The 72,089-nt window shown below is 41.0% G+C and overlaps 2 protein-coding genes across 4 annotated transcripts; both read right to left on the reverse strand.

Moving 5' to 3' along the window:
* Window positions 1-36,368: 36,368 nt before the first annotated feature.
* LOC103303784 (caspase-12-like) lies at window positions 36,369-51,065 on the reverse strand. 3 transcript variants are annotated; one of them, XM_028137946.2, is made up of 12 exons: window positions 50,896-51,064; window positions 49,290-49,538; window positions 46,175-46,234; window positions 45,934-46,011; window positions 45,658-45,735; window positions 42,342-42,436; window positions 41,784-41,957; window positions 40,767-41,001; window positions 40,207-40,353; window positions 37,578-37,687; window positions 37,103-37,222; window positions 36,369-36,538 (listed from the first exon to the last, which is right to left on the reverse strand). In XM_028137946.2, exons 1-11 carry the CDS (start codon window positions 50,900-50,902, stop codon window positions 37,124-37,126), a joined length of 1,332 nt encoding a protein of 443 aa, XP_027993747.2. In that variant the 5' UTR covers window positions 50,903-51,064; the 3' UTR covers window positions 36,369-36,538; window positions 37,103-37,123. The 3 variants fall into 3 exon arrangements, with proteins under 3 accessions (XP_027993747.2, XP_054580939.1, XP_054580940.1); XM_054724964.1 differs by lacking the exon at window positions 46,175-46,234 and having other exon boundaries at window positions 50,896-51,065; XM_054724965.1 differs by lacking the exon at window positions 45,658-45,735 and having other exon boundaries at window positions 50,896-51,065.
* Window positions 51,066-61,126: 10,061 nt separating this feature from the next.
* LOC114227918 (caspase-1-like) lies at window positions 61,127-71,814 on the reverse strand. The gene is made up of 8 exons (XM_054725011.1): window positions 71,601-71,814; window positions 69,592-69,758; window positions 68,556-68,729; window positions 67,137-67,371; window positions 66,131-66,274; window positions 65,648-65,757; window positions 63,194-63,297; window positions 61,127-61,189 (listed from the first exon to the last, which is right to left on the reverse strand). The coding sequence occupies exons 1-7, from the start codon at window positions 71,812-71,814 to the stop codon at window positions 63,199-63,201; spliced, it is 1,143 nt and encodes a 380-aa protein (XP_054580986.1). The 3' UTR covers window positions 61,127-61,189; window positions 63,194-63,198.
* Window positions 71,815-72,089: the final 275 nt, after the last annotated feature.

The following is a 72,089-nucleotide window of genomic DNA, read 5'->3' on the forward strand; positions in this document are numbered from 1 at the left end:
TATTCACAGATGACATGATATCATACATAGAAAACCCTAGAGACTGCATCAAAAACTACTATACTTAATAAATGAGTTTAACAATGTAGCAGGATACAAAATTAACACCCAGAGATCTATGGCTTTTTTATACACCAATAATGAATTCACAGAATGAGAAACTAAAAAAAAATCCCATTTACCATTGTAACAACAACAATAAAAAAATTAAGATACCTGGGAATAAACTTAACTAAGGAAGTAAAAGACCTGTACTCAGAAAATTACAGGACATGGAAAAAAGAGATAGAGGTATACATAAACAAATGGAAGAATATACACTGTTTATGGATTGGTAGAATCAACATCATTAAAATGTCTATACTACCCAAAGCAATCTATAGATTCAATGCACTCCCCATTAAAATACCTATGGCATATTTCACAGACCTAGAACAAACTCTCCAAAAATTCATATTGGGTAAATAAGACCCCAATTAGCCACAGCAATCCTGCGAAAGAAGAACAAAGTTGGAGGGATCACAATACCAGATATCAAGCTATATTACAAAGCCACTGTTCTCAAAACTGCCTGGTACTGGCACAAAAACAGACATGTAGACCACGTCTACAAAAATCTTAGAAGAATCCATAGGCAGCAAAATATCAGACATATGTCTTAACAATATCTTTATGGATACAGTTCCTAGGGCAATGGAAACTAAGGAGAAAATAAACATACAGGACTACATCAAAACAAAAAGCTTCTGCACAGCAAAAGTAACCATCAACAAAACAACAAGAGATCCCACTGCATGAGAGAACATATTTGCCTATGTTATATCCGATAAGGTATTAATCTCCAAAATTTATAAGGAAGAAATACAACTTATCTCAAATAAGAACTTTATTTTGGGACTGTTTCTATATCCCTAAAGTAATTTATAATATTAATAGATCTTCTATTAAAAACTAGCCTCTTTCAACCATAAAAAAAAATGAGTTTGATCAACTCATTTGACTTTTTCAGACCTGAATGTAGTTCAGCTAGCCAAATCTGATATGAATATAAATATGAACTTTATATGACATTGAGTTTAGATTGTATATTTTCTCTCCCTGTGTGAGCATGCATATTCATAGTTCTTCTACTATATGATAAATTTCTCATGTACTCAATCAAAATTTTTCAAAGTTTTCATCAGCTTCAATTACCAATCTAGACAAAATTAAAAATATATATATATGTTTGTCTACACTGCATCTTTACTGCTTTTTGTGCCTTATATTCTCTTTTGCTCAATTAATCAGTTGATTATATGTCTTATTGACACTATTTCCTTTAAGTTAAGCTCTGGTGATAGGCTTTTAATTACATTCCATGAGCAACAATGCAAGTGGTGGACTCGGTGAGCACCAAAGCCCCACTGAAGCAAGTATTGCTCCATAGGGTTGGCTCCTGCATAGCAGGTCTACTGCTGTAGATGCAGCTAACCCATGCAGCTCTATAGATAGTGTTGTATCAAGAACTCGACATTGGTCTTTATTTATGACAGATAGGACATTTGACAGTGGCATTGGTCTTAAATATATCAATTTGTAGATACTTGATATCAATTTCTTTGGGTCACTCTGTAATAAGCATGCTTTGAAAATCAGAGGATCTAGCTCTGAATAGCTGCTACATTGTCGAATTGTTTTTGTGAAAGCAGGAAGAAAGAATATTAAATTTCCCAAAAAAGAAAATATCAAACATAGAAGATAAATTAGTTAAGAAATATTCAGTAATAATATGTGGAGTTAAATGCTTTGCAATGTATAAAATAAATCTTTCTTCTGTCTCTCTTAAAAAGAGAGAAAATATTTACCAATATCTTTACTCCAGTAATTTTATGGTACATATTTTCTTGGGGAATGCCAAGAAGGGCTCTTTTCTGAAGGCTTGCTTTAAACAAGGGTAGTGTTGCTGCAACAGAGAGTAGATTTCACTATACTTAACTTATAAAACAGTGCATGTCACTATCTTATAAGTACTTTTTGGGCGGCACATACTAACTGGACTTTATATTCTGAGGGGAGGTGCTATATCTTTTTTGTTGTTTCTGCAGCACATAGCAAAATACCTCTAATATGCATGGTTTCCATTAAATTTTAATTAGCAAACCAATATGCTTATACTTTTTACATTGTGTAGTTATATATACATAGACATACAGAATTACATAATAGGTGCATGTTTATTTCATTTCATTCTGCATGAATTTGAGAAAATATTTTATTCATTTAGTTGTTATTAATGCATCCATTTGTTCAATAAATATTTACTGACCCTATATTCTGTCTGAGCCATTATACTAATAATCAAGGGTAGACAGTGACTTTCTTGTACTTTGAACCTAACAGAGAGATATGCCACTAAACAACAATTATAACACAGAATAATAAATGCTCTGATAATGTTGGCACCCAAATGTCCCATAGATGAAGGAGGAGAATCAGAAAATGCTTTTACTAGAAAATAATAGATTAATATCAAGACTGAAATGATGGTAAGATGTTATCTAAACAAAGGGGGAGCAGAGATGCACATAAAGAGGCCGTCACCTCAGAGGTGTGGTGCTTGTCTATGGGAAAGGAAGAACAATAAATGAATGAAGGGGGGTGCTTATGAGTGGATCTTTGTGTACAAAGCTAGAGATCAGGTAAGACAGTTCTTGACTATGATTGATCTTATAATCAAGTCTGGTAGATTTTAGCCGAAGAACTGTGGAAAAATATTGGGGATATAAAGCAGGAAACAATATTATAGAGGCAAGGAATTCAGTAAAGAGATATGAAAAATTTTCTTATGAGGAGTAATAATATTCTTAATGAAAATTCTGGCAATGGGAAAGAAGGAAATGGCGGCCAAATAGGCACACGTGTTGCACACCTCCTCCGGGGCCAGACCGGAAAAGCAACTAAATCAGGCAACATCTACCCAGAATTAACAAAGTAGACACAGCTGAGAGGAGAAGATTTTCAATAAGGAAGGGCAGAGGATACCTGGAGAATGGTAGGAGCAGGGATCTGGGCTGGAGAGGGATGCCTGGCCCTCGGGCCAAGAGGGTGAAGTGGAGGTTGCATTGCACTAAAGCCATGTCCCATGATGACAGGTGGAATACCCAATTGTGAAAAGAAAAACCCACAGAGCTGCTGGCGCCCTGGGAATCTAGACCTGGGACCATAGCTGCGAGGGCTTCACCCCGAAAGACAGCCTGAAAAGTGGCCCGAGTGGCATGGTGATGGGGAGGAGGGGGAGAGAAACCTGCAGTTTCGTGGTTATTTTGCTTTTGTTTTGTCTTTGCTTTTATTTGCTAAACCCAGAATATAGGACTTTTCAGTTGCAAAAACTCACCCAAAGCTCCTGTGCAGGGAGAGGCACAGATTTGTGGAGCTTGAGGAGATTCTGTGGAGCCCGAGGAGATTCAGTAAGGTGTGGCCAGGACTCTTTGTAACCCTCCAATCCCAAGTGGCCACTTCTCCCTAAAAGACCTAGTTCCTCCCATTGGCCTCAAGGCAGGGAATATAGCCGGCAACTCTCTGCCTGCATTTTGAGCTATACAAAGGGAACAAAGGCTCTGAATAGCCCCAAAAAACCCTCAGTGGCTGGGAAACTCCAGGTTGCCAGCCAACCCCACTGGTCTCCATACAAGGATCTCTGACCAACCAAGGCCAGAGTTATATTTTGGGCCACTCACAGAGAAGTGGCTCTGGATCAAGGAAAATACATCCCTCTGATCCCTGGATAGCAAAACAGCACTAACCCCACCTAAAGCCCTGACAGAAACAGATGCTTGAGTGATTAAAATTATCACCTTGCAGACAGGCAAATTGCAGCCTGCTTGTAGCCAAGGCCTGTGGAGATAGACACAAGCAGAGGAGCAGTTGATCACTTGGAGATTCAACATGGTGCTAATTGCCAAAGACAGTGACTGACAGTGGTTAGCGCCTAACTACCTAACGGGGAGCCTAGAATTGGCAGACAGAACAAAAGAGTGGAGTCCTAAGTAGCCAACATGGGGCACTAAAACACAACTGAAGCAAACAGCACTTCACTTTTTATTTCTTATTGTTTATTTTAAAAAAATAATTTTTTTGTTTTCATATTCTATTTTTAATTTTATTTTTATTCTATTTTTTTTTTTTTCACCTTTTTCTTCCTTACTTCTCCCTTTTTCATTTTACTTCTTCTTTCCCCACTTTAGCTTTTCCCTTTTCTCCCCTTGTTAAAAAGTGATCTTCTTTATCTACTTTATTGCTATATTACCATAAATATAGTCCCTGTTGGTGTGTGTGTGTGTGTGTGTGTGTATATATATATAAAATTTCCTCTTCCCTGTTCCTACTCCATCTCCTCCCCTTTTCTTTTCTCTTTCTTCTCTACTCAATTTTCTTTTTTTCCCCTCTCTTGTTATTTTCTGATCCCAATTTGTAAATTAGTTTCACTTCCTAAATTCAGGCCTATCTGCTCTCTCTTCTATTCTCTTTTTCAAAAAAAAAAAAAATAATAAAAAATAAAATAAATGAATAATTTAATTTTTATTTTTTCTTCTTATTCACTCATTCTCTATCTCCCTCCTTTATAGTAAATTGTGGTCTTTCACTCATTCATTCAATTCCTTACCTTATTTTCTGTCTTTAAGCTCTGCCTCTATAGATTCTCCCCTCACTTCCTCTGCGTGTTTTTTGTTTGCACTTTTTTGTTGTTTTTTTGTTTTTTGTTTGTTTGTTTTGTTGTGTTGGATCCCCATAGTCTTTCTTTTTTTTTTCTTTAATTGTTTTTCCTTTTCTCACTATAATGTTTGCTCTCTTTTCACTCCCCCAACTCTCCTGTCTCTGGTGGTCACTTTTATTAAAGTTACAGGTGTCTTGTGTACATTTGTGTTCTATTCCTCTTCTGTCATGTCTTGTGTTGTATTTTGTGCCATTTGGTCAATATTTCCACAACAATTGGCAAGATGTGGTAGAGAATGAGCCACATAATCAGACACCCTGAGAGGAGACTATATCCATGAATGAGACAATAACATTCAAGACCCAATTACATCAAGAGAACCCAATTTTTCAAGTAGGGGGAATCCCTAGAATACCCAGCCCAGAAGACCTCAGAGGCTGAGCCACTATGTCCCACAAAACATCTACTGCATAACAGAAATTTAAAAAATTCTGGGTGGCATAGCAGTTTGAACTAATATATAGAAACAATCACAAAAGAATAGAAAAAATGGGGAGACAAAGAGACAATTCCATATGAAAAAAGGAGGAAATAACCAGAAAGAAAATAAATGAAATGGAGGCAAGCAATATGCCAGAGAAAGAATTCAGAGTAATGGTTATAAGGATGCTAAAAAGGCTGGATGAGAAACTCACCAACATGAATAAGAATCAAGACAAAATGAAGATTGATATATATGTACTCAGAAAACATATATTTTTTTGCATTGAAAAAAGAGATAGAAGAAGATATAAGCAATTATAAGAATATACCATGTTCATGGATTTGTAGAATCAACATCTTTCAAATGTCCATACTTCCCAAAGAAATCTATAGATTCAATGCAATCCCCATGAAAATACCTATGGCATATTTCACAGACCTAAAACAAACTTTCCAAAAATTCATATAGAATAAAAAAAGACTCCAAATAGCCACAGCAATTCTTAGAAACAGGAACAAAGTTGGAGGGATTACAATAACAGATATAAAGCTATATTACAAAGCCACTATTCTCAAAAGTGCCTCGTACTGGCACAAGAACAGACATATATACCAATAGAACAGAACAGAGAACCCAGAAATCAACCCAAACTACTATGCTCAATTAATATTTGACAAAGGAGGCAAGAGCATACAATAGAGTCAACACAGTCTCTTCTGAATTCTTTCTCTGGCATATTGCTTGCCTCCATTTCATTTATTTTCTTTCTGGTTATTTCCTCCTTTTTTCATATGGAATTGTCTCTTTGTCTCCCCATTTTTTCTATTCTTTTGTGATTGTTTCTATATATTAGTTCAAACTGCTAATTAGACAGATACATGTAAAAAAATAAAACTAGATCACAACTTACACCATACACTAAAATAAACTCAAAATGGATAAAGAACTTAAACATAAGAAGGGAAACCATAAAAACCTTAGAAGAATCTGTAGGCAGCAAAATATCAGATATATGTCATAGCAATATCTTTACTGATACAGCTCCTTGCACAATGATAACTAAGTAGAAAATGAACAAATGCAACAATCAAAATGAAATGTTTCTGCACAGCAAAAGAAACCATTAACAAAACAACAAGAAAGCCCACTGCATGGGAGAACATATTTGCCAATGTTGCATCCAATCAGGGTTTAATCTCCAAAATTGATAGGAAACTCATACAACTTAACAAAAGGAAGAGAAACAATCCAATAAAAAATAGGCAAAGGACCTAATTAGACACTTTCTGAAAGAGGAAATACAGAAGACCAAGAGACATATAAACACATGCTAAAAGTCACTAATCATCTGAGAAATGCAAATCAAAATGACAATGAGATACCATCTCACACCTGTCAGAATGGCTATCATCAACAAATCAACAAACAGACAAGTGCTGGTGAGGATGCAGAGAAAAAGGAATGCTCCTTTACTGCTGGTGGGAATGCAGACTGGTGCAGTCACTGTGGGAAACAGTATGGAGTTTCCTCAAAAATTAAAAATGGAACACCCAATTGGCCCAGTTTTCCCACTTCTAGGAATATATCCCAAGGAGTCAGAAACACTAATCAGAAAGGATATATGCACCCCTATGTTCATAGCAGCACAATTTACAATAGCTAAGATTTGGAAACAACCTAGATGCCCATCAGTAGATGAGTGGATTAAAAAACAGCGGTACATATACACAATGGAATACTATATGTCTGTAAAAAAAAAAAATAGATAAAAAACTCTTAGCATTTGCAACACATGGATGCACCTGGAGAGCATTATGCTAAGTGAAATAAGCCAGTTGGAAAAATATAAATATCACATGAGCTCACTCATTTGTGGAATATAATAGACAACATAAACTGATGAACAAAAAATAGATTCAGAGACATAGAAACATTGAACAAAGCATCAAATCTCATAGAGAAAGCAGGGTGGGGTGGGGGGGGTGTAAGAGATCAACCAAAGGATTTGTATCCATGTATGTGAGCATGACCAATGTACATAAACAATAGGGTCGTGGGAGCATGTACTGGAGTGTGGGAGCAGGTGAGGAGAAGTCAATGGGGGAAAAAGCAAATATATGTAAAACTTTCAACATAAAGAATTAAAAAAAAAACACCTTCCTGGCCATGGAAATGGAAATGATGGGAAGCTTTACATGGGTTTTAAAATGTAATTTGATGTAGATGGAGAGAAAGAGTGAATAGAGAAATGTTCCTTATTTCTGGCCTTTGTGCCCAGACCATTAACTTTAACAGAGAAGGAAATCAAGATGTTTTGCAGGTTGTTTATTCAGGGATATGATGACATTATTTTTTAACTTGTTTTTGTAATACATTCACTGGAAATATTGAATTTGGAGTTGGATTTTTGTGTCTAGAAAGCATGAAATATGGATTTTAGAGCTATATGGATATATGGGCATTGAATCCTTAGAAATGCATGGACATTCTAATAAAATGTAAAACAAGGCAAGTAATCCTAGAAAATAAGAGTTTGCAATACTAAATATAAAGTGAGTTGCAGAATAGTCTGCCTTTGGGGAAACCATGTGCAAAGTGCCACAGAATACAAAAATTATTGAAAGTTAAAAAAATTAACCATGAGTTTGGCCAGCATGGCTCAGTGGTTGAGCATGGACCTATGAACCAGGAGATCAAGGTTTGATTCCCAGTCAGGGCACATGCCTGGGTTGTGGGCTTGATCCCTAGTGTGGGGCTTGTAGGAGGCAGCCAATCAATGATTCTTTTTCATCATTGATGTTTCTATCTCTCACTCCTTCTCCATTATTCTCTGAAATAAATTTTAAAAATATATATTTTAAATAATTAGCTGTGAAATTTGCTTGAGAGAAGTAAAGTAATTTAAAAATGTTACTTTGTGCTTAGCAAAAGTTGGTGACTGACAAGAATATTTTCTGTGAAGTAGTTGTGCAACAAGTCAGACTACTGTAGCTTTAGAAATGAGGAGACATCATAAAAAGGATCATCTAAATTTCAACAAGCCATTGAATGGTGCCATTTTGAATGAATTTATAATTTGTCAGTTGAAAGAAATGTTCCCATAGTCAGAAGATATTATCATAAGAGACGAAATTATGGTTACACAAGACACTTACACAAGAGTGTACAAGCTCCATGTGGCTCTAAGCAGAAGGTAAGGAAAACTGGAAAGACAGCATTCCATGTTCAAAAACTCCTATTACCTTCCATTATCTCTAAAACAAGTCACATCATATTCATCCTCTCCAATTCTTTGTTTCCTTACTTATTAACATGGGAGTATGGCTCTGTCATCAAACCCAACTTTGTGTGTCCAACACTTCAAAAGGCAAAAACTCAAAACGTCAGAGTTTAGTGATCAAGACACCACAAACAGAGAACCTGAGAGACTTAATAGTGCCTCAGATCCATCTTGCTTGCTGGACTGTACTAATGTTTTTCTTAGGGGTTAAAGGGAACAGATATGCAGAAGTGCTGGTGGAGCAGGTTTGAATTGGAGGAACTTGGAACTTGGTCATTTATGGTGAAAGGCATCAACATCAGATCTTCCTGGACAGTGGACCCCTTGCTTCTGAATAGGTTGTTGTTCACATTCTGTTATGTCCAAGTTCTTTGTTACTCTGTGTGAGTGAAAAGATCAGTCTTTGCTTCCAGTTGTATCTGGAAGTCAAAGTTTTCTCCTCTGTGTATGTTTTATCTGCATGACTTGCAATATCGGTTTGTTGTCTCTGAAAGGCAACTTAGTATCTTGTTGAACAGCATGGGGCCATTTTGAGCTGGTTCTGCATTACAGCTTCTTTTCCTTTATTGTTGATCAGCCTTTGCATTTGGGGGAGAGGGGAGAGGCAATATAATCTCATCATATAAAACAATGAAGAGATTAAACCTTTACCTAATTGGTTTTTTTTAGGTATCAAAATGCATACAATTAACTGTTCCCACCATGGCACTTTATTTATTAGACAAACATGTACTGAGTGTCTGCTCAGTTGAAACACTGGGGATATAGAAAGGAATAAAGTGTTTTTAAAATCAAACACAAGAAGTTTCAGTACAAGATGGCAACATAAGAAGATTGTGAATTCACCTTCTCCAACTGACACAAGGAATCTACAGCTACACATGGAGCAATTTCTTCTGAATAAAATCCAGAACCTAACCACGTAACTCCTACACTTCAAGCAAATGAAGAAATATCCACATCACCTATGTATAAATGGGTAGGAAAGGCTGAGACACACTCTTCCCATAAAATCCAAACTCAGGGCCGTGACATACAATTGGTAGGTCACTCACAATTCCCAGCTTCTCTCTGAAGAGCAAAGGATTTAGACCCAGTATCTAGCATTCCAACTTTTAGGACATCTACCTGAGGGACAGCCCCCCAAAACACCTAGCTCTGAAAACCAATGGGTTTGCATCTGTGAGACCCACAAGCCTGTATCAGACAAAGGAACAGTTTAACAGGCTGTCCTCTCAGGGCTCAGCACAGAGAAAGTTTATATAAACACTGGTCTTTCAGTCTATCTCAGAAAGAGGACTGTTTACATTCTTTAAAAGTTACTGCCTGAGGGTCAGGCTTCTAATTTAATAGGCATCTAAAGAATGACTGTGATCTTCCCTGAAGATCTAGGACCGCAATGGGTGCAGTCTCCTGTTCTCTCTCTGGCCTGCTCAAGGCTGCTAGAGTCTCTGGAAGGAACTGGTACATACATCTTGTGTTGTAGCTTTTGTGATTGCCACCATGGGATGGACTCCTTGATCAACTGGCTCTGGTGGCCATTAGGGCTTCTACTCCCTGATCCCTCAGGAATGTAGCTAAAAAAAGGAGCAGTTCTTAACCAGCTGTCAGCCAGTGCTCAGTGCGGAGAGAGCAGACAGAAAGTTCTATTTCCCAATCTTTCCCTGAAAGAAGCCTATTTACATATTTTAAATGCAAGTGCCTGAGCATCTGACCTTCAATCAGCCTGAATCTAGGTGCTGACTGAGATCCTCCCCCTTGGCACACCAACAGTTCTCAGAACACAATTACAGTACGTCCTCTGGTTACGTCCCAGATCCATTCCCATGGCACGACTTATGTGATTTTCACCATAAGTCGGAACCCACCTACGTCATTCACATGGATCACATGCACAGCAGTAATGAAGGGAAACAGTAACAAAAATTTAAAAGAAAGATAACAATTTCTGACCTTTCCTATGGTAAATAAATAATCCTATATAATAATAGAGTAATATGCAAATTGACCGCACCTCCGCTATGCCCATGATTGGACCTGCGAGAGGCAGGGGGCGGGACTCCGGGTGCCTATATGGCCGTTGAGAAAACCAAGATGGCGGCCGCCAAATCCTCTTAGTTCCCCGGGTCCTGGGGAGCGATGGCAACGCTAGAGGGGCGTGGTAGGGAAAAGCCAGAAGCCTCCCTGGGTCCCCGGCTGGATTGAGATGGGGGGGCGTGGCCGGGCACGGCCAGCAGCCTCCCCGGGGTCCAGGGCAGCATCGCGACCCGGGGGGACGTGGCCGGGCAGGCCAGCAGCCTCCGGGGGTCCCGGGACCCATCACGATGGGGGGCGTGGCCGGGCCTCCCCGGGGTCCCGGGACCCATCGCGACCCGGGGGGGGCGTGGCCGGGCATGGCCAGCAGCCTCCCCGGGGTCCCGGGACCCATCGCGACCCGGGGGGGCATGGCCCGGCACGGCCAACAGCCTCCCCGGGGTCCCGGGACCCATCGCGACCCGGGGGGGCATGGCCCGGCACGGCCAGCAGCCTCCCCGGGGTCCCGGGACCCATCGCGACCCGGGGGGGCATGGCCGGGCACGGCCAGCAGCCTCCCCGGGGCCCAGGGCTGCATCGAGACCGGGGGGGCGTGGCCGGGCACGGCCAGCAGCCTCCCGCGGGTCCTGGGCTGCATCGAGACCCGGGGGGGCGTGGCCGGGCACGGCCAGCAGCCTCCCCGGGGTCCCGGGACCCATCGAGACCCGGGGGGGCATGGCCGGGCACGGCCAACAGCCTCCCCGGGGTCCAGGGCTGCATCGAGACCCGGGGGGGCGTGGCCGGGCACGGCCAGCAGCCTCCCGGGGGTCCCGGGACCCATCGCGACCCGGGGGGGCGTGGCCGGGCACGGCCAGCAGCCTCCCGCGGGTCCTGGGCTGCATCGAGACCCGGGGGGGCGTGGCCGGGCACGGCCAGCAGCCTCCCCGGGGTCCCGGGACCCATCGCGACCCGGGGGGGCGTGGCCGGGCACGGCCAACAGCCTCCCCGGGGTCCAGGGCTGCATCGCGACCCGGGTTGGTGTGGCCGGGCACGGCCAACAGCCTCCCCGGGGTCCAGGGCTGCATCGCGACCCGGGGGGGCGTGGCCGGGCACGGCCAGCAGCCTCCCCGGGGTCCAGGGCTGTATCGAGACCCGGGGGGGCGTGGCCGGGCACGGCCAGCAGCCTCCCCGGGGTCCCGGGACCCATCGCCACCCGGGGGGGCGTGGTCTGGCACGGCCAGCAGCCTCCCCGGGGTCCCGGGACCCATCGCGACCCGGGGGGGCATGGCCGGGCACGGCCAACAGCCTCCCCGGGTCCAGGGCTGCGTCGCGACCCGGGGGGGCGTGGCCGGGCACAGCCAGCAGCCTCCCCGGGGTCCAGGGCTGTATCGAGACCCGGGGGGGCGTGGCCGGGCACGGCCAGCAGCCTCCCCGGGGTCCCGGGACCCATCGCCACCCGGGGGGGCGTGGTCTGGCACGGCCAGCAGCCTCCCCGGGGTCCCGGGACCCATCGCGACCCGGGGGGGCATGGCCGGGCACGGCCAACAGCCTCCCCGGGGTCCAGGGCTGCGTCGCGACCCGGGGGGGCGTGGCCGGGCATGGCCAGCAGCCTCCCCGGGGTCCAGGGCTGTATCGAGACCCGGGGGGGCGTGGCCGGGCACAGCCAACAACCTCCCCAGGGTCCAGGGCTGCGTCGCGACCCGGGGGGGGCGTGGCCGGGCACGGCCAGCAGCCTCCCGGGGGTCCCGGGACCCATCGCGACCCGGGGGGGCATGGCCGGGCACGGCCAGCAGCCTCCCCGGGGTCCAGGGCTGCATCGCGACCCGGGGGGGCGTGGCCGGGCAAGGCCAGCAGCCTCCCGCGGGTCCCGGGACCCATCACGACGGGGGGCGTGGCCGGCACGGCCAGCAGCCTCCCGCGGGTCCTGGGCTGCATCGAGACCCGGGGGGGCGTGGCCGGGCACGGCCAGCAGCCTCCCGCGGGTCCTGGGCTGCATCGAGACCCGGGGGGGCGTGGCCGGGCACGGCCAGCAGCCTCCCCGGGGTCCAGGGCTGCATCGCGACCCGGGGGGGCGTGGCCGGGCAAGGCCAGCAGCCTCCCCGGGGTCCAGGGCTGCATCGAGACCCGGGGGGGCGTGGCCGGGCATGGCCAGAAGCCTCCCTGGGGTCCCGGGACCCATCACGACCCGGGGGGGCGTGGCCGGGCACGGCCAGCAGCCTCCCCGGGGTCCAGGGCTGCATTGCGACCTGGGGGGGCTTGGCCGGGCACGGCCAGCAGCCTCCCGGGGCGGGGTCCCCGGCGATCGCCACCCTCGCCTAAATGGCTGGTGCTGAGAGGGATCAATGGGGCCAATGGAAGGAGCAGGTGGTAGTTGACCACGGAGGCCATCTGCAGCAGCTGGATGCAGAGTTCGGGTCCACGTTCTCCAGGTTGGCCTCCATGGGGCCCGTGTCGCACCCATTGTAGCCGAGTGGGCATGCTGGCATAGTAGCCCCAGCATGAGGCCAGCTTCCCAAGCCAGGCTGCGGAGAGAGGGAGGGCCTCTGGGCTGGGAGCACTCCCCGACCCCAGTGGACAGGGCACAGAGCAAGCAGCAGAGAGCTACTAGGGTTGGTGGGTGTGGTGGCCTGGCTTCCAAGAGGCTGGCTTCAGCTGCTGTGGCCTGCGCTGAGGTGGCTGGGGGTGGGGGCAACTGCGTGGGCGCATCAGTGGCTGGGGCACTGGGAGACGTGGGACTGCAGCCCAGAAAGCGAGGCTCCGGAGGACCTGGTCACCGACCCCGGGCATTGAAGCCGCCTCCTACAAGATGGATCCTAGCCTAGGTGTGTGGGAAGCAGGTTCAGGAACCTCTCCCTTTGCGGCGCCAGAGCCCAGGCCTGCCAGCGCCCCAGAGGAGACCCCCACCAGGATCGGGGGCTTGACCGGTCTCTAAACCAGGGTGGCCATTAGCCCAGGCCTGCCAGCACCCCAGAGGAGACCCCCAACAGGATCGGGGGCGTGACCGGCCTCCAAACCGCCAGTGACCCTAACCCAGGCCTGCCAGCGCCCCAGAGGAGATCCCCACCAGGATCGGGGGCATGACCAGCCTCTAAACCGTCCTCAGCCCTAGACCAGGCCTGCCAGCACCCCAGAGGAGACCCCTGCCAGGATTGGGGTCATGCCCAGCCTTCAAACTGTGGCGGCCCCTAGCCCAAGGAGGCCTCCTGGCCGAGGACGCCTGAGTCTGTTCTTGACCTAGGGCCGGGCTCTCCCCGCAAGGGACTCAGAAGCCACCAGAGTCTAACTGCCAGTCTCTGGGAGTGCATCCACTGTCCACCAAAAAGTAGGGCCATCAAACCATTCAGTCGCAGTGCAGGCACAGGTCCGTGGCTGACGGGGTGGAGGCCAGACCAAAACAAAACAGCAGAAACACCCTGCCCACCTGGGCAGGTACTGCTGTAGTCCACGTGGCCTGGGCAGTGTAGAAAGCGCTACCTTCTCCCAGGTCCTGTGCTGGCACTGCCGCCTCGCTCACCCTCAAGCCCCCCTGAGTCCTGACAGCAAAGTGTGTGGGGCATTCTGCAGGAGTTGTACCGTTCTGAGTGCTTTTGCCCAAAGACACACTTTGGGATGAATTCAGAGCCACATCTCATTTCCCATGAGATTGGAAGAACCATGTGAAAGGATTTTGACAAAAGCTTTCCACATCTCTGTTTATTCTTTTGAATCCATAAAATGACCTTAAAAAAAGCATCCGGGCCACCTAAGAAAGAATGCACTTTCTGGCCAGAGCATGCAGGATTCTTTTGCCCAACAGGTTAAAGGGAGCAGAGCTGGCCCAGTGGGAATGGCCCTGGTGCCCTATGAGGAGACCGGGGGAATGGGGTTGCCGAAATTCCATAAGCCTCTTGCCACCTTCTCCTTTGCAAACCACACCATCCAGATCCACCAGGAGTGGAGGCAACTGGGAATCACAGCCGTGATTTGGGACATGGTGAGCAAATCTTGAGGGGCCTCTGAAAACATCTGCAACTGATTATAAGACTGGTCTTTATTTAAAAAGAAATAAAAGAACAGCTTTGTTGAGATATAACCCATATACTGTACATGTCACCTAAAGTGTACAATGAACTGGTTTTTTAAAGTAAATTCAGAGTGGTACAACCATCACCATGCTCAATTTTTAAATATCTTCATGACCCATCCCCTCCAAAAAAAACTTCTACCCATTGGAATCACTTTCCTGATCATCTTCCCCAAAATAGATTGCACTTTAAAGGTGGGTAAAGGAAAGTTGAGGGAAGTTAAAACACTGCACAAAGGATATTGTAAGATGACAAAGCCCAAAGTGAAGATGATGTGTTTTCTTTAAAAAAATATATATTTTTAAAATTTCAGAAAGGGAGAGGGAGAGAGAGATAGAAACATCAATGATAAGAATCACTGATCAACCGAAACCGGTTTGGCTCAGTGGATAGAGCGTCGGTCTGCGGACTGGAAGGTCCCAGGTTCGATTCCGGTTAAGGGCATGTACATTGGTTGCTGGCACATATCCCGGTGGGGGGTGTGCAGGAAGCAGCTGGTCGATGTTTCTCTCTCATCGATGTTTCTAGCTCTCTATCCCTCTCCCTTCCTCTCTGTGAAAAATCAATAAAATATATTTAAAAAAAAAAAAGAATCACTGATCAGCTGCCGCCCCAGGCCCCCTACTGGGGATTGAGCCCGAAACCCAGGCATGTGTGCCCCTGATCAGAATCAAACCTGGACTCTTCAGTCCACAGGCCGATGCTCTCTCCATTAAGCCAAACTGACCAGGGCCATGTGTTTTCTTCAAGTTCTGCGTGGTTGTAATGGTCCCCAAATCTATACTAATAAAAGGGTAATATGCTAATTAGAGTGGTTGTCTTCCGGACATCTTTCCAGACAAAGCCGCAGTGGCTACAAAGGCCAAGGCTCAGGCAGCCATAACCAACTGCAGTGGCAGCAGCATTGGGGTTATGGGGGTGGTGCCTCCAGAGGGAGGCCAGACGGGGGGCCAAGGCACAGGCAGTTTGGGGTGATCAGGCTGATAGGGGAGTGCAAGGTAGGAGCAATCAGGCTGGCAGGAGATCAAGGTAGGGGCGAGCAGGCAGGCAGGCAGTGGGGTTAGGGACAATCAGGCAGGCAGGCAGGTGAGTGGTTAGGAGCCAGTGGTTCCGGATTGTGAGAGGGATGTCCAACTGCTGGAAGTTGGACATCCCCTGAGGGGTCCCAGATTGAAGAGGGTGCAGATTGGGCTGAGGGGCATATCCCCTCACCCCCCCAGTGCACGAATTTCGTGCACCGGGCCTCTAGTTCTATATAATAAAGAGGTGATATGCAAATTTACCATCACTCCAGCACACAAGATGGCCTCCCCCATGTGGTCAAAGATTGCTGCCCCCATGTGGACATAAGATGGCCACTACAAGATGGCCTGCAGGGGAGGCAGTCAGGGGTGACCAGGCTGGCAGAGGAGGGCAGTTAGGGGTGACCAGGCCTGCAGGAGAGAACAGTTGGGGGGGACCCAGGCCTGCAGGGGAGGGCAGTTCGGGGCAACCAGGCCTGCAGGGGAGGGCAGTTGGGGGTGACCAGGCCAGTCAGAAAGGGCAGTTAGGGGCAACCAGGCTGGCAAGGGGAGGGCAGTTAGGGGCAATCAGGCTGGCAGGGGAGTGGTTAGGGGGTGATCAGGCTGGCAGGCAGAAGTGGTTAGGGGCAATCAGGCAGGCAAGCAGGTGAGCAGTTGGGAGCCAGTAGTCCTGGATTATGAGAGGGATGTCCGACTGCCCGTTTAGGCCTGATCTTGATGGGGTCCCAGATTGGAGAGGGTGCAGGCTAGGCTGAGGGACACACACCCCCACCGTGCATGAATTTCATGCACCGGGCCTCTAGTAAAATCATAAAGCACATATGTTGAAATGACGGAACCTTTTTTTTTTTTTTTTTTATAAATAAATGGGAGATGGCGATGTAACCCCAAAACAACGTATGCCGAGTCCAATGTAACCTGAGGACTGTCTGTACTGGGATCTGCTAAGAATAAAGAAAGTAGGTGGGACAATCACAAAGAAGAAACAATCAAGAATTTAGACCCAGCTGAATGAAAAGGTTCATCTCTTACATGAGCTCACTCTGTCAAGACTAGTGGTTATTATATCTAATTTTTAGAAGCAATAAATAAATAAATAAATAAACAAATAAAGGGTATATGTTCCAAATAAAAGTACACGATAAAACTCCAGAAACAGATTTTAATGAAATGTCAGTAAGTGATTTATCTGACAAAGAGTTTAAAAGATAAAAGTATTAAAAATAAGTATAACTGTAATAATTTGTTAATGGATCCATAAGGTAAAAACATGTAAATTGTGATATCAAAAGCAAAAAATTTGTGTGTATATGGGTGGGTGAGTAAAAATGTAGAGCTTTAAAATATTATTTGAAATTAAGTTATTAGCTTGAAATAGACCATTATAAATATACTAGAGGCCCAGTGCATGAAATTTGTCCATGGGGGGGGGGTGGGGTGGGGGTTTGTCCCTCAGCCCAGCCTGCACCCTCTCCAATCTGGGACCCCTTGAGGGATGTTCAACCACCCATTTGGGCCCTATCCCAATGGGATCGAGCCTAAATGGGCAGTTGGACATCCCTCTCATAATCCAGGACTGCTGGCTCCAAACTGCTCATCTGCTTCTGCCTGATGGCCCCTAACCGTTTCTGCCTGCCAGCCTGATCATCCCCTAACCACTCCCCTGCCAGCCTGATTGATGCCTAACTGCTCCCCAGCCCGCCCAATTGCCCCTATCTGCCCTCCCCTGCTGGCCTGGTTACCCCTAACTTCCCTCCCCTGCCAGTCTGGTTGCCCCTAACTGACCTCCGCTGCTGGCCTGGTCATCCTTAACTGCCCACAACTCCCCTCCCTGCAGGCCATCTTGTGGCGGCCATCTTGTATCCACATGGGGGCAGCCATCTTTGACCACATGGGGGCAGCCATCTTGTGTCTTGGAGTGATGGTCAATTTGCATATTACTGTTTTATTAGATAGGAAGATTTTTTTAAAATATATTTTTATTGATTTCAGAGAGGAAGGGAGAGGGAGAGAGCTAGAAACATCAATGATGAGAAAGAATCATTGACTGGCTCCCTCTTTCACACCCTACACTGGGAATCTTGGGGATCATGCTTGTACCTGGGCATATGGCTCAACCGGGATTGAACTGTGATCTCCTCATTCATAGGTTGATGTTCAACCACTGAGCCACACCAGCCAGGCCAATATAAGATATTTTATGTAAGCCTTATGGCACCCACATAACAGAAAAGAGCTATAGCACATCCAAAAAATAAAAAGGAATCTAAGCATACTACTAAAGAAAATTATCAAATCATAACACAATTAACAAAATGACAAAAATAAGGTTATGCCTATCAATCATTACTTTAAATGTAAATGGACAAAATTCTCCAATCAAAAGAATGGCTGAATGAAAAGAAGGGAAAAAAAAAAAACACCACAAAAACACATGCACACAAGAAAGACCCAATTATATACTACCTACAAAAGACTCACCTCACCTTAAGGGCACATATAGACTGAAAGAGAAAGGAAGCAAATAAATCTTTCACGAAAATAGAAACCAAAAGAAAGTAGGGGAAGTTATCTATCTATCTATCTATCTATCTATCTATCAATTGATGATAGATAGATAGATAGATAGATAGATAGATAGATAGATATATGTACACACACACACACACACTATACATATAATGATAAAGGAGTCAATCTATCAGGAGTGTATTACATTTCTAAATATGCATACACCCAACAAAGGAGCACCTAAATATCTAAAACAAATATTAACAGACCTGAATGGAGAAATAAAATAGTAGATAAATTTATGATACCACTTTCAACAATGAATAGATTATACAGATAGAAAATCAATAAAAAAGAACATTAGACTTAAACTATACATTCAACCAAATAAACTTAATAGACATTTATCACATACTAGAGGACCAGTGCATGAAATTCATGAATGGGGTGGTTGTCCCTCAGCCCAGGCTGCACCCTCTCCAATCTGGGAGCCCTTGAGGGATGTCCAACTGCTCGTTTAGGCCCAATCCCAGTGGGTTGGACATCCCTCTCACAATCTAGGACTGCTGTCTCCCAACTGCTCATCTGCCTCTGCCTAATTGTCCCTAAGCGCTTCTGCCTGCCAGCCTGATCACCCCCTAACCACTCCCCTGCCAGCCTGATTGATGCCTAACTGCTCCATGGCCAGCCCAATTGCCCCTAACTGCCCTCCCCTGCAGGCCTGGTCGCCCCCAACTGCCCTACTCTGCTGGCCTGGTCATCCCTAACTTCCCTCCCCTGCTGGCCTGGTCACCCCTAACTGCCCTCCCCTGCAGGCCTGCCCCCCCAAATGCCCTCCCCTGCAGGCCTGGTCCCCCACAACTGTCCTCTCCTGCAGGTCTGGGTCTCTGCCAAACTGTCTTCTACAGCAGGCCTGGTCACCCCTAACTTCCCTCCCCTGCTGGCCTGGTCACCCTTAACTGCCCTCCCTTGCAGGCCTGCCCCCCCTCAACTGTCCTCCCCTGCAGTTCTGGGTCCCCCTCCCCCAAACTGTCTTCCCCAGCTGGCCTGGTCCCCCCCCCCCCACCAGCCCTCCACTGCAGACCAGGACCCCCCCAACTGCCCTCCTCTGCTGGCCCGGTCACCCCTAACTTCCCTCCCTGCTGGCCTGATTGCCCACAACTTCCCTCCCTTGCAGGCCTGGTCCCCACCAACTGCCCTCCTCTGCCAGCCTGGTTCCCCCCAACTGCCCTTCCCTGCTGGCCTGGGACTCCCCAATTGCCCTCCCTTGCTGGCCTGGGACCCCCTAATTGCCCTCCCTTGTTGGCCTGGTCTCCCCCAACTGCCCTCCTCCTGGTCACCCTTAACTGCCCACAACTGCCCTCCCCTGCAGGCCATCTTGTGGTGGCCATCTTGTGTCCACATGGGGGCAGCCATCTTTGACCACATGGGTGTGGCCATCTTGTGTCTTGGAGTGATGGTCAATTTGCATATTACTCTTTTATTAGACAGGATTCTATCTAACAGCAGCAGGATATACATTACTCTCAGGAAGTGTGATGCCTCAGCTTTGAGCTTACTACTCAAGATTTATTTGGCTGTTGTAGGTCTTCTGTGGTTCCATATGAATTAAGGAGATTAATACCCACAACATATAAAGTAGTCATTCAGCTCAATAGCCAAAAATTAAATAAATAAAAGCAAAAAAAAGATGAAAAAATGAAATGATTAGAAAGTGGGCACAGGAACTGAATAGACTTATTTTTTTTTTTTTCTAAAGAAGACACCCAAATGGCCAACAGGTACATGAAAAAGTGCTCAGTATCACTAATCATTAGGGAAATGGAAATCAAAACCACAATGAGATATCACCTCATATTAATTAGAATGGCTAATATCAAAATGACAGGAGATAAGTACTGAGGAGCATGTGGAGGAAAGGGAATCCTTGTGCACTGTTGGTAGGAATGTAAACTGGTAGAGCCACTATGAAAAATTTAAAAATAGAACTACCATATGAACTACTAGCAATACTATTTCTGGGAATTCAATAGCAGGGAATGAAATCACTATGTCAAAAATATATCTGTACCCCCATGTTTCTTTTTTTTAACTTTTTAAAATTTCTTTATTGATTGTGGTATTACATATGTGTCCTTATTCCCCCATTTTACCCCAACCCCTCCCATTCATGCCCTTACACCCCTGTTGTCTGTGTCCATTGATTAGGCTGATATGCATGCATACAAGTCCTTTGGTTGATCTCTCCCACTTACCCCCAACCTTCCCTACCTTCCCTGAGGTTTGAGGTTCTGATAGATTTTTCTCTTCCTCTGGATCTGTTTTTGTTCATCAGTTTATGTTGTTCATTATATTCCATAAATTGGTGAGATCATGTGATATTTATCTTTATCTGTTTGGCTTATTTCACTTAGAATAATGCTCTCCAGCTCCATCCATGTTGTTGCAAATGGTAAGAACTCCTTTTTTTACCACAGTGTAGTATTCCATTGTGTAGTTGTACCACAGTTTTTTAATCCACTCATCTGCTGATGGGCACTTAGACTGTTTCCAAATCTTAGCTATGGTGAATTGTGCTGCTATGAACATAGGAGTGCAAATATCCTTTCTAATTGCTGTTTTTAGTTTCTTGGGATATATTCCCAGAAGTGGGATCACTGGGTCAAATAGAAGTTCCATTTTTAGTTTTTTGAGGAAACTCCATACTGTTCTCCATAGTGGCTGCACTAGTCTGCATTCCCACCAGCAGTCCAAGAGTTCCTTTCTCTCTGCATCCTAGCCAACATTTGTTGTTTGATGATTTGTTGATGACAGCCATTCTGACAGGTGTGAGATGATACTGTATTGTCGTTTTGATTTGCATCTCTTGTATAATTAGTGACTTTTAGTATGTTTTCATATGTCTCTTGGCATTCTGTATGTCCTCTCTTGAAAAGTATCTAATTAGGTCTTTTGTCCATTTTTTATTGGATTGTCTATCTTCCTTTTGTAAGTTGTATGAGTTGGATGTAACATTGGCAAATATGTTTTCCATGCAGTGGGCTTTCTTGTTGTTTTGTTGATGTTTTATTTTGCTGTGAAGAAGCTTTTTATTTTTGTGTATTCCTATTTGTTTATTTCCTGCTTAGTTTCCATTGTCCTAAGAGCTGTATCAGTAAAGGTATTGCTATGACATATGTCTGATATTTTGCTGCCTATGGATTATTCTAAGATTTTTATGGTTTCCCGTCTTATGTTTAAGTTCTTTATCCATTTTGAGTTTATTTTTGTGCATGGTGTAAGTTGGTGGTCTAGTTTCATTTTTTTGCATGTATCTGTCCAATTTTCCCAACACTATTCTTGAAGAGACTGTCTTGACTCCATTGTATGCTCTTGCCTTCTTTTGTCAAATATTATTTGAGCATAGTGGTTTGGGTTGATTTCTGGGTTTTATATTCTGTTCCATTGATCTATTTGTCTGTTCTTCTGCCAGTACCAGGCACTTTTGAGAATAGTGGCTTTGTAATATAGCTTTGTATCTGGTATTGTGATCCCTCCAACTTTGTTCTTCTTTGTCAGGATTGCTGTGGCTATTCAGGATCTTTGTTTATTCCATATGAATTTTTGGAGAGTTTGTTCTACATCTGTGAAATATGCCCTTGGTATTTTAATGGAGAGTGCATTGAATCTATAGATTGCTTTGGGTAGTATGGACATTTAAATTATGTTGATTCTACCAATGCGTGAACACGGTATATTCTTCCATTTGTTTATGTCTTTCTTCATTTCTTTTTTCAATATCCTATAATTTTCCTGAGTACAGGTCTTTTACCTTCTTAGTTAAGTTTATTTCTAGGTATCTTAATTTTTTGTTGCAATGGTAAATGGGATTTTTTTTTGTTTGTTTCTCTTTCTGTGATTTCATTGTTGATGTATAAAAAAATCCATAGATTTCTGGGTGTTGATTTTGTATCCTGTAACATTGCTGAATTCATTTATTAAGTCTAGTAGTTTTTTATGGAGTCTTTAGGGTTTTCTATGTACAATATCATGTCATCTGTGAATAATGCCTGTTTTATGTCTTCTTTTTCAATATTGATACCTTTTATTTCTTCTTCATGTCTGATCACTATGGCTAGCACCTCCAGTACTATGTAGAACAGGTGTGCTCCTATATTTTTTGCAGCCTCATTCACAATAGTCAATATATGGAAACAGTCAATAAGTGTCTGTCAATAGATGAATGAAAAAAACTTACATTATATATACATGTACACATATATAAATTAAACCATTAAAAATGGGATCTTTACTATTGTGACAACATGGATGGAACTGGAGAAGATGATATTAAGTGAAATAAACCAGACACAGTAAGAAAACTATTATTTGATATCATGTTTATGTGGAATCTAAAAATGTTGAATATCCTGTCTGGTGTGGCTTAGTTGTTGAGCATTGACCTATGAACCAGAAGGTCATGGTTTTTGATTCCCACTCAGGGCACATGCTTGATCCCTGGTTTGTGGTTTGCAGGAGACTACCAATCAATGATTCTCTCTAATCATTGATGTTTCTATCTCTCTATTCCTCTCTGAAATCAATAAAAATGTATTTAAAAAAATAAAATGTTGAATACATAGAAGCAGAGAATAAAATGTTGATTACTAAGGTGGGGAAGAAAGGAATGTGGTGATGTTGATCAAAGGGTATTTGTAGCTGCAGTTATGTAAGACTAGAAATATATATATATTAGAGGCCCAGTGCATGAATTCGTGCATGGATGGGGTCCGGCCAGCCTGACCAGGGATAGGGGACATGGGCAGTTGGCTGGCCTGCCTGCTGGTTGAACTCCTGGTCGAGGGGACAATTTGCATATTAGCCTTTTATTATATAGGATATACACTAAGTGACCAGATTATTATGCATTTAGAGATCATAATAATCTGGCCATTCAGTGTATTGTATATTGGAAATTTGCTAAGAGAATACATTTCAGGTGCTCTCATCACACACTCAAATATGGTAACTATGTGATGAGATGGATATGTTAATTAGCTTCACTGTAGTGATTATTTCACTATGTATTTAAAACATCATGTTGCTGTATAACTTGTATATATACAATTTTTATTAAAATTCAAAATGAATAAAAATGTAATGTGATTTTATTTTTAAATATATGTTGAAAATTTAAACTTAAAGTGAAAACTATTTTTAAAAAATTATTTTAGTAAAGTGAAATTCAGTACAACAAATAATCTTTACATGAGTCTGAATGACTGGCATAACGGAGTCATTGGTATGCAAAAACAGTCAAGTTTGCACCATCTGTAAATCATAAAATGTAGTTTAGTTATAGTGTCATGAATTTGAAAGTATAATTTTAGTTTAGTATATTTTTCATTCTACAAATTTAAAGTACAAAGGATAAAGGAATAATGAAATCATGAGGCTCTCAACATAGCAAGCAAGTTGGAAATTCTCCAGTTAGCAATAATTTCAGACTCAGCACTTACTCTACACTTGAAATAAATGCCTCTTTAAATAAACTACAATTTAAATATTCCTCATAAGTACAGAAAACAGCATTGTCTCAAAAGGAAATAAAATAAAAACATACTGATAGGCAGCTGAGGTAATTGCTATGTTCAAGTCATCATGCCTATTTTTGTTGTTGTTGTTGTTAATCCTCACCTGAGGATATTTTTCTATGGATTTTTAGGGGAGTAGAAGGGAAAGAAGGAGGGGGAGAGAGAGAGAGAGAGAGAGAGAGAGAGAGAGAGAGAGAGAGAGAGAGAGAGAGAGAGAGACATCAATCTGAGAGGGACACATTGATTGGTTGCCTCTACCATACAGCCTAACTGTGACCAGGGATCAAATCTGCAACCCAGGTACATGCCCCTGACCAAGAATCAAACCTAAGACCCTTTTGGGAGTGGGCTGATGCTAGAACCACTCAGCAACACCAACCAGGTCTATCATATATTTTTACATTAAATAATGTTTGCCCACTTTTTGTTCCCATCTCCAGAATGAAAAACAAAACAAAACATGTATTTTTGCATTCTAAATTGCAGTCATGCTCACCTACTCTGAAGATAGTAATAGACACTTAATATCTCATAATATTGGGGAAAATATAATAAATTCACATTAAATTAACAATAATTATAATATAATTAATGTATCTGTGCTATCATATTCCCTGTGAAAAAAATTTTTAAAGGATAAATAAGCATAGCTAAATATTTTGGCTGTTGGAAGGATGCAAAACAAAATATACTTTAAATAGTACTTTATTTCTTCTTATTTTTTCATTTAATACATATGTAAGTTGGAGTCTTTTTTTACTTTTTATTTTTAAAGAATCATAGTTTTATAGGAAGGTATGCTAATATGTACACAAAGTGGTTATCAGTGAAAATGGCACAGTAGAGAACTCCAAAAGACTGCCTCACCAACAAAAGCAATGAATAAACTGGCTTTACTGTTAGAATCAACTTGTGAGAACTCTGGATACTACTCAAAAGCTTACACCAACCAAGAGAAGGCTCAATTAAGAAATAAAAAAAGAGTTGAATCTGAGTAATAGAGTTTTGCAGCATTTTAACTTACCCTGATCTCGCCTTCTGAGCCCCAGTTTGATACACCAGCACACATTCCTGGGACAAGCATCTAATACCCACGGGAGTGGAGTGGAAATTACTCTCAAAGAATTGCAGTTGTTCACTTCACCTGTCTGGCGGCTCCCTGAAGGCATGGCCCAAAGGGCTTGACCCTATTTTGTGAAACTCAGTACTCTGTTAGGGTTGAGGAGAAAACCCTCAAAGTTACTTAAAGGCAAATGCAATATTGCTGCATTGGGGGCAAGGAATAACAAATGAGCAAGAAACAGAGTAATTAAAAAGTTTAACATAGAATTTTCACTCCTGGGTAATTCCCCAAAGATTTGAAAACCTATGTTAAGCAAAACAAGCAATTGTAAATAAATATTTATAACAACATCTATATGTATATATAAAAGACTAAGCAGCCATCCAACTGCTGACAGGCCGACCGGCCAGTAGGTATGACATGCACTGACCACCAGGGCACAGATGCTCAACGCAGGAGCTGTCAAGCTGTGGTGACTTGGCAGCAGCTGTTCTCGGGTGACGCCCTGTGGAACCAGAGAGGGAGGAACTCAATTCCACCTTTGGCAGTGGTTTATGTTGTTGCTGAGGCACTATCATCCCAGAATCTGATTTACTACTGAGTTGTGGTGACTGCAGATGGCCTTCGAGACATGCCACACTAGGTGCGGCCGGGGGGGGGGGGGGGTGGGGAGGGGGAATGTGGTGAAGGGACTGCAGGAGGTTGGCTCCAGGGCATGGCATGTCCAGTCTGTCTTGCCCAGTCCCATCCCACTGGCCACCTTCTAATTACTTTCCTTTCAAAGTGCATGAATCTGTGCACCAGGCCACTAGTTGTTAATAATAGCCAAAAAGTGAAAATAACTCAAATGTCTATCATCTGGTTAATAGATAAACAAAATACATACAATAACATAGCATTTGGTCATAATAAGAAATGAAGTACTGATACTTGGTGTAACATGGATGCTAAATGGAAGAAGCCAGGCATGAAAGGCCATATAGGGTATATGGTATAATTCTATTATATGAAACTAGGGGCCTGGTGCATGAAATTTGTGCACTAGGGAGGGATCCCCCAGCCCAGCCTGCCCCCTCTCACATACTGGGAGCCCTCAGGGGATGTCCTACTGATGGTTTAGGCCCGATCCCCATTGGGAATGGACCTAAACTGCAGTCTGGCCTCCCTTTGTGGGAGGCGACCAGACTGATCAGGGGAAGGCACCAGCCCCATTACCCCACTGCTGCAGCCACTGCCAGTCATTGTAGCCACCAAGGTATTTTAATCAACACGGACTCCAGTCCCTTCACCATGAAAAAAATGACAACTTTCTTTAAGCATTTTCAAGATGTGTCTTTCATAGGCTATGACATTTCTTTCTTTATTTTTCTTTTTATCCTAACCTGAGGATATGTTTCTATCGATTTTTTCCCCTTCCCTCTGATCCCAGGCTCAGCCCCAAGCTTTAGGCTTGGGAAGGGGTTCCCCCCGCCCCCCTTCACCTCTGATCGCAGGCTCGGCCTCTTCCCAAGCCTAAAGCCTCTGCCCCAGCCTTTAGGCTTGGGAAGGGGTCCCCCCCCCCCCGCCAGCACCTCCGATCACAGGCTCTTCCCAAGCCTAAAGCCTCTACCCAATGGCCGGCTGGGAGTGAACTGGGTGCTGAAGAGGTTCCCGAGACCCAGGTATATATGCAAATTAACCATCATCTTTGTTGCCTTAATTTGCATACTCATTCTGATTTGCTGTGGGCATAGCGGAGGTATGGTCAATTTACATGTTTCTCTATTATTAGGTAAGATATCTAGAATAGGCAACTCCATAGAGACAGAAAGGAGATTAGTTGTCAAGATGGAAAAAGAGAAAATGGGAAGTGACTGTTTAATGGCATGGAATTGCCTTGGAGGGAAATGAAAATATTCTAAAATTAGGTAGTAGTAATAGTTTCACAACACCATGATTATTCTAAAAGCCACTGAATTGTATGCTTTAAAATGGTTAAAGGGTGAATTTTATGCTACATGAACTTAATCACATATACACACTCACAAACACAGGTACATTCACACAGGTGAGTTGCTCTGGACCATGGGTGAAAGCACAGGCTGTTCAAACTATTAACTTCTCTGCAGTATTTCTGGTCCATAGAGATACTGGATACCCTAAATCTTCCCTTAATTTGTGCCAATATGCAAAGCCCCTCACCTGTAACGTGTCCTGCACTATGCATTTGTTTAATGTGGTTTCATTTGTCTTTATCTACCACACATAAGTCTCATGCAAGCTATTGGACACTGAGTTTCCACATCAAGTTTTCAACAAGAACTCACTGAATAAAAGTATATAAAATAGGAGGGGAAATGTACAAACATATTCTGTATACCTTTCACCAAATTTCACACAATGTAACATCTTGTGTAATTGCAATACACTATTGAAATGAGGAAATTGACATTGATAAAATCCATACATTTTATTCAGGTTTCACTACTCTTACATGCACTAATTTTATGTCTAAAGTTCTAACTTTAATAAATGTGCAGATTTCTGTAATCACCACCATTATAATAATAAACTGTTAACTTTTTGTAACCATATCCAATTTCCTTTCATCCCATCTTCTGTCAACCCCCGTGGAGACTGTCTGATAAATGCTACCTCTAAGAACATGTGAAAATATGCTTTCTCATGTCCCTCCCAAGAGTTGGGAGAAAATTATCAAAGAAAAAAAAATTTAAGGAGCTGAAAACTGAGTTGACTCTTCAATAAGAAATTGTTTATAGAGGGCTTATAAATAGCTCCTTGCATAAATAAAAAACATTCAAATGAATATTTGTTCATGTTTGCTCATGTTTCCACTGTTGTAGTTATATTTGCTATTATTATTATTATTATTATTATTATTATTATTATTATTATTAGTTATGACAAACAATCAGGCAGTGGAGAATGTGTTCATTCCAGGGAAGCAAGGTTAGGGGACATAGAGCATAACAGAAAAATTGCAAGTAGTTTAGTATAGCTGTGCTCAAAATAGAATAGGAAAAATTAAAGGAACAGAGGGTACAATAGCTTTTGTGTTAGGAAAATACCTTTCTATTTTGTTCTGAGAAGGATAGACTAGCAAACTGACAGGTGGCATTCATTTCAGAGCAATCTCCTCACTGGTAGTCTAGTTGTGTATTAGAGGGTGACGAATGTGGATTTAGGTTGACCAGAGGTGAGTCTGAGCTCTATTACTGATGAGAGATAAAGGTGGTTTGACCTGAACTGGTGAGATTGAAGATGGAGAACATAGAGGATTTGGAATTTAAGAAGCAGAGTTGACAAATTTGGTGATTGATTTGATGTAGAGGGAGGAAAAGAAGAAGGAATTAACTGCAAACTTAGGTTTCTGGCAAAGGTAAGTGTGTGGATGTAAATGCCTGAGATCAGCACAATGGTTCTGGGAAGAAAAACAGAGCTGGACTATGATTGTTAGTTAGGTTGAGAACATGCCATGTGTTTAACCCATTTGGGTCACTATAAAAAAATACCATGGACTGGGTAGCTTACAAACAACATAAAATTTTGCTTACAGCTCTGGAGGCTGGAAGTCTGGGATCATAGTACCAGCATGGTCAAGTGGAGGTCTTCTTCTGGGTCACCGACTTCTTGTATCCTCACAGGGGAAGAGGCTAGGGAGCTTTCTGGGGCCTCTTTCATAGGGCACTGATCTCATTAATGAGGGCTCCACCCTATGACCTAATAACCTCCCAGAGGCCTCACCATCTAAAACCATCTTATTGGGCATTAGGATTTCAACAAATGGATTTGGGGAAGATTCAAGCATTCAGATGATAGCTATGTGTTTTAGATATCTACATTAAATAAGCTCTATATGACTAGCAAAAAAATAAGCTCTATATCATAGTACGCATTTTTCAGATTACATTCTCAACAACTACTATTGAATCAGGCAGAAAACAATCATACACACACTTTTTATCAAATGAGAATGTTTGGTTGTGAAGGAAAGAATATATTATGAAATTCTAACAAATAATAGATGTTCCCAAAGAAGAATACAGAACAAATGGAGTAGGTTTGATGAAATAAGGGGTAGGGAATTCCTCAGCAAAAATAAAACATAAGTTTTGTATCAGAAAACAACAACAACAACAACACACACACACAAATAGTTTGTACTGCAAAGCCATTTGCAAAATACATTACATAGTCTATCTCTATAGCTCCATAGAATAATGTTTTCTAGATGGATTACAGCATCTAGTCAAAACAATGAGTGCCTGTCCTGTGCCAGGCACTGTTCTAAGCTCTGTGAAAACCATACCTAACAAAACAAAGTCATTGCCCTCATGGAGGTTATATTTTCATGGACAAGATGGCTTATAAATAGTAAACAAATAATTACATCGTGTGTCATAAGGTAATCAGTACTGTGGAAAAATAGTGCAGCAGGTTAAGTATGTAGGGAGTATCAGCAGCAGGAGAGGGCATGCTGTTTCATTGAGTGGTGAAGGAAAGCTCACTGATAAGTGTTCATTTAGCAAAGACTCATAGAAGGGTAGTAGCAAGTCATGTAGATAGGGATGGGAGAGGGACTGTTTTAGAGGGATTCATCAAGCCAAACAGTAGTGATGTTTGTACTGCAAAGCCATTTGCAAAATACATTACATCACATACTCTCTGTTTCTGCGAAGCTTGAAGCAGAGAGATAGCCCAGGAGAGAGTTCCTATGAGTTTAAGGCAGCCCTATGTAGAATTTGTGGGAAAGAGGGGGCGCTTATATATAGTGACAATAAACATAAGAAAGGATGCTTAATCAATTTATAAAACAAGGAAATAGAAAATTATTTTTTTAAAATTTTGTTTGGGCCTGACAAATTAATAAGACTGATTATGTATCATGTTTGTGAAAATGTGAGAAAATGGACCATATCACATTCAGCACATGGGAAGTATACATGTGGACAATTTTCTGAAACATACCCTACATAGAAAATTTAAATTATTTGATCTTGTCAGTTTAGTTCTGAGAATTTACCCCAATAATGTCATCAGAGAGAAACTTAAAGGTATATTTAGAAGAAAATCTGTCTATATAAAAGCCTAATATGCAAATTGTCTCTGTGGGAGTTCGACCAGGAGACCGATCACTCACTATGACGTGTGCTTACCACCAGGGGGCAGCATGGAATGAAGGAAGGCCTTGGTTGGCAGCCGGAAGGCCCTGATCAGCCCTGATGGCCAGCCAGGCATAGGGACACTACCCATACATGAATTTTGTTCACTGGGCCTCTAGTTTTATAATAAAACTAGAGGCCCAGTGAATGAAATTTGTGCACAGGTGTGTGTGTGTGTGTGTGTGTGTGTGTCCCTCAGCCCAGCCTGCACCTTCTTCAATCTGGGACCCCTTGAGGGATGTCCAACTGTCGGTTTAAGCCAGATCCCGGGCAGTCAGACATCCCTCTCACAATCCAGGACTGCTGGCTCCCAACCGCTCGCCTGCCTGCCTGCCTGATTGCCCCTAACCACTTCTGCCTGCCAGCCTGACCAACCCCTAACCACTCCCCTGCCAGCCTGATCGATGCCTAACTGATCCTCTGCTGGCCTGACTGCCCCTAACTGCCCACCTCTGCCAGCCTGGTCACCCCTAACTGCCCTCCCCTGCCATCCTGGTTGCCCTTAACTGTCCTCCCCTACAGGCTTGGTCCCTCCCAACTGCCCTTCCCTGCTGGCCTGGTCTCCCCCAACTGCCCTCCTCTGCTGGCCTGATTGCCCACAACTGCCCTCCCCTGCAGGCCATCTTGTAACAGCCATCTTGAGTCCACATGGGGGAAGCCATCTTGTGTGTTGGAGTGATGGTCAATTTGCATATTACTCTTTTATTAGATAGGATTGCTTAAGATAAAAACAAATTTGGAAATTACCTAAATTTAAAATACATTCTAATACATATGTTAAATAGAATATTAGGAAGTCATTAAATATGTACATTTGAGACCTAATATCTTTTTTTCTTACATTTCCTAATAGAAACCCCATTTTATCTATTTATTTTATTATTTTATTTTTTAAATAACATATTTTTATTGATTTCTAAGAGGAAGGGAGAAGCAGAGAGAGATAGAAACATCGACAATGAGAGTGACTCATTGATTGCATGCCTCCTGCACACCCCACACTGGGGACCAAGCCTGCAATCCAAGCATGTGCCCTTGACTGGAATCAAATCCTAGGACCCTTGAGGCCACAGGCCAGCATTCTATCCACTAAGCCAAACCAGCTAGGGCAAAACCCCATTTTTTTAGTGAGACATGTGACAACATGCAGTAAACACTTCCTTTCTCAGCTTCGGTTGCATCTATGAGTTGTTACTAGGTTATGGTTAATGGCTTGTTACTAGGTTATGGTTAATGGCTTGTAGGAAGACGGAATGCTCTGCAAGGGAGGCTTCATGTGCTTTTTCATCTCTTCCTCTTCCTTGTTGGCTGAAGGGCTGCGCTGTGACAATAGTGAAGGCTGTAGCCCAAGCAGCCACATTGAACTAGGAAGTGACCTTTGAAATACAAGGCACTCCTAGAAGTGGGATTACTGAGTCAATTGGCAGTTCCATTTTTAATTTTTTCGGAAACTCCATACTATTTTCCATAGTAACTGCACCAGTCTTGCATTCCCACCAGCAGTGAACTAGGGTTCCCTTTTCTCCACATCTTCACCCTCACTTGTTTGTTGAATTGTTAATGATAGCCATTCTGACAGGGGTGAGGAGATACCTCATTGTTGTTTTAATTTGCATCTCTCTGATGATCAATGACTTTGAGCATTTTTTCATGTGTCCTAAGAATTCTGAAACACCAATCATAAAGAATGTATGCACCCTTATGTTCATAGCAGCACTATTTATAATAGCTAAAATCTGGAAACAGCCCAAGTGCCCATCAATAGGTGATTGAATAAATAAGCTGTGATACATTTACATCATGGAATACTATGCAGCAGTAAAAAAGAAGGATCTCTTACTCTTTAAGACAGCATGTAGGGACCTGGAGAGTATTATGCTAAGCAAAATAAGCCAGTCAGAAAAATAGAAGTATCACATGATCTCACTCATATGTGGAATTTAATGAATAAAATTAACTGATGAACAAAATAGATCCAGAGACATGGAAGCATGGAACAGACTAACATGTCTCAGAGGGAAAGAGGCAGGGGCAAAAGGTGGGGTGAAGGAAAAGATTAACCAAAGAAGTTATATGCATATCCCATGAATACAGACAACAGTGAGGTAGGCCTGGAAGGGGGAAGGGCTGGGGTTGATGAGGGAAAAAGGGGACATCAATAATGCTTCCAGCAATAAAGATAAATTTTTTAAAAAAGAGTGAAATATAAGGCACTCATTGAGGGCAGCTGGGGTGAGGACATGGTGGAGACCTCCCACCTCACCACCACCAAATCAGCACTAGATTGCCTTTCCCCAGATTTGTAAGCTTATGCTGTTTATATTACTGATGATTTACATCTCTGCTACTCATTTTAATCCTAGGCAATTATTTTTTTAAATGAAAGTCATAGAATAGCTTGTATGGACTGTTTCTAAATATATATGGAGAGAGAGAGAGAGAAAAACAGCAAGATGAAAGAGAAAGAACATAAATCATTCCATGGAACACAGATTTTCATTTTCTCTTTATAGCTTTCAAATGTAATGAGATATTTTTACACAGTCTTAATGGTCTCAAGATTCAAACAAAATAAAGCCTTTTTAGTGCTTATACAAATTGACTTTCATCTACAGATGGAAAGTTAAAATAATGAATGCTTACATGTAGACATGGTATATTGGTAATGTTTTAAAATGTTTACACTGATAATTTTTAAAAGCTACTATTGAGGAACACATTCAGATTGGTCTTTATATGTGTTTTTAGGTGAACTTATGAGTGAGCTCATGGATAAAACATTTAAGATATGCTAGGGTTTATTAAAATATGATTTATAGTTCATTGAAAAATATTTTTTATAATTAGCCTATGGCCAAGTTAGAAATAAATAATTATAGATCAAATGAATAGAAATAGAAATAAAAATAAATGACAATCAATGTATAATTATGGGCATTCTAAATCAAATATTAGTGATATTTAAAATGGAGAGTCAATTAATAATTCTATGTTACAAAGAAAATTTTATACTAAGAATATAATCACTGCTTAATATCACGGTACCTGTGACTGTAATATCAGTTGTTCAAATAGAAAGATAATAACTTTCTTTTTATTTACTCTATTCAACGTAAGGGCTCAAAATAGCATTCATTCTTGAGAGGGAGACAAACCATATGAAAAATAACAATATAAATATACATTTTATTATAAAAAATCTATTTAAATCAATAGGAAATATAGTTAGTTATGAAATACAATAAGCCTTTCCATTAAAGTAATAATTAAGGATGCCCACTATCACTATTTTAATTGTTTTATTTTATCTAAAGGTATATGATAAATATATAATTTCATAAACATAAAATAAAAGCTATGGATATTGGCAAGGAGGAGACAAATCTATGATTTGCAGATGATGAAATTTTATATGTAGAATTTTTAAAAGAAAAACTAAGGGAAAAATTCTCTAGGTCAGTAAATGTTCAGAATGGATCCTGAGTTAAGTTTATATATATTTAAGAATCAAGTGCTACTACTATTTGCTTTTAACACAGAGCAATAATTAGTTGGAAACTATAGAAGAAATTTCATTAAAAATAGTAAGAAAAAACAATTTGCTCAGTTCTTCCTAGGAGGCATGCAGGAAACAACCAATCAATGATTCTCTCTTATCATTAATGTTTCTAGCTCTCTCTGCCTCTTGCATAATTTCTGAAATTAATAAAAAATATATTTTAAAAAATACAACTTATCTAGGAATATTCTTATCTAAAAATTTAATGAATTTATATGAAAAAAATAAACCTTTACTTGGTGATTTAAAAAAAAATGGTTTAATTATTGTAGAAAACATGATCCTGGGTAACCAAATGAGCCTATTTACATCCCATTCAAACCCCATTTTAATTGTCAGAAAATGTATAACATCATTCTAAAATTCACCTGGGAGCATGTACAAAAATAATTAAGGCAAGTGTGAATAAGGGAAGACTAATGAAGATTATAAAACCACAGTGATTAACAGTATGATGTGGAATAGTCCTGAACATTAAATCAGTGCATGTAACAGTAATGATTTCTGCCATAAACAGTTGCCCATTATGTGACAGATAGTGCAAAAGAGAACCATCATACACAGACCATCACACCTGCTCTATAGAGTCAAGTGTTAGTATACCTACTTTGTACCTAAAACTGGTATCGGAGAAGTTAACTAATTTAATTTAAGAATGCCACAATTCGTATTTTATAAATAAACTAGAGGCCCAGTGCATGAAAATTCATGCACTGGAGTGGGGGGGGGCCCTCAGCCCAGCCTGCCCCCTCTCAGAGTCTGAGAGCCCTCAGCATGGGAGGCAACCCGGCGATGAGGAGAAGGCGATGCCCCATCACACATCTGCTGCTGCCACTGCCAGCAGTGCAAGCCTCAGCCGGCCCTGGTTACCTGAGCTTTGGGCAGTCCTGGGTGACTGGGCAGCCACCGTCCAAGGCTTGCTGGCACCCCAGGCTAGCCCTGGGTGGTTGGGGGGCAAAGGGAATTGGGGGACTCTGGAGGCAGGTGCATGCCATCTGAGGCTTGCTGTGCACCTGCCGCCATCTTGTGGCTGTGGGTGCCGCCATCTTTGAGGGTGGGGCAGTCAATTAACATATTCCCTCTTTATTGACTGTGGGCGCCGCCATCTTTGCGACATGTGAGGGTCAATTAGCATATTACCTCTTTATTAGATAGGATGAAGGCTATAAAAGAAGAACTCATTCTACATTGGAGATTCTATTGAGAGAGTATACTTTCCTTTCTATTTTTGTTTTCTTTCTAAAGGAAAATCAGATTACCTATTGCATGCTCACATTGAGGTTGTTGTTTTATCTGGGGTGTTTTTGAAGCTAGTTTGAGTGGACTTTAATCTGTTACAGTCAAAGATTTTCTAACATATGTACCGAAGTCTAGTATCTTCATTTTACATCCTTCAAAAACAAATAGCCAAGAGCACATCCTAAACCAGAGGTGAGGAACCTTTTTTCTGCCAAGGGTCATTTGGATATTTATAACATCATTTGATTAAGATAATTCACTTAATGTAAATTTATCTTGCTATGAAATAAACAAAACAAAAACTCCTAGATTTATTGAATTTCAAGTCCTGCCTGCATTTGCCTTGGCAGGGACAGAACAAATGATATCACAGGCCTTACAGGGCAGGTGGGCCTGATGCTCCTCACCCCTGTCCTAAACTAATGTTGAAGATAATATTACAATCTATAAAAATATGAAAAAATCATTCATGTTGTATATCTTTCATATCCATTGGGAAAAAATCAATAATATCCTCAGTATGAAAACTCATAGTTCACAGCAGATAACTTACATATATTTTAGAAAAATATTTTAAAAATCTAAATACAATGAAAAGAAAATATAGATGGAGTAGTACACTATTTGTTTGAAAAATAGAAGCAAACTGAAAGAAATGTAAATGAATTACTAAAAATGTGTGTTTTACATATCATACACAACATTTGTTATCAAACAACTAAGAAATGCTTGCTAACATATGACCATGAACTGAAATGTTATTATACAAAAAGTATTTAAACAGTTATTGAGAAAAATACACAAAACTTGTAACAAAATAAAAAGATAATATGAATTAATAATTCACATTAATAACTAGCTAGTAAAGGTGTTAAAAGTCCAATCAATGATAACAAAAAATTTACCCATGAAATTGACTATTTTCATCTATTATATTAGTAACTTTATTAAAAAGGGACATTGAATTTATTTGCCAGTAGTTATCTTGAATTTTTTATATTCAGAGAAGTGGGCATGAAATTTTGCCAATAAACGTGTAAAAACATTTACACTTGCATCTAGAAATTTCACTCTGGGAATATATTACAAGAAAATAAACCTAATATTATAAGAAAATAAACCTATACTTAGACAAATTAAAATATTAAAAATATTTGCCATCACACAGTGTGCAGGAAATCCATATTAAAAAGGACATTAAAAGTAAGTAAAAGTTTAAATAATATATACTAAAATGCCTGATGTAATATTAAAAAATCAAAAATAGTATTTAGGGTATTTTTATTGTTATTAGTGAAGGTTTTCACAAAATAATAAAAGAAAAAAAACAGAATTAATTGTACAAAATCAAGAAACTCTATAAAAATTAGTAGTTTATTACAGAGTTAAAAAAAAGTTATTCATTTTTTTAAGATATATTCTTATTTTTTTAGAGAGAGGAGGAAGGGGGAGAGAAACACCAATGTGAGAGTGATGCATTGATTGGCTGCCCCAACAGGGGATGGAGCTACAACAGGGGTAGGTGCACTGACCAGGAATCCAACTGGCAATCCCTCGGTGCCTGAATGATGCCCAACTGAGCCACACAGGCCGTGGCAAGAAGTATTATTTCTTCATAAAAAATATTTTTATGTTTCTCTGTACTTAAAATTTGTTTTACAGTGAGCATGAATTATTTTATGATAAAATGAGAAAACAAGCATACTTTTAAAGGAACTTTATTGAGCATTAATTCAATAAGTGTAAGATAGTGATTTTAGCCTGGCATTTGTAAAGGGTAGGCAATTGGATGTGTGGTACAAAAATATTCTTCATAAAGAATTGACCTTTTAAAGTAGTAGAATCATAGAGATCATAATGTCTCCATTTGTCCTGGAAATGTAGAAAGAGAATGCTGCTATTAGTAACTAGAAGTAAGATATAAATAGAACTAATTTCTACTATGAGATATATCTTCACAAGAGGGCTATGTATCCATCATGCCCAAAAAGGCAATCTTTACTAGGGCCTCCCTGCCTCAGTGTAGATTCATCAGCAGTCAGTTGACACTGTGGTACTAGCAAGCCTCTTCCCAGAGAAGGGATATGACTCAGCAAAACAGGCTTTTTGGGAAGGAAGCCCAAACACCAGCTGTATATAACATGCCCAATTGTTTTGATTAGTGCATGCGTCAGAATTAAATATTTCCTACTTACTGAGTAGATTTTTGAGAGAAGTAAGGACTGAATAATTTCCTATCTGGACTTAATTCTTATGCAATGCATTTCTTATGCAAATAAACCAGGGTTCCTCCAAGGGCCATTAACAAAGGGCAGATGAGGTGAGCCTTAGTGATGACTGGGCAACAGAACTCTATTCTTGTTCATCATTCTATCTAGACTTTATGTAAAGACTCTGAGCAGGAAGCACCCAAATCCACTTCTTGGATACATTTACCTGAGATACTTCATGTGAGTTTTAGTTCCCAGGGAAGAGGTAGAAATACCGTGTCATGGATACTCTTTCAATCGTTGGCATCTGGGCCAGTTCATTTGGTGTCTCAAATGAATGTTGAACCTAAAGTAGCAAAGAGAGCCTTTAGAGATTTTCGAAAAAGGAAATTTGAGCTTCTCACTTAGGGGTCAGGAAGTTATAATATGTGTTAAGATTATTTTTACAGAAATTTTAGCATCCTTGGATATAATGCATACACAATGGAATTAGTACCTTCAAAAACATTTCCTGATGAGCAAGAATGGGAGAAACTCACACTGGTTCTATGTATTACTTCAAAAAACTTCCCATCAAAGTAAACTTGGAATACAGGAAAGAGCATCAAAAGGTCTTAAGGCTTCAGGATTCCTGAAGGCATTTTATAAATGGTTCTACAAAGTTTTCTGGGGCATGGAATTAAAGGAAAAGAAGATCCTACCTTTCGAAAAATCTCCTCCAAATGATGACACCAAGAATATTCTTTGATGTGATAGATAACTTGGGAAATGAAGAAAGAGCCATTTTTGTCCCTTCTCCAAGAACTATTATCTGCAAATAAAAAGTGTAAAAATATTGAGCGATGCAGACGTTGTTTAAATATGAAAGACTCCTAAAGCCATAGCTTTTAGACGAAGTTTGATTTAATGCTTTGGTGGAGAGAGGGAGGTCAAATTTGGATAAAGATAGGACCACAGGTTTTTATAGCAGTTCAAAGAAAACCACCATGGACCCTCAATCATAAATCCCCTTGTCTTTACTAATAGCAGGGCCAAAGTTATGACCTTAGGATTGCTAGTGGAAAAGAACATAAATCCTTTCAGCACCTACTACACCGTACAAAAAAGAATACAGCCCTTGACATTCTTTGACTCTGGGTCTTCTCTTCATCCATACTATTTCCTAGTATAATTTTTTTTTACACTTAAAAGTTTCGTTGTATGAATATCTATTGAATTACTACTCCTCTTTTCCACTGCAACGTGATCAATTATCTTCCATCATAAAAAAGCACACACAGATATTCTAATTGTCAGTTTATCTGCAGCTACCTTCCTATTTCTCCTTTCTTTTTATAGTTAAGTTTCTCAAATACATCTCTACTCACCATCTTCATTTTCTCCTAGCCTCCTCACTCCTGCCTAGCTTCTCCCTCCCACACTGTATTTACCAAATGACTTTCTGCAAGGTCACCCATATCCTCCAAGTCATTAAATCTAATGGTAACCCATTGGGTCCTTCTTTACCTGAGCTCTTATTCACATCAGAAACTATTGGTAACTCCAGCAGATTCTTTCTTAGTAACTCTGACAACGCATACTCCTAGTTTTCTTTCTTATTCTCTGACCCTATCTTCTGAGTCAAATTTTTAAAATATATTCTTATTGATTTCAGAGAGGAAGAAAGAGGAAGAGAGAGAGATAGAAACATCAATAATGAGAATCATTGATTGGCTGCCCCTTGCATGCCCCACTAGCACATAGCTATGTGTATAAAAAATGAATGCAAGAATTTTACATATTAGACTTTATTTTCTCAACTAAATTAAACAATGTCTTAGAGCATGTATCAGGCCATACATGACTTTTAAGTACATTTAAAAGCAAAAAGTATAGGTCTCTACTTTAAAATTTATATTCTCCAATATCTATAATAATAAAAGCATAATATGCAAATGAACCAAACGGCTGAACAGCTGATGACCATGCTATGACACCCACTGGCACCAGGCCAGCCAAAGTAGGTGTGATGTGATTGGTCAGGGGCCCAGCCATCACCCCATGATCACCCTGCAGAGGGAGGCCCAGGCCACTGACTGGCAGGCTGCAGTGGGTAGGCAGGGCCTATTGCTGGTCGGGGCGAGCCATCGTGGGGCTCTCGGACTGTGAGAAGGCACAGACTGGGCTGAGGGAACCCCCTTAACCCCCATTGCATGAATTTCATGCACTGGGCTTCTAGTATAAAATAAAGTGAAGCAGAACTATTCCAGATGTGCAGTTGGCCTGCCTGAGCTTTTCCCTATTTCTCCAGGCTAGACTCAGAGGATCCTCTAGTTCCTTGCTACTACTCACTATGGTCATGATTCAATAGCACTGGTATCACCATGGAGATTTTTTGAAAGACAGATCTACTGAATCAGAAATCTACATTTTAATGAGATTCCCAAATACCGTATTTTCCGGCATATAAGATGAGTTTTTAACCCAGGAAAATCTTCTCAAAAGTTGGGAGTCATATATGCCGGAAAATAAAGTATTTACAATTTAGAACTAAAGTGAGTTATTGCCAAATGATGGGTGTGTTACTGTATTTTCCATTGTATAAGACCCCCGACTTTTGAGAAGATTTTCCTGGGTTAAAAAGTCATCTTATACGCCGGAAAATATGGTAATTTATTTTCACATTAAAGTTCGCAATTACTAGGGCATTTAAAACTGTGAATTATGTAATCTAGGTTCTGAAAATTGCCTTTGTTATCTAAATGTTGTTAAACAATGTTGCCGATGACTATTATATTAGGGATATCTTTTGTTTCTCGCTTCTACTCTTCTACTATGACTCCCTACCAAAGAAAGATATTTCAGTCATTGGCTGAATTATCCTAAATTTTAACAGATTTCCCAAGACTACATCCAAATAACAGGCCAAGAGATTCAAGAATATGTAGTACAATTATTATAGTTTTCCTGGTTCGCTTGCTTAATTGCTAGTACATGATCAGGTAGACCAAACCATGAGAAGATGATATATTTCTGTGCCATGGGTATATTAAAAAATAAAAACAAACAAAACAAAACAAAAAAAACAACCTCTTACTTTATTTATAGTTAGACTATTCTAAGTCTGGATCTTCATTGACCTTCTGTATAACGGTAGTTTGAAAGTTTCCTCCAAAATCAAGACTTGTAACTTTCTAGAGATGCAAATTTTAATATTTTAAATATATCCTCCACCCAAAATATATCATTATATAGGAAATGTTCTTAAAATAGTGATAAAATATTATCATGGCCTAGCTTGTAATCTAGGAACTAACAGGTTGAGAAATTGTTCTCTCTGAAGTCACTTACGTGGAGTTGATGATTTGAATGCAATGAAGTCTTTCTCCACGTGGGTCTTTGTAACAGCATCACTCCAGACACAACACTGAAAGGTATGGCTATATCTACATGCAGTGGTTTCTCCCATGTCTGGCACCCAAACAATCCCATCACCACCTGAGAGAGACATCCGTGTCATATGAAAGATGTTATATTCAAACAAATATATAGACACACACACAATATATATATTACCATTACATCTTTACTTCAATACATTTTGGTATATCATTTATTAAAAATGAAAGTATCTTACTGCTAGAAAGACTACCTCACTGACTGTGAACCATACAAAGCCCACTTAACTTTAGAGTAAACTTGTTAAGTTTACAAATGATGGGGGCATTCCTAATTAGGCTACTTATAATTTCTTTAGGAATAATACAAACTTAACACAATTCTGGACTGGGCCTAAGAGTAGTAATGAAATGTTTTTATTCTCACCCATCTCTGGGAAAAAGAAGGCTAGACATCAGAAGAATAGAAAAAAGTGTAAAGCCACTCTCTGATTTCCCCCAACTCAGACTCACTTCCTCTGCAAGCCTGCATGATGATGATCTTGGGTTTGTCTCTTAGACTCTGGCAGTTACGGTTGTTGAAAATTTGGAAGATTGTATCATCATGAAGTATATCTGGTTCTTCTTCTCTGTGTTTTTTCCCACAGATTCCTTCCAGGACACCGTGTGACATAAACACCAAGATGGTACTGTCCGAGGATTGGTGCTCTTTGCGGGCAGCAAACTCAAGTAGCACTGCTACCATTTCCTGAAAGAGACTCCAGAATCATTATGAAGGAACTCTCCATATATAGTTTGTAACTGAATAGTAGATGGAGTTAACAAAAAGGTGCAGGCAACAAGGGATCAGGTGATTTGGACTTTAGGACGGTGCTGGGAGATGAAATTGAATGAGGGACAAGTGACATGACTAGTCTCCAGGAGGAAGGCTTAGTTTTCATCGGTTTCGTATGTTGGAGTTTCTGTAAGTTTTCATTAAAAAGGAGAGTTTTCTATTGACAAAAATTATAAACACTTAACAAATTCATTCATTATGGAACAACAAAAAGTTAGGTTTACATGCTTTGTCTAAAATCACCCAGGGTATTTTAAGCAGAGCCAGAATCATAACTTTCTCTGTGTGCATGTTTGTGTGTGTGTGTAAACTTGTTTTTGTTTTTTACTACATATGTGCTTTTACATTTAGACACATGATATTGAAATTATAAAAGTCTCATGAGCTCTTTCTGTAGGTATCAGGCAATTTTAGGGCCCAGGTCTTTTGTTTAACCAATACTATCAAGTAACAGATTTTCTCTCAGATTGAGACATTTAGAAAGATCCAGAACTTTTAGTGAGATACTACTACTAAAAGGTACTCTAAACCTTTGCTATGAGACTGCACTTGAGGAGGCAGAAATCCAGGAGAACCTATTCTTGAGCAAATATAATTCCTATAATATATGCATATTTTGTTCGTATAGCTGCTACAGAAGAAGTTCAAAATAGTTTAGGATGGTAGAAGCTTGTCCCACTTTCTTGAGTTCGTACCGGGGCTGTAAGATTCACTTTTACAACCACTGAGTAGCCAAGGCTTTCTAGCAGGTCTTGCATCCCCAAAAGGTCATCTTCAGAACCATGTCGTTTACAAAGATAATCAAATTCTTCGTTGTGGATGATGAGGGCCAGGCGTGTTCTGCCCTCTTTCTCCATCACTGGATAAATCTGCAATTAACAAACACAGGATTAGTTGTTCCAGGCCTCCTCATTTTTGCCTCCAGAGTGCATAGAAAACAGACATTTCTCATTACAGAATGGATGGCTGAGGAGCTTAGGAATGCAACTACTCTATGTCCTTATAAGGAAAGAGGACTGCAGACTGAACACATGTAGTAGGAATTTGGCATTGGTTAGGTGGTGGGTAGGGGTTTAGAGTGTATTCTAGGATGGGATGGAAGAGACAGGAAATCTAATGTAAGGATTGCTTAATTAGATAGCATGATTAGATAACATCCTATGATTTTTATAAGAACTAAAATTCCCAGTGTTATCTCCAGTATCTTGTTTAAGTGGGTAAATTGTGTTTCTCCCTATTCCAAAGCAAAATACCTCATCTGCCTTGGTTGTTTTCAGTTTCTGGAAGTGTTCAGGAGGACAAAGCTTCAACTTATGAATGGGTTGGGAAGCCTGGGTTTCCTGAGGAGCTAAAAGAGAAAAACACAACAAAAACAAACCCTCATTAAGCAATAACATCCACTGCTTTGCAGTCATGCAGCTCTGTTGAGTGGGCTCTCATGCTTAGGAACTGCTTACTGCCATTTACCCAACAGCTTAATATAATAAAAATTATTTCTATTTAAAATTACTAAAACAAAAACTTCAATATTCCTCCTCTTTTCTTTCTGCCTCTTAGTGACCACCACTATATATTTCTGTTTTTGTTAGTGCTCACAGCATTGACTAATCTTTAAAACCCAACTCATTAAATTCATATAAACACAGTATCTAAGATTTAGAAGGAAGCCTAATGTTCATTTGGCCTAGTCAAGTTACCATTCAGATATTTGAATGCCATGTACAACACCCCTATTTATTACTACCATTGTCTGAAATATCTCTATTAACAGGTAACTTAAAACACTCTAAATCATTTTTGAATAGTTATGAATATCATAAAGTGAGAACCTTCTAAGTATTGTTATGTATTTCCCACATTGTGATCACAAAAATGTCTAATTCCTTTCCCTATGAAAACCCATGAATTCTTCTATGACTTCAATTTATCTCCACATTATTTGATATAATTGCCCCATATAAACAATTATTGTATTTTTACCTTGTGTTTATTGTACTGTAAGCTGAATTAGGACAGGGAAAGTGTCTTTAATCTTTGTATTTCCAGTATCTAGCAAGATAATCTGGCATACATTAATGATATCTGGCACAGTTTATAACTGCTTGTTAATGAATACAGTAGTTATCATCAACTTGAAAACAACTACCAAGTATTTCCTGGTTCCTTGTTTCTCCTTAGTACAACAAACCTCTGTTCCTTTTAATATTTTTTGCATAAAAATTATTTAATTTTTTAACCAACAAATCCATCAGTTCACCTACATAACTACCCACCTACTCTATTTTTCCTCCTATTACAAATAAAGATAAGTTCTTCCTCCAATAAGAATGATACCTCTACTTATGCTCTGAGTTCCATCACCTCTTACCCACAGGACTTGACTCATGCATTTATTTAGCTGTGCTTTCTCCACCATTCATTTCTCTCCCTCTTCCCACTGTGTTATCCCCATTGGCATAGTAGCATGCCTTCAAATCAAGTTATTTGTTAAAAACACCTGCCCTTGACCTCACTTCCCCTCCAGCTATTATTGACCCATTTCTCTTCTCCACTTCTCAACACAACTCCTTTTAAGGCTTTGTCTATGTTCACTATTTTTTTTCCAACTCATTTTTTCTCCTGGATGCAATATAAACTATCATCTTCACCATTTAAAGTACTTGTTATCAAGGTTACCAAAGACCACTTTTTCCTTTCTCATCATTTAACATCTTATTTTTGAAAGATGTTTTCTAGGCTTCTGGGATTCTGCATTTTTCCAGCATTCTTCCTAAATCTGTCTCCACTGGTGACTCTTCCTCTTCTGCCATTAGTCCAAAAGTTGGCTTGTTCTAGGTTGGAGCCTCTGTTGTTCTCTATTAGCATTTCTCCCCAGGTGGCCTTTTTCAGTCCCATCACTGGAATTCTATCTACATGCTGATGAATCCCAAAGTATTTTCCCATCCCTGATTCTGCTGTAAAATCCTGTTCACTCAACATCTGCCTTGGATATAGCACGTTTTGAACTAAACATGTACTAAGGGCTCCTGATATTTGTCCACTCCCGCAAATCTGTTTCTCCTAAGTTTACTCTGAAACATAAGTTTTCATTGTCTCAGTAAGTGGTATCTAGTTGTCAAGCCAAAAAACCTAGAACCACTCTTGATTCTTTCATTTCCTTTATTAACCCACACCGAATTCATCTATAGTTTCTGTTGATTTTGCCTCCAAAATAGATCCCAAATTTAATTCCGTCATAATCTCTATTACTGCAATTCTAAACTAAAAGCTATTAAATATGCAAATATGTTTCAAGTAGTCTTGCTGACTCTATGCTTGTCTATCCCTCCTCTTAAAAACTCCTTAAATGTTTTCTATTGCAAACAAAATCCAATTCTTTCCACTCACTAAAACGCCCCAAAATGGCATTGCAGCAATAGTCTGACTCCTTAGCTGCTTCTTTTACCATATTCTAGCAAATTTCCTGCTCTGCAGCCAAATTGGCCTTTTCTATGACAAGATCATTCAAGGCTCAAAACACTATCTTGTTTTTCCTTTCCATGGAATGCTTTTGCTTTAGAGTTTGGCAAAACTATTGCTCAGGTATATACTGAAATATCACCTCAAAAAAATTCTCATAACTATCCACCCTGGCTCATGTACCTGCCACCCACCCCAACATCTTTTTCTATGGGCTAATCCTCTTTTCTTGTGTATGTTCCCTGAAATTATGCTACTTCGTTTCTGCATGTTTATTATATACCTGCCTTCACTACATTGTAATTTCCATGTAAGCAGGATCTTTATATTACTTATTGCTATAAACACATTCATTAGAATAGCATATAGTAGGTTTTCAATGAACATATGCATAAATGTAATATAAGAATAGACATAACAATGAGTACAGATTACAAAGTTTTTATTCCTTTGTTTGTTCAGAACTTCTGAAGATCTGATACTCAGAAGACAACACTATCACTACTGCCTTTCTAGACACTCATTCTTTAATGTGGCCCCATATTTCATCAGGTTCTTTGGTGACCACATAGTATGTGTGATTCATACCGTTTTGTCTTTTTAATGTGCTTTTCTTAACCACATCCTTATTTTGTTTTGTACAGTTGCTAGTTGCTTATATCTTAGATGTTTTATGAATCTCTTTAAATATGTTATTAATCCCGTTTAAAATTTTAAACCTCAGAAAAGCTGAGAAACAGATACCAGAGAACATGTTTAGTTGGTGGCAGATGGATTTAACCCTTTGCACTCGCTTGCTCTTTTCTCGATTCCTTTATTCTACTCGGGATTTAATTTTTTAAATACCCCAGATTTTACAAAGTGCGGCAGTAGAATAAAAAACTGGAATTTCTTTTCATACAAACTTATTTATTTGGATTTTTTTTATATTTCAAATCATTGATACATTCAAAGAGTAATTTTAATCTCGACATCCGAGTGCAAAAGGTTAATGCATAGATTTGGGGATGTGGGGGCGGGGCAGGTAACTCCATTTTTCTTTCCACTGTGCCACAAGGCCTTTTTATATGCCCTAGTTCAAATAGTGCCCTTATATGTCCGTGAGGTTACCTGTCAGAGGTAGAACCGATGCCTGGGACAAACCAGCATGCCCTTCAGTTTCACCATCTTCATTTTCACTTCCAGATTCTTAGAATTAAAAAGCAGGGATGCATGTGTTAATCTTACTTTTGAGGGGCTTTATTGGGGGCAGAAGGGAAAAATACCTGATTTCCTGAATCTAAATTCAATGATCTTTTCACTATAACATAGGGCCGCTCTATAGCTGCCTTACGTCAAGTAATGTATGAGGACTCCCATGAGTCACTGGGTTTTGATGGCAGTTACCTGTTGGGGGAAGAGCCAATGTGTGGACTGATTCAGCTTTTTCCTCATCTTCATTTTCTTCACTTTCACTTCCAGATTCTGAGGTGGAATGAACAAAATGTTAAGCATCAGTGCTCTGCTCTGAAGGTTATTCCCAAAGACAAAAATTGACTGAGAACACGGGTTTCCTAGGTCTTTACCAGAATATATTCTGACAACACTAGAAGTTTTCACCTGTGAGGTGAGATTTGGAGGCAGTTACCTGCTGAAGAAGAAGATCCACTGTTCTCAGATTCATTATCCTTATTTTCACGATGAGATGCTAAAATAAAATAAATATGCATTAGCAGCAGTAAGTTTCTAGAACCTACATACTTCAAATTCTTCTCCTAGCACTGACAAGGAAATTACTATGTTCCACATATGGTATATAAATCATGGAGATTTGGCTCATTCTTTAAACTCCAAATTTGTTTTAGAGGACTGCAACTTCTACAAAATGAAGGAGGAGGCTGAGTTTCCACAAAATAAGGAATATGTCATTATCTCCCTGTTTGTTTAATACAAGGAATCATTAAGTTATTTAATCAAGGCTTTTCTGCAAAAGCATTTTCCATTTGGAAGAGGAAAAATACATCTCTACAAAAATTCATCTTTCAACAGCAACAACAAAATAATCCCTGAGGGATGTTGCAAGGATTTGGAATATACCCATGCATAAGTTTTATTCTAGAGTAGGAATCAGCAAACTATGCTCTGTGGGCTCTACTCAGCCCAACACCTGTTTTTGTAAATGAAGTTTTATTGGAACACATCCACACTCATTTTGTACTTATTGCATATTGCTGATTTCATGCCACAACAGCAGATTTGAGTTGTGTTCTGGCAGAGACCACATGGTTCAAAAAGCTTAAAATCCTATGTCCTTTCAAAGAAAAGGTGTGGCAAACCCATGCTCTAGAGAGACAGACACATGTATGTGTCAAATTGTTTATGTCCATTTTTTAAAAAGAATAAATACAGGTTCTTGGAAATATGTCTTTTGGGATAGGCCACCGCTAAGCAGAAGACAGTGTTGTTGTTTTTTGCATTGGATATTCTATATCTAGGAATGACTCTAATGACTACAGTGTATGGCCAGAGTAGCGCAGATTAGCTAAAAGCTCTCATTAAATTTAATACAACTCCAGCACCATTGACTGATTCATTTAGCAAATATTTACTCATCACCTATCAGGTGCCATTTCTGTAAGTTGGGATATATTCTTAAACAAAGCAGTCATGCATGCCTCATGGAGTTGACATTTCAGCAGGGAGAGATATGCTATAATAAATAAATAAATAAATAAATAAATAAATAATAAATAAATAAATGTTATGCAATGATTGAAGGTGACGATTGCTAAAGAAAATGTGCATCAGTGTAAAGTGATTGGGGATGTTGGAACAGGGACAGGAGTAGATCAGGGCATTTTGAAATCCTATATAATAAAGAGAGAATATGTTAATTGACCCTCATGCCATCGCAAAGATGGCCATGCCCACAATCAATAAGGAGGGAATATGCTAATTGACTGCCCCCACCCTCAAAGATGGTGGCGCCCACTGCCAATAAGGATGGACTATGCTAATAGACTGCCAAACCCTCAAAAATGGAGGCACCCACAGCCACAAGATGGCGGCACCCAGTCCCTTCAGCCCCGATGGGCCCGGCTGCTCTGTGCGCCTGTCTCTGGAGTCCCCCAGTCCTCTCAGGCCCCCCAACCACCCAGGGGCAACCCAAGGTGCAGGCAAGCCTCATATGGCAGCTTCCTAGCCTCCCAGGGCCACCCGAGGCTCAGGTAACCAGGGCTGGCTGAGGCTTGCGCTGCCTACAGTGGCATCAGCAGAGGTGTGAGGGGGTGTTGCCTTCCCCTGATGGCTGGGTTGCCTCCCGCCTCTGAGGGCTCCCAGACTGTGAGAGGGGGCAGGCTAGGCTGAGGGACCCCCCCCCTCCAGTGCATGAATTTTCATGCACCAAGCCTCTAGTCCTATCTAATAAAAGAGTAATATTTAACCATCACTCTGCTATACCCACTAGCCCCACCCACAAGCCAATCAGATGAATATTCAAATTAACCCCAACCAAGATGGCTGCGGCCACAGAGAGCAGTAGTGAGGCTTGGGTTTCCCTGGCAATGGATGAAGCCAAGGTTTCCACACACCCTGGTGGGCCCAGGCCTTCACTCAAGGGTACAAAGTTTCAATTATAGAAGGTAAATAAATTCCAACAGAAATGATGGCAGCCACGGAGTTGGAAGAGCAGGAGGCTAAGGTTGCCCCCAGCAATTGAGGAAGCCAAGCTTCTGCAGCCCTGGCCGGCTCAGGCCTTCACTCCAGGCTACAAAGTTTCAATTATAGAAGATACATAAATTCCAACAGAAATGGCTGCCACCACAGAGTGAGCAGGAGGCTTGGCTCTGCTCCAGGCTACAAAGTTTCAATTGTAGAAGATAAATAAATTCCAGATACCAGGGCCTCCGCTTGGGTCGCTGGGGGGCATGGCCAGCCTGAAAACCACCACAGGCCCCTCACCCAGGCCACACCATGCCCCAAGGGAACCCCCACCCTGATCTGGGACACTCCTCAGGGCAAACCAGCTGGCCCCCATCCATGCACCAGGCCTCTATCCTATCTAATAAAAGAGTAATATGCAGATTGACCATCTCTCCAACACACAAGATGGCTGCCCCAATGTGGTCAAAGATCCTGTCCCCATGTGGACACAAGATGGCCACCATAAGATGGCCAGCAGGGGAGGGCAGTTGGGAGGGACCAGGCCTGCAAGGGAGGGCAGTTGTGGGCAATCATGCAAGCAGGGGAGGGCAGTTGGGAGGCACCAGGCCTGCAAGGGAGGGCAGTTGGGGGCAATCAACCCTGCAGGGGAGAGCAGTTGGGGGTGACCGGGCTGGCAGAGGAGAGAAGTTGGGGGCAAATAGGCTAGCAGGGGAGCAGTTAGACATCAATCAGGCTGTCAGGGGAGTGGTTAGGGTGTGATCAGGCTGGCAAGCAGAAGCGGTTAGGGGCAATCAGAAGGCAGGCAGGCGAACAGTTGGGAGCCAGCAGTCCTGGATTGTGAGAGGGATGTCTGACTGCCCTTGAGGGGTCCCAGATTGGAGAGGGTACAGGCTAGGCTCAGGGACAACCCCCCCCCCCCCCGCCCCGTGCATGAATTTCATGCACCGGGCCTCTAATATTAAATAAGAAAGTCAGGCAAAGAAGGTACCAGAGATGTGAACAATTCATGCTCCACATGTTAATAGAAGTAAAAAAACAGAAAGGGTGTAATGATAGTAGATAAAGAACAAGTTACTGGCCCTTTGGTCTGAGATACTCACTCAAACTCAGTAGTTTCTTGGGGTTGAAGAGACGGTCCATAAGTATTTTGCCTGTTGCTTGAGTTTTCTCAGTGATATCCTCAATTAGACTTTCAGTCCTGTTCACGATGATGTCCACTCCTTCTCCCAATCTTTGTAACTCATCCTTATTTATAACCTTTTTTTCTATCAAATCATCAAAAAAGCCATCGATCATGTTCTTGGCAATTGACTTCACCATATAGATGGGATCTTCTTTCTGTCTCTTGTCTGTGAAAACAATAGAATTTTAGATAGAGACAAGACCTTCCATAGGTTCCAGGCAGTGGTTCTCTAATTTAAATATGCCAAAGCATCTGAAATCCTGATAAACAAGAGCTGCCTGCACCCCATTCACAAAAATTCTGATTTGATAGGCTCTGGTCCTGGGTGGCTCAGTTGGTTAGAGCCTCATCCTCATAAGCCAAGGTTGTAGGTTTTATCCCTAGCCAGCGCACATACAAGGTCAGGTCACATACAAGAATCAACAAATGGCCCTTGCTGGCTTGGCTCAGTGAATAGAGCATCCACCTGTGGACTGAGGGGTCCCAGGTTCCATTCCAGTCAAGAGTACATGACCAAGTTGTGGGCTCAATCCCCAGGGGGCATGCAGAAGGCAGCCAATCAATGATTCTCTCTCATCATTCATGTTTCTATCTCTCTCTCCCTGAAATCAATAAATATATATTAAAAAAAAACAACAACCAATGAATACATAAATAAGTGGAACAACAAATTAATATTTCTCTCTCTTCCTCTCTCTCTAAAAATTCTGATTTGATAGATCAGGGTGGGTCTATCAAATTTTCATTTATTTTATTTCATTTCTATGATTTTTCATTTCTAACAGTTCCCAAAGTGATTCCACAGACCACACTTATAATAGCTCATGTCTTACTCAAGCCTGTGCCTTTTTATAGATGAAGAAACTGATGGTCAGAGACTTGAAGCAACTTCACTATGGAGGTCCATGATAGCTCACATGGGTCAGTTTTTGTATCATCTACTATCTTTTCACTTCCTATCACATTTATCAATACTTAATTAAGAACACATGATGTTCAATTTATATAGCAGTAAAGCATAAAACATCTTATGCTTGTAGAAGAATTCATTTTGTTTCCATGGGCAGGGCTGAAAGCAGCTTTGTTTGTAGAGATTGAGAGCACAAGTCACAGCTGGTTTGCTTGCTGAAAACGAAAGATAGAGGAAACGCAAGTTCCTGTGTCCCACATCAGGGCCTCTCACTCAAACAAGAGAACGCTCTTAAAATGGGCAAGAATTCTAGGGTGGTAAGAGCCCGAAGAAAAGCCTAAAATCACAGGAAAGGTCTAAGAACACAGATCCAGATATTTTTGCATTTTCCTATTATTCCCCCAAGAAGCTGTAACTTATTAACTAAAGTACTTTGTACGCTGGCATAGTCACTTCTGTGACCCACGCTCCCATCACCCACCATCCAGGAATAGAATAGTTTTGTCTGCTGAGTGCCCCTTTCATGGCTCTGCTCCTCTCCCCAAGCCTTACTCCTGAGCTGTAAGTCCCCCAGAACACAGCCATAAACAGTGGAAAAACTGGAGTTACTCACCAGCCATTGCTGATCAGGCTCCCCGGGCAGGAAAAATCTTAAAATGAAAGCAACTTCCTTTCGTTTCTGATTGGACATGCGTGTGTTTACTGCTATTGGTTAAGTGGAAATCACTGCTTCTCAAATTCTGTTGTTCTTTGCCAGGATAGAATTGGACTCCTGTGATTCATAGCTTCTTTCCTTTGGAAAACAGAGCAAAAATCTGTCTTTTCAGTTTGATATAACAAAGTCAGTGGACGAACATACACACATACACACACACACACACACACACACACACACACACACACACACAACTTCTGTTCTATTTTCCATTCTATTTTTAGCACAGTTAATAAATCAAATTGACCCTTACTTGTCTCTGTGCCACACCTTAGCCACTAATTGGAGGGAAGACCAACTTGACTGATGCGTGTTCACCCCGGGAAGTGAAATGTTCATGTGGAAGGCTCAGGGAGCAAGAAACTGAAAACTGCACACCTTGACAGAAGTATCACTTTAAAAACCCAAATAAGTCATCTCTTTTCTTCTCTCTTTTATTTTAAAGAAAACAAAAAATAACTTTATTTTGTGTATTAGAAAAGATAAGTTCCATTTTAGTGAAATGTGCACAGGATTATTTTTAAGTACAGCAATAGTAATAAATAAAGGGAACTTTAGAGCTGTTATACTGTATTCAAATTCAATGGTATCTGCTGAACAAGAATAGTGAAGACTTCAAGCATCTGTAAGAAAAGCCCAGTACTCAATTTGAAAATAAATGGTTAGATTTAAGAAATTCAGTTTAGATCTATTAAACAATCCTATATAATAAAAGCCTAGATGGCGCCATGCATCACAAGATGGCTGCCACTATGCTGTCACAATATGGCCTCTGTGATGTCATCACAAGATGGCTGCTGTGACATAGTCACAAAATGGCCACCCCCACATCATCACAAGATGGCCATCACAAGATGACCACCACAAGATGGTCACCACAAGATGAGGGCAGTTGAGGGCAGTTGTGGGCAATCATGCTGGCAGGGGAGGGCAGTAGGGGGCAACCAGGACTGCAGGGGAGGGCAATTGGGAGTGATATGGCCAGCAGGGGAGCAGTTAGGAGCCAGCAGTCCTGGATTGTGAGAGGGATGTCCGACTGCCCTGTGGGATCGGGCCTAAACCGACAGTCAGATCACCCAAAGGGTCCTAGATTAGAGAAGGTGCAGGCCAGGCTGAGGGACACCCCCCATGCACAAATTTTATGCATTGGACCTCTAGTCTATATATATATGTGTGTGTGTGTGTGTGTGTGTGTGTGTGTGTATGTGTGTGTGTGTATAAAGCTAGCTCCTGAATGCCATAACGAAAGAAATGACTGGTCACTATGATGCCCACTGCGGCCAGTGAACCAGCCTATTGGGGGTGGGGCTGGCCAGCCAAACTCCCACCATCTCCTCCTCCTGACTGGCCCGGCCCCAATTTGTCCCAATTGGGACTGTTTAGCCAGAACCCACCCATGCACGAATTCATGCACTGGGCATCTAGTTACTTATAAACATACATAGAATATTGCCTAATTTATAATATTTGATGAAACACGATAGTTAATTTTTCCCTACTCAATAAACTTAAGCCAACCTTTTCCCTCTTTTTCCTGATCTCCTTAGTTATCAGTTGTGGGCATTGTTTATCTATGTATTCATGTGTCTGTTATTTTTGTGTTTTTTTTTATTTGTTGAATGTACAAAGGACTCTTCTATTTCATTAAAAATAATAGCTTGCCATTAAAATTAAACAATAGGAAATTTTATAAAATGGAATAAGATCATCCACCTTTAATTCCATACTACAAAGGTACCACAATTATATGTTTAGTTTTCATATTTGTTAATTTTTTCCTCTGCTTTTAAAAGACATTTAGTATTAATTTTAGATAGCCCAATCATTGCCTTACTTGGATCTATGCTCTTTGCCCTGACTATGGACTGGCATTATGACTTGGTTTCGGCGAGCGCGATGCAGTGGAGGGACTTTGTACAATCTGAGCCCAGGTCTTTGGAAGCATGATGAACCTCTCCCTCATGGACCCCTGAGCCATCATGTGAATAAGACTGGGCTAGATAGCTAAGGTATAAGAGATATCACATGGAGGAGAGCCTAGTCACCTCAGCCAAGGTTATACCAGACCAGTTTCATGTCAGATAGTATTCAAATACATGAGACATCCCAGCAATGTCAGTAGCAGTGCCTACTCTACATGCATGTGGTGTTAGATACATGAATAATCCCAGAAACAAGAAGAACCACCCAGTTGACTGGTTGACTTGTGAACAATGGTAAGTGCTTGTTGCTTTAAGCTACTGTTTTCGGTACTTTGTTACTTAGCAATAGATAACTTAAAAATATGTATTTACCTATACATTTTCCCCATATTATCAATAGTTTTTAAATTTGACAACCAATGACAAATATTTATAAAAGTCAACACTTTAGGAACTATCTCAATTTTTGATGATTGTATAGTATTAAAAGTGTTGATACATTATAATTTTAAAATGTTTGGTCAAAGTAATAGATATATAATGCAGCTTATTCAGTAGTACTGGATAGTATATAATGAAAAGTACATTCTTCACTACAACACTTTCCATTTTCAATCCCACATGCACATGCTATATATCATTTCTTTAAAATATTTTGGTTTTGTTTTCTAGTGGTAATTTTCAGAACTCTCAATAACATGCCTATTTTATCCCTCTATTCCTTAATATTAAATTCAAGCAATGCCTTTGGTTACTTCATATAAAAAAATGAGATGTAGTTTACTTACATTACCTCACTTCTACCAATTGTGCCTAATATTTTATTATATGATTTTAAATTATTCTCTTAATTAATTTTCAATATTAAATACTATTTAACCCTTATTTCTTCTGTCATCAGTGTTGTTCAATAACAGTTCTCTATGTGAATTGATGATAGTTATTAAATTAAAAAAATAAAAAATAAAATAAAGTTTTTAAAAATTTTAAAACATTAAAAAATAAAAATAAATAAAAAAGAAAAAAAGAAAAAGAAAATAAATTTAAAATTAAAAAAATGGATGATAGTTGCCTTCATACAGTTTCTTTCATTTTTCCTCATGTCCAATTATACTACCATTTTAACCTATATTTTTCTTTTATATTGTCTAAGTTATTAAAATTTTCATTCACTTTTGTATCCACAACCAAGTATTCTGTGCTTTGTCCATGGAATAACTAAATATTAAGAAGATATAATAAAAACATTTATATTAGTACTAGAGGCCTGCTGCATGAAATTCGTGCATGGGTAGGATTCTTAGGCATGGCCAGTGATCAGGGCTAATCTGTGGGGTGACTGACGGGTTGATCAAGGCACCCACTCCCACCCAACTTGGACTGGTGCCGCCCACTCGATGGCCCCATCCCCCACCACTGTGGGGCCTATGGGCTGGAGGCAGCTTCTGCATTGAACATCTGCTCCCTGGTAGTCAGTGTGCATCATAGCGACTGGTCTTTCCACTGGTCATTTGCTGTTCCATCAATTTGCATATTAGAGTTTTATATAGATAGATTAGCTATATATATACCTGTCTAGTAAAATTATATATTGGGGCTACATTTCCATCTCTTTGGGCCCAATCTCACAACAAATAATTTTCAATTCAGAGAAGATTCTTTCTAATCTCAAGATCTACCAGCTCACCATTATCAGGTCTCATATAGTTGGTCTAAACTCCTACAATTTTATCTGGGGCAAAGCCATCAATTTTTTATTCTAGTCATTCATTCTCACCTAGTCAAAGACATTGTTCAACAACAGTCTCATTTCTGTCCTACATTATTCGTTATCCCTTTTAATCATGTCATTATGATAACCATTAAAAACACAATAATTTCCATTTATTAAAAAGAACTCTCTTGATCCCACTTACCTACAACTCCTCAAAAGCATTATTTATCCTTACTTTTCCCAAATGTTTGTTTTTTACTTTCTTTAACCAGTTTCAATTACTATTTTGTTTTTACCCTTCCATAAAAACAATTCTTATTAATGTAATCAGTGACTTCAATGTTGCTAAAATTAAGTGTTTAATGATCAATTATTTTTTGACCTATTAGAATCATTTCATGGTGATTTTTGCACCTTCATCTGAAAACCCTCATTCATTTGCCTTTAAAATCACATCTTCATCTTGGTTCTTCTGTTACTTCATTGCTTGCTATTCACATCTTTGATCTTTGCTTTATTTTTCCTCACTTATCTAGCAGTGTTTCCAGTATTTTGGATTTCAATACTGCATGCGTGTGTGTGTGTGTGTGTGTGTGTGTGTGTGTGTGTGTGTGTGTAAAGACACTAAAAAAATTAGCCTCCAGCTTATGTCTGTTCCCTTAATGCCATTCTCATATAACCAATGTCAGCTGGGTATCTTTTGAATGTCTGGTAGACATCTAAGTTTGACATTTCAAATCCCTCCAAACCTACCACCTCTGGGAGTGTATCCTATTTTATTATTTGATTATTTTATTTATTATTTTATTATTTATTATTAAAGCCAATTTCATGTTTCCAGTTATTTAGAGTAGAACACAGTTCTTATTTCTTACTCAAAACTTTATTTAGTTCTGTTGGCTATCCCTTCAAAACTTGAAGGCTGCTCACTACCCTCTCTTCTATCATCCAGATCTGGACTACCATCAACTTTGAATTTTTGCAATTGCCTTCTAAGTGCTCTTCTGCTTCAACTTTGGCCCGATCATTGTCCTTCTATCTTTACCCTATAGCCAAAGTGACCCTCATAAATATAACTCTGAAAATTAAATTTATTCTTTTTCTCATAATTTTCTAATAGCTTTCTATCTTAGAGTAAAAATGAAAGCTATTTCATAGTAATGGCACCTTGTATAATTGGGATCTTGGTCACCTCTCCAATCTCATGTCCTAACTTTTCCCTATGTTGTTTGCCCTGGGATTCTAGTCATATTAATTTCCTTGCTAATCCTCAAACATACCAAGCACATTCTTTTATTTTTTTTTTATTAATCCTCACCTGAGCATATATTTTTCATTGATTTTTTTTTTTTTTTTTAGAGAGTGGAAGAGAAGGGGAGAGACAAAGAGAGAGAAACATCCAAGTGAGAGAGACACATTGATTGGTTGCCTCCTGCACACACCCTGACTGGAGCAGGGGATCGGGCCCAACACTGAGGAACATGCCCTTGACTAGAATTGAACCCATGACCTTTCAGTCCAAGGGCCAATGGTCTAACCACTGAGCCAAACCAGCTAGAGCCCAAGCACATTCTTATCTCAGGGCAATCCTACTTACTTTCACTCTTTCTGGAATGTTCTACCTTAACATAGCTCATGGCTGACTCTCTCTCTTTATTCAGTTTTTTTCTGATGATAAATTATGTGTTTATTTTATTTATGATTATGATCTTTCTCTTTCCTATTATACTACATGTTTTCATGAGGACAGGGACTTTGTTTTATTTTCTTTTAGATAGTCAATGTCTGATGCAGAATCAGGTGCTTTTTTGTTGTTGTTTCTGTTTAATCTTGCTTTCACTGGTGTTGTTTTTTTGTGTTTTTTTTTTTTTTTTTTGGGAGAGAGAGAGAGAGAGAGAGAGAGAGAGAGAGAGAGAGAGAGAGAGAGAGAGAGAGAGAAAGAGAGAGAGAGAGAGAAGTAAGAGAGATAAACATTGATCAGTTGTTTCCCTTATGTGTCCCAACCAGGGATTGAACCACAACCCAGGAATGTGCCCTGACTGGGAATCAAACCTGTGACCTTTTGGTTCATAGGATGACATTTCAATCAACTGAGTCTCCAGGGCTAGGATAGAGTCAGCTTTTGTTGTTTTGTGTTTTAATTTAGGGCTGATTGAATGAATGTATCTTTTGCTGATTATGTGCATTGTAAAAGGTTCTTCCCTTCATTTCTGTATCTTGTCTATTTTTTTCTTTCTACCATCTATGAATTCACTTTTATTTATCGTTTAAGTTTTATTGAGGTATAATCCTATAAAATAAAAGCCCAGCAATCCAAATGGCGGCAGAACAACCAGAACAATGAGACCAGAATGACCAGAGACCAGAACAACTGCCCCAGCTGCCCAACCCCCCAGCGGGGACATGGCAAAACCCTCACGAGGGCTGGCTCCTCCCCCCAGTAGGGATCCCCCACCCCAATCGGTTAGTTTTTCTCCTAATAACTTGAAAGATATGCTTTTTACATAGCCAGCCTGAGGCCCCACAACCCAGCCATCCCCGCTCACCAGCAGGGACTTCCACCCCTATCTGGGGCCCCCATCAGGGCAGGCTGGCTGGCCCCCACCCATGCACTGGGCCTCTATCCTATATAATAAAAGGTTAATATGCAAATTGACCCTAATGGCAGAATGACCAGAACTACTGTTCGACTAGTCACTGTAAGGTGCACTGACTACCTCTTGGTCCCTTTCCCTGGCCTGCATGCTCTGATAGCCCAATGGCAAACAGGGAACTGGGAGTGTGTGTGAGGGGATGTGGGTGGTGCCAGGCCAAGGCCCCTGACACACCAGTCATCCCACACACATAGGGCAACCTGGGGCTGGGGCGGGGCCATCGAGTTGGCGGAACAGCTGACCTCTTGGTTCTTCCCCCCAGCCAGCAGGTTCTGATCACCCGATGGCGAATGGGGACCTGGGGGTGGGTGGTGGCGGGGGGTGGGGCTGGTTGCAGGCAGCTGGGGAAGATGGCCCTGGTTGCAGAACAGGCCTAGGGACCATACTCGCACAAGAATTTTGTGCCCAGGCCTCTAGTTTATATATAAAATGTTGTATTTATTTAATATAATTCTTTGATGAGTTTAGAAATAAACCTACACTCATGGTACCATCACCACAAAGTCTAACATTGTACACAGTGTTCTAAAATTTTATATTCAATTTATTCATGTTTCTTAAGGCAATGTGCTTTCTGAATCTTATTGAAAAATTCCCCTACATGAATATCATAAATATATTTTTCTATATATTTTTTTCTCCTAATAACTTGAAATATATGCTTTTTACATTTAGGGCTTTACTCCATCTGGTATATTCTTTTGTTTATGGCTTCAGGTAAAAGTGTGTGTGTGTGTGTGTGTGTGTGTGTGTGTGTGTGTTTCTATAAAATAATTTCTTGAATTACTAATTATTTTACCTCTGCAACTTGACATATTTTATGTTGTTCATTTCGAGCCTTTGCATGTTTTTCTGTGTGTCTATTTGTCTACCCACGTACCAATTGGATTTCATGATTTGTGTTCAGGCAATCTCTCAACCACTTTTTAATTATTTTTTCTTAGATATTCTTACTACTTGACTTTTTAAACAAAGAGTATAAGTAACGTGTCAAGTTAAAAAAAAAAATACCTGGTTAGATTTTCTTTGGTATTCTGTTGTGTTTATAGATTAATCTGGGTAGGAAAAAAAGATAAAAATATCTGAAAAACAAAACGATAATCTATCCTATATAATAAAGAGGTAATATGCAAATTGATTGTCATTCCAACACACAAGATGGCCACGCCCATGTGGTCAAAGATGGCCGCCCCTTGTGGACACAAGATGGCCTCCACAAAATTGCCAGCTAGGGAGGGCAGTTGGGAAGTTCCAGGCCTACAAGGGAGGGCAGTTGGGGACAATTAGACCAGCAGGGGATGGCAGTTAGGGGTGACTGGGCTGACAAGGGAGGGCAGTTAAGGGTGACCGGGACAGTAGGGGAGGGCAGTGGGGGGGACCAGGACTCTAGGGGAGGACAGTTTTGAGGAACAAGGCCTGCAGGGGAGGGAAGTTGGGGTGACCAGGCCTATAGATGAGGGCAGTTGGGGGGGACCAGGCCTGCAGGGGAGGGAAATTGGGGGGAACCAGGCCAGCAGGGGAGGGCAGTTAGAGGTGACCAGGCCTGCAGGGGAGGGCAGTTAGGGGTTTCCAGGATGGCAGGGGAAGGTAGTTAGGGAAAACCAGGCCTGCAGAAGAGGGCAGTTAGGGGCAACCAGGCCAACAGGAGATGGGAGTGAGGGGTGACTAGGCTGGCAAGGGAGGGCAGTTAGGGGTGACCAGGCCAGCAGGGGAGGGCAGTTAGGGGCAATTGGGCTGGCAGGAGAGTAGTTAGGCAAAGATCAGGCTGCCGGGAGAGTGGTTAGGGCAGTGATGGTGAACCTATGACACGTGTGTCAGCACTGACACGTGTAGCCATTTCTGATGACACATGGCCGCTGAGGCAGCCACATGCCAAGGATGAAACATTTGCTGCTCCTGAGGATGAAACATTTGTGACTAGAGTCTTGGAGTTAGTTTTTTTCCTCAAAGTGACACACTACCCGAGTTATGCTCAGTTTTTTGGCGAAGTTTGACACATCAAACTCAAAAGGTTGCCCATCACTGGGTTAGGGGGTAATCAGGCTGGCAGGCAGAAATGGTTAGGGCCTATCAGGCAGGCAGGTAGGCAGGTGAGTGGTTGGGAGCCAGCAGTCCTGGATTGTGAAAGGGATGTCCGACTGCCCATGAAGGATTCCAGATTGGAGAGGGTGCAGGCTGGGCTAAGGGACACCCACCTCCCGTGCACAAATTTTGTGCACCAGGCCTCTAGTATATATAAAACGCCAGCAACCAGGAACATTTTAATGACCAGAACAACCAGTCGTTATGATGCCCACTGCGGCCAGTGAACCAGCCCGATCGGGGGGTGGGGCAGGCCAGCCAACCTCCTGTGGCCCCTCCTCCCAGAAGGCTCCACCCCTGATGAGCCTCTCTCACCCTGATCTAGGGAGGGGCGGTCAGCCAAACCCCTCTACAGCCCTTCCCCCTGGCTGGCCCTGCCCCTTCATATGTGAGTGTTTTTTCCAACTGTGTGGTGATGTGTGAAAACCTTTATGTTATTGGATTTTTAATATTATCTCTCAGTAGTAGAATGAATTCTCTATAATATGTGTTTTTGGATCTTTGTGATGTGTCTCATGTTTCTACACAAACAGCTAAGTACAGAAATATAAACATTATGAATCTTTGTAGTATAAGTTGAACATTAAAATTCAAAATTCATTTAAACCCTACAATTCAGAACTCACAATTTCTATTTTTCATGGCTTTGCAAAGACAATGCTCAACAGTGGTCAATAACTCAGATTCTAGAGAAAGTCAAATTGAGTTCAAATCATGGTGTATCCATCTACTAACTGAGTGACTTTTGGCAAATCATTTAAATTCAGTATTCTTTTGTTTTATTATAGATCAAAAGGAGATATTGATAGTAATTACATTATAGGGTTGCTGTAATGGTTAAATTGATTTCTTATATATAAAATTCTTTACAAATCAAAGAATCAAAATATAGAATTAATATTATTTTAATAATGTTAAATATTATTATTAACAATTAAGTTAATAAATATTAATGATTATGGTTAGATATGGAACCTAGAGCATCTTATTTAAATTAATTTCAGCAATGTACTCAAATATTTACTCAATATTCTATGTGTATATAACAGAAGTAGTACATATCCTTACTTAGTAGTTCTGATAGACATGGTGCCAAAATTACTCTACCAATATTCACCTTTCCAGAAATTTTAATATTCTCTCCCCCATTGCCAACACTCTCCATTCTCTTTCCATTTTTTATCTGATGATATTTGTATTTCTATACAAATACAGTAAGATCGTCCCATTTTGAACCAAATGCCAAGTTATTTTAGACAATATCCAAGAGCTTGTTAAAAATAAAATTTTCCAGAAGTTTGGAAATACGCAATCATCTGGAAAGAAAATAACAAGAATGGGAATTAACTGATAGAAAGATATAAGGGAATAATTTGCCTAAATCATGGTTTAGTGATGAAAAATAGTATCTGAATCTATAATGTTGGTTAAATAATAAATTAGAAAACTTCTCTGAACCATACTAGACTGTGGGTTTGAGGAGTATACAACTGAGGAGCTGACCAATTTACAGTTCTTGTTTTCCATCTAGGCACCATCTCCTTTCACCCCACTGCTGAGGGAAAGTCACTGCCAGCTCTCTTCACTCAGGGAAATGCACGTATTATATGAGTCCTAAGCTAGAAAATGCAGTTAGCTTACTCCACTTCATTTCCATTCAGCCACCATTTTCATTGAAATTCTAGTCTCTATTAAAGGACCCAAAGACACAGTTTATGTGTTTTCATTTTTATTTTAATACAAATGGTTAAAAAAGTGTGGCATACTGGTAGAGTTGCTTCTAGAAGTTGGTAAAGAAGGGCAGGACTGCCTGTAATTCCCTGAAGAAGAAGAAGAAAAACAAACAAACAAACAAAAATAACACAAGAGACAAAATACAGAAGGTGGGGATAGTAATTCCCAGAAGCCTTCAATCTGTCCCTTACCATCTTTCCCCTTTCATCCTCTTCCATGTGCTTTTGCCACTTCCTTTGACTTCTGTGACCCTTATCATCACCAAAAGTTCACAGGGTGATGTTTGTAAAATTTAATTCGTTCTCATTTCTCTGTTCACAAGAACTCAAAGGGTTTGCTCTCTCACTCAGGATGACAATTTTAGAACAGTTACCATGTGATCACCAAAGCCCATGTGACCAGACTTTTCACCATTTTCTGAATGTGTCTCTGCCATTTCCCCCAGTGTGCTGCCTTTTGGCAGTTCTTTAAAGATGTGAAGCACATTTCAGCCTCAGGGTATTTGTACTTGCTAGTCCCAGGGGTGCTAGAACACTGTTCTGCAGAGAATCACAAGGTTCACTAGCCCACTCTGCCCACACCCTGTTCTAATTTATTTTATCACTTCATGGGAGGTTTCTTGAATTATCTATCTACTAGAGGCCCAGTGCATGAAATTCATGCATGGAGGGGAAGGGTGTCCCTCAACCCAGCCTGCACCCTCTCCAATCTGGGACCCCGGTGGGATGGGGCCTAAACATCCCTCTCACAATCCAGGACAGCTGGCTCCCAACCGCTCACCTGCCTCTGCTTGATTGCCCTTAACCACTTCCTCCTGCCAGCCTGATCACCCCCTAACCACTCCCCTGCCAGCCTGATCGATGCCTAACTGCCCGATTGCCCCTGACTGCCCTCCCCTGCCTTCCTGGTCACCCCTAACTACCCTCCCTTGCCAGCCTGGTCCCCCCAACTGCCCTCCCCTGCAGGCCTGGTTGCCCACAACTGCCTTCCCCTGCCAGCCATCTTGTGGTGGCCATCTTGTATCCACATTGGGGCAGCCATCTTGTGTCTTGGAGTGACAGTCAATTTGCATATTACTCTTTTATTAGATAGGATTATAGTACAACACCCATCCTTTTCATCATTTTAACCTCATTTATTTTTCTTCTTAGTTGTTATCACTCTCACATATATTTACTTGTTTGTGTATTTATAGTCTGTCTCCACTTACTAGAGTATGAGCTTTCAGAAGGAAAAGCAAGATTTAAAGTAATGAGATAAACTTTACTATAATGTATAATTTTATTAATGCTGTTGAAAGAGAGATTGACAATATACTTACAATACAGTGTGATATTAAGCTGTTATGCGTGAGTACAGTAATAGCTGGATCTAAATTCCTTCGACCCATTCTAAAATATATTTACCAAAAACAATAAATGTGTGTTAGTGTTGACATGGGTGTTTGAAAGGGTTTCAGAGCAGTAATTAAGGATTTGAGAGCACACTCTGCAATCTACATTGTGAGAACAGAGAGTCAGAATCTGCATCAACACAAGAATTACAGTCCAGGGTATATTTTATACTATCTTGGTAATAGGAGCTCAAGGTCAGTAATGTGATATCTGCACTTAAAGGACCAATGTTCTGTTTCCTTCACAGTCATCTCCTCTATTTTCTGTTTTTGTTTTTGTTTTGTTTTGTTTTGGTTTTGCTTTTCAGGATCTGTGGCAATGTTTGGTAACTCAGTGTCTGGTGTGTGTGTGTGTGTGTGTTTGTGTGTGTGTGTGTGTGCGCGCGCACGCGTGCTAAGAAAGAGAGAACTATTAAGTAATAATGAAAGCAAGAGTAAATTTTTTTCATTAATTACTACCCTGTGTCCTTGATTGTTTATTACTCCCTGTCTTGGTATGTCTTATCTCCTTGATTGGCTGACTAACTGAATATCGAATAAGGAGGATCCAGATTCTTATGAGTAGAGAAAAAAATAACATCTAGTCTCTAAACTACACCAATAAGAAACATTAATTTTAATACCAAAGCAATTGGCTGTCATTAGCCATTGAACCTCATCACCATTTATTATACATGTCAAAAGCTTTGATACTTACTATTTTCAATTGCCAGGAAAGAGGTAGAAATATCTTGACATGGATACTCGTTCTATGGTGGGCATCTGGGCTCTAACATCTGGCTTTTCAAATGAAAGTTGTACCTTTTAAAAAAAAAGAGGTTCTAGATGAAACACAACTCTTATCCACTCTCAGAAAACATTTTGCACCATGAGCCAAAAAAATTCTGGCTCATATTCTAACTCTCTGTCACTGTTACCCTACTGTTTAGAAGTAGCTCCCCAAGTCAGAATAGACTCTTAATCTCCAAATAAGCACCTCATGCCTAACCCAAAGCCATTCAAAATTCAGGTTTCTATTTTGGGTTTCAGCTCTACAGAGCTTAACTGATCTCCTGGAGTCAATTCATGAGAACTGGATCTCAAATATGCTCTACCTTCAACATCCACGGTGAATCCTGAATTCAATAAGGCACAAACTCAACTATTATTACTAAAACCTGAACACAACAACTTTCACATCCTAACCAACAAGCTGACCTCTGAAGTGTTTTGTCATGGACTGATAAATGAGATTCTATTAATACCATTGCAATTGGCTAGTTATTAACAATAGAACAGGAGCAGAGGGGAGAGACAAGGCTCTTAAGGCATGTTATTTGGGCAGCTTCACCAGGAACCTGCAATTTCACAGGCCCATTCCCTGCAGACCACTGGGGGAAGGGAGCTACCAAATGGGAGATGAATCCATGCACAAGGAGATGGGTTTACAAGGAAAAGAGCCTGTCAGTCAAGCCTGGGGAGCAATGGATTTGGCTAGAATAGGCAGGGCCATTGCACATCCGCACAAATTTGGGAATACATAAACCCGCTGATAAAGAAGCTCACTCTCTTGTGTGGCTCTCTTGGCTCACATGCTCCTCTGGCTTTGTTCCTGCCCCTGTTGTCTCCGTAGCTACAAGGCCCACAGCCATGTGGTCCTCACACGTAATGGACTATAACTGGAAACACAAACTAAGCTAGCTTGTTGCTCTATTTGACTGTGGAGACATGGAACAGAAACTCTGGACACTGGCTTTGATTTCAGATCTGCTGAAAACAAAATGGTACTTCTTTCTTGGCAGGACAAAGGGAAATGGGACCTTGGGAACTCAGGGGTATAACTGCACAGAAATGAAGTTTTCTATAATGTATCACCTTCCCATGTGAGTCTCAGAAAATTCTTTTTCTCAGGATATTGCAACACACCCTCGCTCACCAGCAAGTGGTGGGGATGAGGATGTCTCCCCGCTGATCACACTATTTCTAGACTTCTCCTAGCAATGCCTTTAGAAGTAAAATGTCTAAATGCTACTCATCCAACAGGACTTAATTTCCAAAGTTCTCATTCATGGAGACCCTAACTCACATTACAATGCAATCTTCTCCTGTTTACTAAAGGTGTGTTCCTCTTTGCCCATAGGGCTACTGTTCTCTACAGTTTTTAATTTAAAAACGATCATACAGCCCGAGCTGGTTTGGCTCAGCAGTTAGAGTGTGGGCCTGTGGACTAAAGGATCCTCTCTCATCATTGGTATTTCTGTCTTTCTCTCCGCTCTCCCTTTCTCTTCAAAATAAATAAAAATATACTTTTAAAAAATAATAAAAATTAAAAAACAGCCCTTCTGCTGTATCTTCTTAATATCCTAATGGGAGACATGTATTGATATTCATGCATTGATTTATTGAATGAATATTAATTCCTTTGTGCTAGCATTTTGAGGTGTTGAGCAAATTTCTGCCTTCATGAAGCTTGTATTCAAGTGAGTAAGAACAGGTAAAAGCAAACAGAATATATGCCGAATGAGTGGTGGTCAGAACCATGGAGAAAAACAAATTAGGAGGGAGCGGGGAATAAGGAATTTCCTGAGGTGGCAAAGGAATTTGGTCTTCCTTTCTGGACCAAACCATTCAAAGAATCCCTTCTCCCTTTCTTTCACATGCCCTAGGTCTTTTGTTATGGAGCCTCTCACAATCTGTAAGGACACATGTGTTTGTTGGCCTACTTGTTTAGTATCCATCTCTCTCACAAAATGGCCCTGAGTAGCCTTATGACACAATACGTCATTTATACCAGTGTCACGGGATAGCAATAATTACCAATAACAATAACACCCAATTTATATTATTCAATAACGTAAGCCATAAAAATCAACTCAAAATACTTTCCATATTCTTTAACTTTAAAAAAAAATGTATAGCCCATAACAAATAAGCTTCATGTTACATTATTTTGTACTATTTCGTTCTCATGCAATTTTGGGGTGACATCTACTTTTCCTAAATCAGATGTCAACCCCTGGATAATGGAAACCTGGTACTACTCTACTTTTGTTTGCCTGACAAAGCCTGTCATTGTCAGATGAAATAATGATAGTAAAGTCTTCCTGCACACACACACACACACACACACACACGATTAGAAAAGGCAGAAGAAAAAAGGAAAAATGTTTACCTTCCAAAATACTTGCTCGAGGTGATAGTGCCAAGAATACTGTTGGAAGCATCTGATTAGCTGTGCGATGAAGAGAGAACCTCTACTAGGGTCTCTCCAGGATAGGTTATCTAGGAAGATAAGAGGTGGTCAGCCTTGGGCTGTGCCCTTGAATGTTTTCTTTTATCACACATTTGTTTTATGTACATTTGTGTTTTTAAGCATAGCTTTGGAATTAACTTGACATGTTTAGGGAAACACATCTCTACATTAACTAATTTTCCAAAAAGAGGAGAAAAAATATATATAAAAACTGGCATTTAACTAAAGGGATAACTCACCAAGATTGCATTAACGATTGCTTTATATTCTTGGAACTGACTCTTACTATGTGGCCTCACAATGTGTCTTATGTCCCTGCTGCAGGGAGCCTGTCTCAATAATCTAGCATCATCCTGAGGCAGCCACAGGCCCACAAACCCTGTCTGTAACTGGAAGACCTACGTGGGGTTGAGGAGCAGAAAGCAATGAAGTCCTTCTCCACGTGAGCTTTGGAAACAGCATCGTCCTCCAGGCTCTCAGCTGACTGTGAAGAGCTGTCCATCACGGCTGCTGGAGAGTCATTGACCCACAATTCCCCGCGGTTTTCTGTAGAGACATTAATTTTGTGCAAACTGTGTGCCTCCCTCAGTATGGCTGTCACAATCGTCTACCTCATTCTTTTTAAATGTTTATTCTCACCAATTTCACACACACACACACACACACACACACACACACACACTCACACTCACTCATTCACACACTAAACCCTTGCTCCACACACATAGCTTGGCCTCTCTCTAGTGTCTTTGAACAACGTGCCTACTGTTAGTGGCAGCATCTTACCAGCAAATAGTGATGATATCAGGAAACTGGAAGACAAAGGACTTAAAACCTTATCTGCATAATTTCAGAGTCTGGTTACCATCTTTTTAGCTAGGCTATTTCTGCTTTTTCTTCCAAACACTGCTCCAAAACTCTAGGAGGCCATTGGAAGTCAGAAAAAACAAAGGAAATGTTGACAGCAATCCCAAGTGCCCACATCTCCCTACTCACTTCCCTTTCAATAACACACAGGGGAAAAGGCTGCTGCTCCTATAGAACAGCCCCACTTTCCAAGGGAATTCTTCTCAAGCCAGAGAATGTCAAAATGCCTGTGAGACAGTTACCAGTAAGGCTGTCATTAACATGATCTTCTGAGAAGGTTTCAATACTTGTGTTCAACTTTGATTTGGGGATTCTGAAGATCTCCTTCACCACGTATCTTGGGTTAAATTGAATAGGTATATTTCTCTTAGAAGAGAAAACAATCTCTCATGATACCAACACCCCGTGGACTTTCCCAAGAAATCATTTCACTTTATTTGCACTGAATGGGGTCTAGGGTTGTTTCCCCTAAAAGCAAAACATACATCACAATCCCCTGCAAACCCCTCATGTTCTTTGGATTTTCCCTGTCAGAACTCACCACCTCTGCAGGCCTGGACAATGATGACCTTAGGTTTGTCCTTGAGACTGGGGCAGTTGCGATTGTTGAATATCCGAAAGATGGTGTCATAAGGTAGCACATCTGGGTTTTCATCGCTATGCCAAGTCCCACAGAGTCTATCCAGGAGGCCATGCGACATGAACACCAGGAATGTACTATCTGAGGTGCTGTGCTCTGGGCGGGCAGCAAATGTCACCAGCACTGACTCCATCTCCTGAAAAAGGCCACGGGACCTTACTCTAAAAGGACAAGCTTTACCCCCAATCTGACCGCCTATTTGTCCTGAGCAGGATAAGAAACATCTGCAATGTTCCAGTCACTGTGCTTCAGGTAGCGGTGCTTAATGACAGTTTTCTTTGTCTTCTGACAATAGAGCTGGGGGTTCAAGGACCTGCTCCTGCTAACATTATATGAGCTGCCCTCTTGATGTATTTCACATTTGTTTATTGTCACTTACATACCTTTTCTTTCTATCTCTGTCTTTTATCTGATTACTTAATAGGAGCCATGCATCATATATGTATCATACCACTTCCCTTCAACAACCCTTCCCACTGTACTTATAATAAAATCAACCTTCTGACATATGTGTACTCCCTCCTGCCGTCCTCTCTCAGCTCTCCTTACACTGGTCTTTTTGTATATTTCATGGGCCAGTTTCATATGTAGTTCAGACTTTTCATGGTAGTGATCCCTCTTGGAATGTATTACATTCACATGTTCCCAGACCTGTCTTGTTACTGGCAGTCATCTGTCAGGTCCCATACCGTCTCCTGACAAGGCTTTTCCTGACCATTCCATCAAAGCAATTATCCAATTCGCTGTTATGTTGTCTTTTCTTTTTCCCCTTAACTTTTACCTTTATTTTCACTCTTATAGAGAGACATAAGGCACATCATATCTCTGAAATATTCTGTTTTGCTTTTCATATGATTGCCCCCACCAGTAAACCTAAATCAATTTGAACTTGGAATGTTCTGTCTCATTCACAGATCTATCCTCAGTGCTAAAAATAGGACCTGAGACCAAGTCAGGACTCAGTATTTATATGGTGGGTACATGTCTTTGAACATTCATCACAATGTAGAATTTTCTGGGAATATTGGGTCTGAATACAATCACCTCACTTTGGAAATAAGAATTATGTGGGTATGCATGCCAGTCACTTTTTGTCTAGTTTTATGGAATTGAGGATATTTGGAGCTCAAAAGAGACAGAGATTTCCCCTATCTAATAATTTCATTTTATAAACACACATACTCACATGCACGTGCACACACAGAGAGAGATACGTGGCCTAAGGTTGGTAAAGTATCTGGCTATCATTATAAAGTTAATTTGGTAGCAGGAGGGTGTGTGTTGAATATGTGCTTGTTTGGGTGGGTGAGGAGCCCTTACCTTGGCTGTGAGGTTCTCTTCCACAATCACACTGTAGCCGAGGCTCACAAGCAACTTTTCCATCCCTGTGATGTCAAGTTCAGCCCCCTGCCTGGGCTGAAGATGATCAAACTCTATATTGCATATGATGAGAGCCAGGCGAGTGCGGCCCGTTTTCTCCTTTATTGGATAGATCTGTAGGAAATGGATATAGAGTGAGTTTGATTTACCTAAATCTCTTTTAAACCTTCATATGCTAATCTCTGTTGCTTTGTTACAGGCTCATGGATCTGCAGTGTCCCCTCTCTTATACCAGTGACCCTGCATTTTTCTTTGTAAGAGATTGAACTGACATAAGAAGGAAGTGAGAATTGAAAGTGATTTTGCACTTTCAGATTATATAAAAATAAAAGTAGACTGAGAAATAAAATAATGTAATTTATTTTCCAAGAGCCCAGAAGTGGACCTAGAACATATTTGGGATAGTTACGAAAGAATCTTGAAGAGACTAGAGCAATTCCAACCATAACTTTCTCCTCCCTCTTCTCCACCTCCACAAATCATTCTCAGTGTTCAAGGTTCAGATCAAATTTCATAAAAAGCAGGAGACATTTCCTATTGACTCCAGCTAAAAACAAATACTTCAAAGATGCTCTGGCTTTGGTAACATCATTATTTCAGTATTATTATTAGCACATCGAGATAAAATGGATTTCAGGCTTTAATTATATTTTAAGCCATGCTTTGTGCCTAGGCTTTAAAACTAGTATGAAAATAATTACTAAATATTTTGATTTACAGCTATAGCTTAATTGTAATAAGTCTCAAATAGATAGAACAAATAAATGAAGAGAGAGATCTGTATTTAATCATGGGGTTGAAAGAAAATGGGAATCTGTGTGAGGCTCTATGAGTTATTCCTTCCTCAAAGCAGCTATGAAAAAGATTGTCACTGTCCCCACCCTACCACTCTGTAATTAGTGCTTTAGGAAATCCTGTACTTAGTGAAAGCAATTGTTTCTCTCTGTTTTTATATTTTATTGGTAGAACACAGTACCTCTCCAACCCTTTCTTTACACTCTTTCACGAAATCTTCAGGAAGACAAAGCTTGAGGGTATCTGTAGTTTCTGCTGACTCAGCTTGCCCAGTCTTTTCTGGAGGAACTGTAGGATATATCACATGAAACCATAGGATGTAAATTTTAATATCGACATCAATGCATCCTCTGAAAACACACTTCATTATGCTTGTCAATTTCAAGTACAAAAATTAAATTTAAGTTTCTTAAAGTTTTTATAAAGATATTTGTATAACAATAAACACCTTAGAAATTTAATCCAGAAATTCTAAGAATTGGCATGACCTAACAAATGTGAAATACCCTGATTTTTCATCCCATAACAACTATTGAAGACAATATTTTAATAGAAAAATATGGTCCATTTGCCTGCTCTGAATGAGGGAGAGCCATAGGCTGTCCCTCAAAATGCTGAGCCCCAGGCCACAGACTACAGCTTGTCCCGCCCTTCCCATCCAGACTGCTGGACTGACTAACCATTAATAAGTTCAAGAACGTTTTCTGGAGGAGGCCTTGTGGTGGCAGGAGTGTACATGTCAAGACTTTTTTTTTTTTTTTTCAGAAAGATCTCTCCCATTTGAGTCATTCAAATATTCAAATAAGTCATCTAATTACCACATTATGTGGCCCGGAAAACAATTGCCCAGTAGATGAGAGACAGACAAAGGCATGACAGCCTGCCTGAGGAGGCATCAGCTGCCAAGCAGCTAGGGGACTCCAGGTGTTAGCTTCATTATAGTGGTTTGTCCAAGTGCCTCTGGAACTCAGGGACTATGACCTGAAAGGAATGGAGCAAGGGAGAAGAAACTTTGGCTACTACACAATTATTCTGAACCCGTATTGTTAGTTATTGAATGTCTTTAATTTGGGGGAGTGTTAAATAGAAAAAAAAAGGTATTAAAAGGAAAACAGAGACTTGTATTCATGCATATAAGCATAACCAATGGAGGCAGAAAACAGAGGGTGAGAGTGAGGGCCGGATTGGAGGGGTTGGGGGATCAATGGGAAAATAATCACACATTGGTAATACCTTAATCAATAAAAAAGAAAAAAAATATATAAAAAATAAAAGTAAAAGGAAAACAAGAAGTTACCCAGAGATGAACTTTGTATGTCAGTAAGCCAGGCATAGGCTTCCCCTCCTCCCAGATAAGAAGATGTCTTGCTTTCAAAGAACAAATTTCCCTATGGTTGGATTTGGGAAGAATAAAAGAGACCAGTGGTTGAGAGTTGCCAGAGCTCCCATCTCGGCAGTGTGGGGGACTTAGGGACTATGGAGAGAAGGGGCAGGTCAGATGCCTGTCTGTATTGTATCAGGGCCTCAGGAGGATGTGATGTAGAGGTCAGGCCTTACACAATGGTCTACAGCCTAGTTCCATGCTAGTGGACAACATCATGCAAAAGAAAATGCAAGAGGGCAATTAAATGAAAGAATCCACATAGAAAACCCTAGCTTTTCTGTCAGCATTGAATTTATTCTCAGAGTGCTTCACCATCATTGAAATATTTTATTCTTTCTGGAGAGCAAACTTTTGGAGATAAATCAAAAAACTACTCCATGACAGACCTTAAGTCTTCCTGTCATTAGATAACTATATAAGTTTCTAGAGATTCCTAGACTTAAGTAACTAGCTAAGTAGTTAACTAACTAGCTAACTAACTAAATAAATAAGTAAAGTGCTTTGCCAGGAGGACTAGAGAAATGGTATGAAATTTATCAGACTGTTCTCATAAACTTCAACAACTGAGCTGCCACATACTCAGGATGGGAAGTGATTTTTAATTCAAAGAATGAGTCTGAGACTAGAGGAATAAGAATAAAGAGTAAGGACACAGGGCATATACAATAGTGCCACTGACTTAGAAATGGGGCCCTGAAGCCAGACGTAAAGAAGTTGTCTGCAAACTAACATGAACAATGAAGACATCCTATGTGGGTGCAAAGACACGGGGCCTGCGTGGACTTTAGTCAGGTTGTAGACCTTACCTGGGGACAGCCCCATGTTCTCTGCAACGTGGTGGTCCTTTTCACAAATGAGAATGATAAATGTTTGGCTTGCCAAGGGCCCTTTCCGAATGACTGAGTCAATCAAAGCTCGGGCCTTATCCATAGCTGTGGCATGTTCCTTTCTTATTTTCTCCATCTCCTCCAGGTTCAGCACTCTTTTATCAAATAGGTGATCCAACAAGACATTTATCATGCCCTCAGTCACTGATTGGACAAAAACCTTCCTCTTCTCTTTCAGTTCTTTGTCTGTTTGAAGCACAAGGGATTCCCCAAGTCACTAAACAGCCTCGGTTTCCTCTCAAGTCAGCAACAGGGAATAGCCTCCTTTAGATTTAATCCACAAAATGTCCCTCCCCGTGCAGTTCAGTCATCCTGAGCTACCCACTCTTCCCTCAGTGGGGCCCAGTGTGCTCACTGAGTGCCTGAAGTCTGAGATTTACTATGGGTGACTCCTGTCTATTCACCTCT

The sequence above is a fragment of the Eptesicus fuscus genome, chromosome 13, assembly GCF_027574615.1.
Source record: "Eptesicus fuscus isolate TK198812 chromosome 13, DD_ASM_mEF_20220401, whole genome shotgun sequence".
NCBI classification, from domain to species: domain Eukaryota; kingdom Metazoa; phylum Chordata; class Mammalia; order Chiroptera; family Vespertilionidae; genus Eptesicus; species Eptesicus fuscus.

What these genes read in the sequence shown, in the direction of transcription:
- LOC103303784 (XM_028137946.2), bottom strand. An exon ending in CAAGAAACTACTGAGTTTGA is followed by an intron (nt 46,235 to 49,289) that starts GTGAGTATCTCA and finishes ATTTTATTTTAG; the next exon opens with CATCTCATCGTGAAAATAAG. An exon ending in CATGCAGGCTTGCAGAGGAA is followed by an intron (nt 40,354 to 40,766) that starts GTGAGTCTGAGT and finishes TGTCTCTCTCAG; the next exon opens with GTGGTGATGGGATTGTTTGG.
- LOC114227918 (XM_054725011.1), bottom strand. Translation starts at nt 71,814, where the DNA reads ATGATAAATGTCTTGTTGGATCACCTATTTGATAAAAGAGTGCTGAAC. An exon ending in GAACATGGGGCTGTCCCCAG is followed by an intron (nt 69,759 to 71,600) that starts GTAAGGTCTACA and finishes GTGTTTTCAGAG; the next exon opens with GATGCATTGATGTCGATATT. An exon ending in TGTCCAGGCCTGCAGAGGTG is followed by an intron (nt 66,275 to 67,136) that starts GTGAGTTCTGAC and finishes ATGTCTCTACAG; the next exon opens with AAAACCGCGGGGAATTGTGG.